The 72,089-nt window shown below is 43.3% G+C and overlaps 2 protein-coding genes across 2 annotated transcripts; one reads left to right on the top strand and one right to left on the bottom strand.

Annotated features, from left to right (window-relative positions):
* The first annotated feature begins 35,483 nt into the window (after nucleotides 1–35,483).
* LOC123132206 (uncharacterized) lies at nucleotides 35,484–39,437 on the top strand. The gene is made up of 4 exons (XM_044551979.1): nucleotides 35,484–36,001; nucleotides 36,268–36,465; nucleotides 37,884–37,967; nucleotides 38,747–39,437. Exons 1-4 carry the CDS (start codon nucleotides 35,870–35,872, stop codon nucleotides 39,413–39,415), a joined length of 1,083 nt encoding a protein of 360 aa, XP_044407914.1. The 5' UTR covers nucleotides 35,484–35,869; the 3' UTR covers nucleotides 39,416–39,437.
* A 1,195-nt stretch (nucleotides 39,438–40,632) lies between these two features.
* On the bottom strand, nucleotides 40,633–55,430 carry LOC123132205 (nuclear pore complex protein NUP160). The gene is made up of 27 exons (XM_044551978.1): nucleotides 55,106–55,430; nucleotides 54,230–54,362; nucleotides 53,890–54,154; nucleotides 53,701–53,761; nucleotides 53,245–53,402; nucleotides 52,354–52,436; nucleotides 51,441–51,545; nucleotides 50,695–50,792; nucleotides 50,469–50,589; nucleotides 49,529–49,711; nucleotides 49,247–49,439; nucleotides 48,594–49,159; nucleotides 47,927–48,089; nucleotides 46,593–46,855; nucleotides 46,304–46,491; nucleotides 45,684–45,754; nucleotides 45,266–45,606; nucleotides 44,949–45,017; nucleotides 44,556–44,865; nucleotides 44,339–44,470; nucleotides 44,143–44,248; nucleotides 43,950–44,015; nucleotides 43,690–43,828; nucleotides 41,616–41,723; nucleotides 41,374–41,523; nucleotides 41,110–41,283; nucleotides 40,633–41,028 (listed from the first exon to the last, which is right to left on the bottom strand). The coding sequence occupies exons 1-27, from the start codon at nucleotides 55,318–55,320 to the stop codon at nucleotides 40,957–40,959; spliced, it is 4,533 nt and encodes a 1,510-aa protein (XP_044407913.1). The 5' UTR covers nucleotides 55,321–55,430; the 3' UTR covers nucleotides 40,633–40,956.
* Between the last annotated feature and the right edge of the window lie 16,659 nt (nucleotides 55,431–72,089).

The raw sequence follows: 72,089 nt of genomic DNA, 5'->3' as shown, positions 1-72,089 counted from the left end.
TGTGTGAATACATAGACAAACAGAGTGTCACTAGTTTGCCTCTACTTGACTAGCTCGTTGAATCAATGATGGTTATGTTTCCTAACCATAGACATGACTTGTAATTTGATTAACGGTATCACATCATTAGAGAATGATGTGATTGACTTAACCCATTCCGTTAGCTTAGCACTTGATCGTTTAGTATATTGCTATTGCTTTCTTCATGACTTATACATGTTCCTATGACTATGAGATTATGCAACTCCCGTTTACCGGAGGAACACTTTGTGTGCTACCAAATGTCACAATGTAATTGGGTGATTATAAAGGTGCTCTACAGGTGTCTCCGAAGGTACTTGTTGGGTTGGCGTATTTCAAGATTAGGATTTGTCACTCCGATTGTCAGAGAGGTATCTCTGGGCCCACTCGGTAATGCACATCACTATAAGCATTGCAAGCATTGTAAATAATGAGTTAGTTGCGGGATGATGTATTACAGAATGAGTAAAGAGACTTGCCGGTAACGAGATTGAACTAGGTATTGAGATACCGACGATCGAATCTCGGGCAAGTAACATACCGATGACAAAGGGAACAACGTATGTTGTTATGCGGTTTGACCGGTAAAGATCTTCATAGAATATGTGGGAGCCAATATGAGCATCCAGGTTCCGCTATTGGTTATTGACCGGATACGTGTCTCGGTCATGTCTACATAGTTCTCGAACCCGTAGGGTCCGCACGCTTAAAGTTCGGTGACTATCGGTATTATGAGTTTTTGTGTTTTGATGTACCGAAGGTAGTTCGGAGTCCCGGATGAGATCGGGGACATGATGCGGAGTCTCGAAATGGTCGAGATGTAAAGATTGATATATTGGACGACTATATTCGGACATCGGAAAGGTTCTGAGTGATTCGGGTATTTTTCGGAGTACCGGAGAGTTACGGGAATTCGCCGAGGAGTAGATGGGCCTTATTGGGCTTTAGGGGAAAGAGAGAGGAGAGGCTGCGCCCCCCCCCCCCCAAGGCCTAGTCCGAATTGGACTAGGGGGAGGGGCGGTGCCCCCTCCTTCCTTCTCTTCTCTTTTCCATTTCCATCTCTCCTACTCCTACTACTTGGAAGGGCTCCTAGTTCTACTACGAAAGGGAGGTCCGGCCCTCTCCCTCCTCCACTCCTTTATATACAGGGAGAGGGGCACCCCTTGGAGACACAACAATTGATCATTGATCTCTTAGCCGTGTGCGGTGCCCCCCTCCACCATAATCCACCTCGATCATATCGTAGCGGTGCTTAGGTGAAGCCCTGCGTCGGTAGCATCATCATCAGCGTCACCACACCGTCGTGCTAACGAAACTCTCCTGTGAAGCTTTGCTGGATCGGAGCTTGCGTGACGTCATCGAGTTGAACGTGTGCAGAACTCGGAGGTGCCGTGCGTTCGGTACTTGGATCGGTCGTATCGTGAAGACGTACGACTACATCAACCGTGTTATGCTAACGCTTCCGCTTTCGATCTATGAGGGTACGTGGACACACTCTCCCCTCTCGTTGCTATGCATCACCATGATCCTGTCTGTGCATAGGAAAATTTTGAAATTACTACGTTCCCCAACAGTGGCATCAGAGCCAGGTTTTATGCGTAGATGTTATATGCACGAGTAGAACACAAGTGAGTTGTGGGCGATACAAGGCATACTGCTTACCAGCATGTCATACTTTGGTTCGGCGGTATTGTTGGATGAAGCGGCCCGGACTGACATTACACGTATGCTTACGCGAGACTGGTTCTACCGACGTGCTTCACACGCAGGTGGCTGGCACGTGTGAGTTTCTCCAACTTTAGTTGAACCGAGTGTGGCTACGCCCGGTCCTTGAGAAGGTTAAAACAGCACCAACTTGACAAACTATCATTGTGGTTTTGATGCGTTGGTAAGAACGGTTCTTGCTCAGCCCATAGCAGCCACGTAAAACGTGCAACAACAAAGTAGAGGACGTCTAACTTGTTTTTGTATGGCATGTTGTGATGTGATATGGTCAAGATGTGATGATATATAAATTGTTGTATGACATGATCATGTTTTGTTAAAGTTATCGGCAACTGGCTGAAGCCTTATGGTTGTCTCTTTATTGCATAAGATGCAAGCGTCAAACAATTGCTTTACTTTATCGCTATGCAATAGCAATAGTTGCAAAAGCAATAGTTGGCGAGACGACCATATGACGACATGTTGATAGAGATCAAGATGATGGAGATCATGGTGTCATGTCGGTGATGATAGAGATCATGACAGTACTTTGGAGATGGAGATCAAAGGCGCAAGATGATCATGGCCATATCATGTCACATATTTTGATTACATGTGATGTTTATCTTTTATGCTTCTTATTTTCCTTAGTACGGCGGTAGCAGTATAAGATGATCTCTCACTAAATTTCAAGGTATAAGTGTTCTCCCTGAGTATGCACCGTTGCGACAGTTCTTCGTGCTGAGACACCACGTGATGATCGGGTGTGATAAGCTCTACGTTCAAATACAACGGGTGCAAGACAGTTTTGCACACGCGGAATACTCAGGTTAAACTTGACGAGCCTAGCATATGCAGATATGGCCTCGAAACACTGGAGACTGAAAGGTCGAGCGTGAATCATATAGTAGATATGATCAACATAGTGATGTTCACCATTGAAAACTACTCCATCTCACGTGATGATCGGACATGGTTTAGTTGATTTGGATCACGTGATCATTTAGATAACTAGAGGGATGTCTATCTAAGTGGGAGTTCTTAAGTAATATGATTAATTGAACTTTAATTTATCATGAACTTAGTCCTGATAGTATTTGCATATCTATGTTGTAGATCAATTGCTCGCGTATAGCTTCCCCATTTTATTTATGATATGTTCCTAGAGAAAACTATATTGAAAGATGATAGTAGCAATGATGCGGATTGGATCCGTGATCTGAGGATTATCTTCGTTACTGCACAGAAGAATTATATCCTGGATGCACCACTAGGTCACGGACCTATTGCAGGAGCAGATGAAGACGTTATGAACGTTTGCCAAAGCTCGGTATGATGACTACTTGATAGTTTAGTGGACCATGCTTTATGGCCTAGAACTGGGACTTCAAAAACGTTTTGAACGCCACGGAACATATAAGATGTTCTAAGAGTTGCAACTGGTATTTCATACTCATGCCCGTGTTGAGAGGTATGAGACCTCTGACAAGCACTTTGCCTACAAGATGGAGGAGAATAGCTCAGCTAGTGAGCATGTGCTCAAAATATCTGAGTACTACAATCACTTGAACCAAGTGGGAGTTAATATTCTAGATAAGATAGTGATTGACAGAGTTCTCTAGTCACTATCACCAAGTTACTAGAACTTCATGATGAACTATAATATGCAAGGGATAATGGAAACGATTCCCAAGCTCTTCGTCATGCTAAAATCGATGAAGGTAGAAATCAAGAAAAGCATCAAGTGTTGATGGTTGACAAGACCACTAGTTTCAAGAAAAGGGCAAAGGGAAGAAGGGGAACTTCAAGAAGAACGGCAAGCAAGTTGCTGCTCAAGTGAAGAAGCCCAAGTCTAGACCTAAGCCTGAGACTAAGTGCTTCTACTGCAAAGGGACTGGTCACTGGAAGCAGAACTTCCCCAAGTATTTAGCGGATAAGAATGATGGCAAAGTGAACAAAGCTATATTTGATATACATGTTATTGATGTGTACTTTACTAGTGTTTATAGCAACACCTTAGTATTTGATACTAGTTCACTTGCTAAAGATTAGTAACTCGAAACAGGAGTTGCAAAATAAACAGAGACTAGTAAAGGGCGAGGTGATGATGTGAGTTGGAAGTAATTCCAAGGTTGATAAGATCACCATCGCACACTCCCTTTACCTTCGGGATTAGTATTGAACCTAAAATAAATGTTATTTGGTGTTTGTATTGAGCATAATATGATTGGATCATGTTTATTGCAATACGGTTATTCATTTAAGTCAAAGAAATAATTGTTATTATGTTTACATGAATAAAACCTTATGAGGTCATACACCCAAGGTGAATGGTTTATTAAATCTCGATCGTAGTGATACACATATTCATAATATTGAAGCCAAAAGATGCAAAGTTAATAATGATAGTGCAACTTATTTGAGGCACTGCCGTTTAGGTCATATTGGTGTAAAGTGCATGAAGAAAATCCATGCTGATGGGGTTTTGGAATCACTTGATTATGAATCAGTTGATGCTTGTAAACCATGCCTCATGGGCAAGATGACTAAGACTCCGTTCTCAGGAACAATGGAGCAAGCAACTGACTTATTGGAAATAATACATACTGATGTATGCGATCCGATAAGTGTTGAGGCTCGCGGCGGGTATCGTTATTTTCTGACCTTCACAGATGATTTGAGCAGGTATGAATATATCTTCTTAATGAAACATAAGTCTGAAACATTTGAAAAGTTCAAAGAATTTCAAAGTGAAGTGGAAAATCATCATAACAAGAAAAATAAAGTTTCTACGATCTGATCGCGGAGACGAATATTTGAGTTACGAGTTTGGTCCTCATTTGAAACAATGCGGAATAGTTTTGCAACTCAGGCCACCTGGAACACCACAGCGTAATGGTGTGTCCGAACATCGTAATCGTAGTTTATTAGATATGGTGCAATCTATGTTGTCTCTTACCGATTAATCACTATCGTTTTGGGGTTATGCATTAGAGACAGTTGCATTCACGTTAAATAGGGCACCATCTAAATCCGTTGAAATGACACTGTATGAACTATGGTTTGGCAAGAAACCAAAGCTGTTGTTTCTTAAATTTTGGGGTTGCAATGCTTATGTGAAAAAGTTTCATCCTGATAAGCTCAAACCCAAATCGGAGAAATGTGTCTTCATAGGATACCCAAAGGAGACAGTTGGGTACACCTTCTATCACAGATCCGAAGGCAAGACATTCATTGCTAAGAATGGATCCTTTCTAGAGAAGGAGTTTCTCTCGAAAGAAGTGAGTGGGAGGAAAGTTGAACTTGATGAGGTGACTGTACCTGCTCCCTTATTGGAAAGTAGTTCATCACAGAAATCTGTTCATGTGACTCCTACACCAATTAGTGAGGAAGCTAATGATGATGATCATGAAACTTCAGATCAAGTTACTACCGAACCTCGTAGGTCAACCAGAGTGAGATCCGCACCAGAGTGGTACGGTAATCCTGTTCTGGATGTCATGTTACTTGACCATGACGAACCTATGAACTATGAGGAAGCGATGATGAGCCCAGATTCCACGAAATGGCTTAAGGCCATGAAATCTGAGATGGGATTCATGTATGAGAACAAAGTATGGACTTTGATTGACTTGCCCGATGATCGATGGGTCATTAAGAATAAATGGATCTTCAAGAGGAAGACGGACGCTGATAGTAGTGTTACTATCTACAAAGCTCGAATTCTCGCAAAACGTTTTCGACAAGTTCAAGGTGTTGACTACGATGAGATTTTCTCACTCGTATCGATGCTTAAAAGTATGTCTGAATCATGTTAGCAGTTGCCGCATTTTATGAAATCTGGCAAATAGATGTCAAAACTATATTCCTTCATGGAATTCTTAAAAAAAGAGTTTTATATGATGCAATTAGAAGGTTTTGTCAATCCTAAAGGTGCTAACAAAGTGAGCAAGATCCAGCGATCCATCTATGGACTGGTGCAAGCATCTCAGAGTTGGAATATATGCTTTGATAAAGTGATCAAAGCATATGGTTTTATACAGACTTGCGGTGAAGCCTGTATTTACAAGAAAGTGAGTGGGAGCACTACAGCATTTCTGATAAGTATATGTGAATGACATATTGTTGATCAGAAATAATGTAGAATTTTCTGGAAAGCATAAAGGAGTGTTTGAAAAGAGTTTTTCAAAGAAAGACCTCGATGAAGCTGCTTACACATTGAGCATCAAGATCTATAGAGATAGATCAAGATGCTTGATAAGTTTTTTCAATGAGTACATACCTTGACAAAATTTTGAAGTAGTTCAAAATGGAACAGTCAAAGAAGGAGTTCTTGCCTATGTTGCAAGGTGTGAAGTTGAGTAAAGACTCAAAACCCAACCACAGAAGAAAATAGAAAGAGAATGAAAAGTCATTCCCTATGCCATAGTCATAGGTTCTATAAAGTATGTTATGATGTTTACCAGTCCTATTGTATACCTTAGCATGATTCTGGCAATACAGTACAATAGTGATCTAGAAGTAGATCACTGGACAGCGGTCAAAATTATCCTTAGAGGACTAAGGAAATATTTCTTGGTTATGGAGGTGATAAAAGAGTTCATCGTAAAGAGTTATGTCGATGCAAGCTTTTTACATCGATCTAGATGACTCTAAGTCTCAATCTGGATACATATTGAAAGTGGGAGCAATTAGCTACAGTAGCTCTGTGCAGAGCATTGTAGACATAGAAATTTGTGAAATACATATGGATCTGAATATTGCAGACCCGTAGACTAAACTGCTCTCACAAGCAAAACATGATCACTCTTTGGGTGTTAATCACATAGTGATATGAACTAGATTATTGACTCTAGTAAACCCTTTGGGTATTAGTCACATGGAGATGTGAACTAATCACATAAAGATGTGAACTAGATTATTGACTCTAGTGCAAGTGGGAGACTGAAGGAAATATGCCCTAGAGGCAATAATAAAGTTATTATTTATTTCCTTATATCATGATAAATGTTTATTATTCATGCTAGAATTGTATTAACTGGAAACTTAATACATGTGTGAATACATAGACAAACAGAGTGTCACTAGTTTGCCTCTACTTGACTAGCTTGTTGAATTAATGATGGTTATGTTTCCTAACCATAGACATGAGTTGTAATTTGATTAACGGGATCACATCATTAGAGAATGATGTGATTGACTTGACCCATTCCGTTAGCTTAGCACTTGATCGTTTAGTCTATTGCTATTGCTTTCTTCATGACTTATACATGTTCCTATGACTATGAGATTATGCAACTCCTGTTTACCGGAGGAACACTTTGTGTGCTACCAAACATCACAACGTAACTGGGTGATTATAAAGGTGCTCTACAGGTGTCTCTGAAGGTACTTGTTGGGTTGGCATATTTCAAGATTAGGATTTGTCACTCTGATTGTCAGAGAGGTATCTCTGGGCCCACTCGGTAATGCACATCACTATAAGCCTTGCAAGCATTGTAACTAATGAGTTAGTTGCGGGATGATGTATTATGGAACGAGTAAAGAGACTTGTCGGTAACGAGATTGAACTAGGTATTGAGATACCGATGATCGAATCTCGGGCAAGTAACATACCGATGACAAAGGGAACAACGTATGTTGTTATGCGGTTTGACTAATAAAGATCTTCATAGAATATGTGGGAGCCAATATGAGCATACGGGTTCCGCTATTGGTTATTGACCGGAGACGTGTCTCGGTCATGTCTACATAGTTCTCGAACCCATAGGGTCCGCACGCTTAAAGTTCGGTGACGATTGGTATTATGAGTTTTTGTGTTTTGATGTACCGAAGGTAGTTCAGAGTCCCGGATGAGATCGGGGACATGATGAGGAGTCTCGAAATGGTCGAGATGTAAAGATCGATATATTGGATGACTATATTCGGACATCGGAAAGGTTCTGAGTGATTTGGGTATTTTTCGGAGTACCGGAGAGTTACGGGAATTCGCCGGGGAGTAGATGGGCCTTATTGGGCTTTAGGGGAAAGAGAGAGGAGAGGCTGCCCCCCCCCCCAAGGCCTAGTCCGAATTGGACTAGGGGGAGGGGCGGTGCCCCCTCCTTCCTTCTCTTCTCTTTTCCCTTTCCGTCTCTCCTACTCCTACTACTTGGAAGGGCTCCTAGTTCTACTAGGAAAGGGGGAATCCTACTCCCGGTGGGAGTAGGACTCCCCTAGGGCGCGCCATAGAGAGGTTCGGCCCTCTCCCTCCTCCACTCCTTTATATAGGGGGAGAGGGGCACCCCTTGGAGACACAACAATTGATCATTGATCTCTTAGCCGTGTGCGGTGCCCCCCTCCACCATAATCCACCTCGATCATATCGTAGCGGTGCTTAGGCGAAGCCCTGCGTCGGTAGCATCATCATCACTGTCACCACACCGTCATGCTGACGAAACTCTCATGTGAAGCTTTGTTGGATCGGAGCTCGCGGGACGTCATCGAGTTGAACGTGTACAGAACTCGGAGGTGTCGTGCATTCGGTACTTGGATCGGTCGGATCATGAAGACGTATGACTACATCAACCGTGTTGTGCTAATGCTTCCGCTTTCGGTACGAGGGTACATGGAAACACTCTCCCCTCTCGTTGCTATGCATCACCATGATCCTGTGTGTGCATAGGAAAATTTTGAAATTACTACGTTCCCCAACATCGCAAGCATCAAGTGATTCATAATTAAGTGATTCCAAAAGCCCATTAGCATAAAGTTTCTTCATGCGCTTTACACCAATATGACCTAAATGGCAGTGCCACAAATGTGTTGCACTATCATTATCAACTTTGCATCTTTTGGCATCAGTATTATGAATATGTGTATCACTACGATCGAGATTCAATAAACCATTCACATTGGGTGTATGACCATAGAAGGTTTTATTCATATAAATAGAACAATAATTATTCTCTGACTTAAATGAATAACCGTATTGCAATAAACATGATGTAATCATATTAATGCTCAACGTAAACACCAAATAACATTTATTTACGTTCAATTCTAATCCCTAAGGTAGAGGGAGTGTGCGATGGTGATCGTATCAATCGTGGAATTACTTCCAGCACACATCGTCACCTCGTCCTTAACTAGTCTCTGATTATTTTGCAACTCCTATTTCAAGTTGCTACTCTTAGCAACTGAACCAATATCAAATACCGAGGGGTTGCTATAAACACTAGTAAAGTACACATCAATAATATGTATATCAAATATACCTTTGTTCACTTTGCCATCCTTCTTATCCACCAAGTATCTAGGGCAGTTCCACTTCTAGTGACCATTTCTTTTGCAGTAGAAGCACTCAGTTTCAGGCTTAGGTCTGGCTTTGGGCTTCTTCATGGGAGTGGCAACTTTCTTGCCATTCTTTCGAAATGTTCCCTTTCTTTCCCTTGCCGTTTTGTTCAAACTAGTGGTCTTGTTAACCATCAACACTTGATGCTTTTTCTTGATTTCTACCTTCGCTGGTTTCAGCATTGCGAAGAGCTTGGGAATCATTTTCGTCACCCCTCGCATATTGTAGTTCATCACGAAGTTCTAGTAACTTGGTGATGGAGACTAGAGAACTCTGTCAATCACTATCTTATCTAGAAGATTAACTCCCACTTGATTCAAGCGATTGTAGTACCCAGTCATTCTGAGCATATGCTCACTAGCTGAGCTATTCTCCTCCATCTTGTAGGCAAAGTACTTTGTCAGAGGTCTCATACCTCTTAACATGGGCATGAGTCTGAAATACCAATTTCAACTCTTGGAACATCTCATATGCTCCATGTCGTTCAAAACATTTTTGAATTCCTGGTTCTAAGCCGTAAAGCATGGTGCACTAAACTATTAAGTAGTCATCATACCGAGCTTGTCAAACGTTCATAACGTCTGCATCTGCTCCTGCAATAGTTCTGTCACCTAGCGATGCATCAAGGACATAATTCTTCTGTGCAGCAATGAGGATAATCCTCAGATCACGGACCCAGTCCGCATCATTGCTACTATCATCTTTCAACTTAGTTTTCTCTAGGAACATATCATAAATAAAACGGGGAAGCTATATGCGAGCTATTGATCTACAACATAGATATGCAAATATTATCAGGACTAATTTCATGATAAGTTAAAGTTCAATTAATCATATTACTTAAGAACTCCCACTTATATAGACATCCCTCTAGTCATCTAAATGATCACGTGATCCATATCAACTAAACCATGTACGATCATCACGTGAGATGGAGTAGTTTTCAATGGTGAACATCACTATGTTTGTAACACCCTCGATGCGACTATAGCTCCCACGTGTCGAGGCACGACTTAGAGACATAATCGCATTGAAGGCATATGTCGCAAGTTAGGCAATCTTCACCACATCCCATGTAATGTAAATAATAAAGGGGGGATAACATAGTTGGCTTACACTCGCCACGTCAATCAAGTACATAAATAACATTACATCATTCAAACACTCATGGCCCGACTACGGCGCCAAAATAAACATGCGACACGGTCCCATTCACCCCCAACTGGGCACCACTACTGATCATCGGGAAAGGAAACATAGTATCGTTGAGAGTCTTCGTCGAACTCCCACTTGAGCTCGTACACGTCTCCGAGAGTGGAATCATCAGGCCCTGCATCTGGTGTAATAGTAATCTGTGAGCCACAGGGACTCAGCAATCTCGCACCCTCGCGATCAAGACTATTTAAGCTTATAGGTATGGCAAGGTAAATATAGTGGAGCTGCAGCAAGCGACTAGCAAGTATGGTGGCTAACTTATTCGCAAAGGAGAGCGAGAAGAGGAGGCAAAGCACGAGCGAGAAACTAGAGAGCAACCTGCGCAAACATTACTCCAACACCGTGTCCACTTCCCGGACTCCGCCGAGAAGAGGCCATCACGGTAACACACTCAGTTGATTCATTTTAATTAATTAAGGTTCAAGTTATCTACAACCGGACATTAACAAATTCCCATCTGCCCATAACCGCGGGCACGGCTTTCGAAAGTTCAATCCCTGCAGGGGAGTCCCAACTTAGCCCATGACAAGCTCTCACGGTCAACGAAGGAATAGACCTCCTCCCAAGACGTTCCGATCAGACTCGGTATCTCGGTAACTCAAGACACTTCGACAGGTTAAAACAAGACCAGCAACACCGCCCGAATGTGCCGACAAATCCCGATAGGAGCTGCACATATCTCGTTCTCAGGGCACACTCAGATGAGACTAGCTACGAGTAAAACCAACCCTCAAGTTTCCCCGAGGTGGCCCCGCAGGCAGCTCAGTTCGGACCAACACTCAGAGGGAGCACTGGCCCGGGGGGGGGGGGTTAAAATAAGATGACCCTTGGGCTCCGGTAACCCAAGGGAAAAAGAGGCTAGGTGGCGAATGGTAAAACCAAGGTTGGGCATTGCTGGAAAAGCTTTAATCAAGGCGAACTATCAAGGGGTTCCCATTATAACCCAACCGCGTAAGGAACGCAAAATCCGGGAACATAACACCGATATGACGGAAACTAGGGCGGCAAGAGTGGAACAAAACACTAGGCGAGAGGCCGAGCCTTCCACCCTTTACCAAGTATATAGATGCATTAAGATAACAAGGCAATATAATGATATCCCAACAAGTAAATAAAAGATGTTCCAACAAGGAACGGCCTCCAATCTTCACCTGCAACTAGCAACGCTATAAGAGGGGCTGAGCAAAGCGGTAACATAGCCAATCAACGGTTTGCTAGGACAATGGTGGGTTAGAGGTTTGACATGGCAATTTGGGAGGCTTGCAAGCAAGTGGTAGGCATCGTAGCAATGGCATAGCAAAAGAGCGAGCAAACTAGCATAGCAAAGATAGTAGTGATTTCGAGGGTATGATCATCTTGCCTGCACAGTTGTCAGAGTTGACTGGATCCTCAAAAGCAAACTCAACGGGCTCCTCGTTAGCGAACTCGTCTCCCGGCTCTACCCAAACAAGACAAACAAGCAACAAGGATACAATCAACCACGTGCAAGACTCAAGCAACATGATGAAATGATGATATGCTATGCGGGATGCGATGCGGGATGCAAAATGCAAGATATGACAGGAAATGCATGAACCTGGCCTCAACTTGGAATTCCAAGGGTGCCACTGGAAAGATGAGATGAAATCGCTTGAAAACGATATAAAGAACGCCGGAATCGGAGTTACGGTTTGGAAATGGCAAGCGATTCAAAAATGACACCGGTCTGCGATTTACAGCAAGTAGGCATCTAAATGCAATGAGATGAACATGCTACAGCACCCAAACATGACAACAAAATACATGGCAGGGATGCACACAAGATGCTTAACAAAAGTCTAGCACTGAGCTACGGCCAATTCATCCATTAACAGGTTCAAACAAGCATGGCAAAAACGCAAATGGTAAAACAGATCTCAGACTTAGTGAAATTAACACTTGTCTGGAATTTCAGATCATATAGCCCTCTTCGGAGCAACAAAACAACATGCTACAGGACCTGAACATGACAAAGAAAGACATGGCATGGAGCTACTCAACAAGCTTAACAAAAGTCCCTTAGTGACCTTGAGCCAAAAGGGATCACAAAATATACTAACAAGCACACGAACATAGCAAAAACATAATCAGTTTTCAGACTTAGTGAAAACTGGGACATGCTGAAACATAACTCACGAAGGCATGTTTACGAGCTCGATGCACTCACTACGGTGCAAGTCATGGCAAGACAAGCATACATCCCATAAGAAGGCACAAAATACAAGCTAGACATGGCAAGAACAATGGCATAGCATGCACGGATCAACTACAATAACATCGGCAAAATCGCAAACAAGTTGACGATCTGCCCAGATTCACAACGAAGCAAAAGTAGAGCTTGATTGACTCAAGCTAGGGTGCTCCATAATTGCAAACAAAGACATGGATGGATAGAGCACTACAATGATTAACAAAACTCCCTTACTGATCATCCTCAAAAGAGGCACGGATCACTAGGAAACAACAAGAACATATGGCATCATGAGATAAACAATCCCAGGACTTAGTGAAATTACTAAGTCCCTGAAAACAGAATTAGCAAGTGCACCACTTTGCAAGCTTGCACAAGTCACCACACACATCCTAAAAATACATGGGTTGCACCTTTGGATAGATTACAAAATCCTTAACAAAACATATGAAGAACTCACGGGCATATCATGCACACATTAATCATGGCAAAAATGACAAAAAGTGCTAAACGGAGTAACCGATCTGACAATTAACTCAAGTAGCCCTCTTCTAACAGCATTTCGGGCATCAAGATGAGCTAAAATGAAAATGATGCAATGGAATGAAATGATGTACTCTCTGAGATGAACATTTTGATATGCTATATGCCCAAATCGGGGCTACAGATGCAAAGTTACGGAGCCTCGAACAGAAGCACTTGGACTAAAAATTCTGAGGACTTAGTGAAAAAACTACCCAGATCTGGATCTAGGGTTTCGGATCACTGTAGCAACCGGGTCGGGGCGCGCCTCCCGAGGCGACTCCGGCGAAGACGAGGATGGCGGCCGGCGGGGGCGACGTCAGGTGGCCGGGGCGGCGGCGCCGGGGGCCGCGGTGGCCGGAGCCGGGGCCGGCTGCGGGCCGGGCGACGCCAGCGAGCTCCGCGGCGGCTCGGGCGGCGACGGCGGCTGCGGCGGCCCGGGACGAGGTGGCGACGGCGGCCGGCGCGGGGCGGGGCGCGGGCCGAGTGGAGGGCGACGGCGGCGGCGAAGGCGCGGCGGCGGCGGCCTCGGGCTGGCGGGCCGGCTGGCGGCCGGGCCGGGCGGGACGGCGGCGGCTTGCCACGTGGCGAGCGGGGGTGGCTGGCGGCTCGGAGCGGACGCGTCCGGCCGGGCGGACGTGTCCGCCGGCGCGGATCTGGGATTTTTTAGGGTTAGGGGGAGAGGATCCGCGAATTTGGAATGGGGGGTGTATATATAGGCATAGAGGGAGCTAGGAGAGTCCAAATGAGGTGCGGTTTTCGGCCACGCGATCGTGATCGAACGCTCTAGGACATGGAGCAGAGTTTGGTGGGTTTTGGGCCAAATTGGAGGGGTGTTGGGCTGCAACACACACGAGGCCTTTTCGGTCCCTCGGTTAACCGTTGGAGTATCAAACGAAGTCCAAATGGTACGAAACTTGACAGGCGGTCTACCGGTAGTAAACCAAGGCCGCTTGGCAAGTCTCGGTCCAATCCGGAAATGTTTAATCCCCACACACGAAAGAAAGCTAGAAATGACCACCGGAGGAGAACGAAGCGCCGGAATGCAAAACGGACAACGGGGAAAATGCTCGAATGCATGAGATGAACACGTATGCAAATGCAATGCACATGATGACATGATATGAGATGCATGACAACGACAACAACACACGGAGACAAAAACCCGAACCCGAGAAAATAAATATAACTTAACGCCGGAAACGGCAAGAGTTGGAGTACAAATAGGGAAAGTTACATCCGGGGTGTTACAACACTCCACCACTACGAAAGGATCTCGTCCCGAGATCTAGGACTGAAAGAACGCCGGGTACTCAGAACGGAGGTGATCCTCGCGTTCCCAGGTAGCTTCACGGTCGGAATGGTGTGACCACTTGACTTTGAGAAATTTGATTGACTTGTTGCGAGTCTTGCGTTCAGTCTCTTCAAGAATAGCAACTGGGTGCTCACGATAAGAGAGATCTTCTTGGAGCTCAATGTCCTCGAAGTTGACGGTGCGGTCAGGAGTCTTGAAGCACTTTCGAAGCTGAGAGACATGGAACACGTCATGAACATTTGCAAAGTTTGAAGGAAGCTCGAGTTGATAGGCGAGGTCGCCTCTCTTGCTGACAATCTTGAAAGGTCCCACGTATCTAGGGGCAAGCTTCCCTTTGATACCGAAGCGACGAGTACCTTTCATAGGAGAGACACGGAGGTAAACATGATCTCCGATCTCGAAAGCCAAATCACGGTGCTTACTATCATAGTAGCTCTTCTGGCGGGATTGGGCTGCTTTGAGGTTATCACGAATGACTTTGCACATTTCTTCTGCTTCTGTGATTAAGTCATTACCCAAAAGCTGACGTTCACCGGTTTCAGACCAGTTGAGAGGGGTACGGCACTTCCTGCCATACAGAATTTCAAAAGGGGCCTTGCCCGAACTTGCTTGAAAACTGTTGTTGTAGGAGAATTCAGCATAAGGAAGACAATCCTCCCACTTCATGCCGAAGGAGATCACACAAGCCCTGAGCATATCTTCAAGAATCTGGTTGACACGCTCGACTTGACCGCTTGTTTGAGGATGGAAAGCTGTGCTGAAGCGGATGTTGGTGCCCATGGCCTTCTGAAAAGAATCCCAAAACTTCGAGGTAAAGATGCTGCCACGGTCTGAAGAGATCACTTGAGGAATACCGTGCAGAGAGACAATACGAGAGGTATAGAGTTCCGCCAATTGAGCTGCAGTGATCGACTCTTTGATAGGCAGAAAGTGAGCCACTTTGGTGAGTTTGTCGATGACAACGAATATAGCATCATTGCCACGCTTGGACTTTGGAAACCCAGTCACGAAGTCCATTTCAATGTGGTCAAACTTCCATTCTGGAATGGCAAGAGGTTGGAGGAGACCTGCTGGCCTTTGGTGTTCTGCCTTCACTCTTCTGCAGACATCACATTCATTCACGAATTGAGCGATCTCGCGCTTCATTCGAGTCCACCAATAAGCTTGCTTAAGGTCCTGATACATCTTCGTGCTCCCAGGGTGGATGGAGAGGAGAGAATTGTGAGCCTCGTTCATGATCACTTTACGAAGGTCACCTTTGGGTACAACAATACGATCCTCGAAGAAGAGAGTGTCCTTGTCATCAAGGCGGTAGCACTTGTACTTGGACTGACTCTTGGCAATCCCAATCTTCACCTTTTTCACCATAGCATCAAGAAGCTGGGCTTGGCGAATCTGGTCTTCCAAGGTAGGAGAGACTTGAAGGTTGGCGAGGAAACCTTGAGGAACAACTTGCAGATTAAGTTTGCGGAAAGCTTCACAAAGCTCGGGTTGATAAGGCTTAAGAATCAGACTGTTGCAGTAAGCCTTTCTGCTCAAAGCGTCAGCAATCACATTGGCCTTGCCTGGAGTATACTCGATACTCGGATTATACTCTTGAATCATTTCGACCCATCGAGTTTGCCTGAGGTTGAGATTAGGCTGAGTGAAGATGTACTTGAGACTCTTGTGATCAGTGAAAATGTCCACTTTTCTTCCCAATAGAAGATGTCTCCAAGTCAAAAGAGCATGCACAACTGCCGCCAACTCGAGATCATGAGTGGGGTAGTTCTTCTCATTAGGCTTCAACTGGCGAGATGTATAAGCAACAACTTTCTTCTCTTGCATCAATACTGCGCCAAGACCTTGGAGAGAGGCATCACAAAAGACCTCGTACGGCTTGGATTCATCAGGCGGAGTCAGAACTGGAGCAGTGATCAATTTCTCTTTCAAAGTGTTGAAAGCAATATCACACTCCGGAGACCAAACGTACTTGACGTGCTTCTGGAGAAGATTAGAGAGAGGCTTCGCGATCTTAGAAAAGTTTTCAACGAATCTTCGGCAATAGCTTGCGAGACCGAGAAAACTGCGGAGTTGCTTCACGTTCTGAGGAGGTTCCCAATTCACAATTGCAGACACCTTCTCAGGATTCACGGCAATGCCCTTGGCAGAGATGATATGACCAAGATAAAGAACCTCATCGAGCCAAAATTCACACTTGGAGAACTTGGCGTAGAACTGATGTTCTCTGAGCTTATCGAGAACCAAACGCAAGTGCTTGGCATGATCTTCCTTGTTCTTGGAGAAAACTAGAATGTCTTCGAGATAGACCAAAACGAAGTCATTGGTGTAGGCGTCGAAGATGAAGTTCATCATGCGAGAGAACGTCGGAGGAGCGTTGGCGAGGCCAAAAGACATGACAGTGTATTCATATGAACCAAAGCTTGTTCTGAATGCTGTCTTGGGAATATCTTCTTCACGAATGCGAATCTGGTGATAACCCATACGGAGATCAAGCTTGGAGAATACTTGGGCACCTTTGAGTTGTTCGAACAGCTCATTGATGTTGGGAAGTGGGTATTTGTTCTTGATGGTCTTCTTGTTCACTGGACGGTAATCAACACAAAGTCGGTCCGTTCCATCCTTCTTCTTCACAAAAAGAACACCACAACCCCACGGAGAAGAACTAGGCCGGATGAGACCCATTTTCTCTTGCATATCGAGTTGCTTCTTCAGCTCCTTCAACTCTTCAGGTCCGAGCTTGTAAGGACGTTTGCACACAGGTTCCGTGCCAGGCTCAAGATCAATAACGAATTCAACTGGCCGGTGCGGAGGCATTCCTGGGAGCTCTTCTGGAAAGACGTCTTGATATTCGCAAACGACTGGAATTTGAGAGATGGCATCCAATTCACCCTTCTCATTGAGAGAAAACAGACGGATGGAATTATCCCGAGCGGCAAAGACAATTACATCCTCAGACGAATGAGTCAATTGAATCTGCCTGGCTGCACAATCAAGCTGAGCCTTGTGCTTAGAAAGCCAATCCATTCCGAGAATAAGATCAATATCCGAGTTACCAAGAACCATTGGAGAAGCCAGAAACTTGAAATCACCCATCAAGATAGAAATATCCGGAACCATCAAACTAGAACTCAGACGCTTAGCCGGAGAGACGACTTGCATAGCTCTAGGTAAAGCCTTAGTACTAAAATTGTTCTCCGATGCAAATGGGAATGACATGAAGGAATGCGATGCACCAGAGTCAAAAAGTACTTTTGCGGGAATATCATTAACAGGAAGGTTACCCATGATCACATCTGACGAGTCCTCTGCCTGAGCTGCATTCATCAAATTGACCTTGGCGTGCTTGGGGTTATGCTTGACCACAGCTGTACTTGCCGATCTCACAGGAGGAGGAGGAGGAAGACGCCTCTGGTTGAGACACTTGTTGGCATAGTGACCCTTCTGTTGGCACTTGTTGCACGTGACCTCTGAAAGCGGACGGTGATACGGAGCACTCGATCTTGGAGCTTGAGACGAAGTCTTGTTCTGAAAGCCAGGGTTGGGTGGGTGGGAAGAACCACTGCCACCTTTGCTCTTCTGCTGATACGGCTGACGGAACGGAGGAGGAGGAAGCCAAAACTTCTGCTGCTTGGCCACTTGAGTAGAGGAAGAAGGAGTAACATCTCTGACTCGCTTCTTGGAAGCATCACACCTCAACTGAGCAGCCTCTTGCTTCAGTGCCATGTTGTAGAACTCATCGTATCTCAAGGGCTCAAAGAGAACAAGAGCGAGCTGAATTTCTTCTCTGAGACCACCCCTGAACTGATATATCATGCTCTTCTCATCAGGGACGTCCTGCTTGGCAAAGCGGGCGAGCTTCTGGAACAACTTGTTGTAGTCATAGACAGACAAAGAGCCTTGCTTCAGATTGCGGAATTCCTCACGCTTGCTTTCAACCACGCTCTGCGGAATATGATGAGCTCGGAAATCTCGACGGAAATCATCCCAAGTGATAACACGTCCACCTCTGGAGTCCTTGTACTGCTGGAACCATTCTGCAGCTTGATCTTTGAGTTGGAAGGAAGCGAACTTGACAAAGTCCTCAGGCCTGACGTTACTGCACTCGAAATGCTTGCACAGATCCACAAGCCAATCGTCAGCATCGGTTGCCTCAACACAATTGCTGAAAGTCTTTGGCCCGTTAGCAAGGAACTGGTTGAGTGTAGCAAAGTGACTCTGATTGCTGCCTTGATTCCCTTGACTGCCTTGATTGCGCTCTTGAAGAATTTGCATGATCAGCTGTGTGTTTGCATTGGTTGCGGCCATCACAGCTTGCCATGCCTCGGAGGAGGTGGAGGTGGTGGCGGATCAGGATTCGGAGTCGTGCGCGTTGGAGGAGCCATCCTGAAGAGGTTGACCACCATTAGCACATTGACAGATAAATATTGAAGCTGAATCCAACGGAATGAAAATTGCAACATATAGTCTTCACATCCGAACAAAATGAACGAATGCATTCCTCTTGAAATGGTCACATATCCATAAATTGAGAAGCCACGTAGAATTAAGGTAGAGAAATAAATCAACAAGGTACGGATCAAGAACGAATAATCGGTAAGAAATCCCAATCTCAAACCAATATCCGTGGAAGAAGAACTAGAGCTACTAGAATTCCCACCTATGAAACTCCCGAACCTTTCCGGTTATGCAATCAGGTGTTGGGGATACAGGGGAAGCATAATATCTCACCCAAACTAGCAAATCCTACATCCAGCTGTATCCATCCTTCAACACATAACCAAGAAACCTTCGGAAACCATCTACCTCAACCTTCGAAAAGCATCCGTTATACAAGTTATGGCGATACTCCCGAACTCCCGCCCCAGTACTGGGTGGCGTCGAGGTTATCTCACCAACGAACTGCATAAAAGAGATTTTCGATGTCGGCGTACTAAACTCAGGTATTCCAGAACTGCAACGATAAAATTATGATGACAACACCTCAGAGCTCAACTCCCCGGGACACTTCCACTAAACCCCTGACAGGAGGCACCAAGACAATGTTCTCATCATAAAACCATCGGAACGATTCCAAGATACCCGCGTGATCCTAAAAAATTTGTGAATTTGAGAAGAGAAGAGTCAAAACTCTACGTCAGGATGCCTTACCAGAGCGATGAGGAGACTGGGAAGTAAAAAGAATTCCTAAACTCTCCGATATATAATTCCTAAATGACTCAAAACATTTTTCTAGACACAACTCGGCCGCTAAAAACGATCAAGCAATGGGGCTCCTAAGGTCGGGGAAGGCTCTGATTACCAACTTGTAACACCCTCGATGCGACTATAGCTCCCACGTGTCGAGGCACGACTTAGAGACATAATCGCATTGAAGGCATATGTCGCAAGTTAGGCAATCTTCACAACATCCCATGTAATGTAATAATAAAGGGGAGATAACATAGTTGGCTTACACTCGCCACGTCAATCAAGTACATAAATAACATTACATCATCCAAACACTCATGGCCCGACTACGGCGCCAAAATAAAAGAGAACCCAACATGCGACACGGTCCCATTCACCCCCAACTGGGCACCACTACTGATCATCGGGAAAGGAAACATAGTATCGTTGAGAGTCTTCGTCGAACTCCCACTTGAGCTCATACGCGTCTCCTGGAGCGGAATCATCAGGCCCTGCATCTGGTGTAATAGTAATCTGTGAGCCACAGGGACTCAGCAATCTCGCACCCTCGCGATCAAGACTATTTAAGCTTATAGGTATGGCAAGGTAAATATGAGTGGAGCTGCAGCAAGCGACTAGCAAGTATGGTGGCTAACTTATTCGCAAAGGAGAGCGAGAAGAGGAGGCAAAGCACGAGCGAGAAACTAGAGAGCAACCTGCGCAAACATTACTCCAACACCGTGTCCACTTCCCGGACTCCGCCGAGAAGAGGCCATCACGGTAACACACTCAGTTGATTCATTTTAATTAATTAAGGTTCAAGTTATCTACAACCGGACATTAACAAATTCCCATCTGCCCATAACCGCGGGCACGGCTTTCGAAAGTTCAATCCCTGTAGGGGAGTCCCAACTTAGCCCATGACAAGCTCTCACGGTCAACGAAGGAATAGACCTCCTCCCAAGACGTTCCGATCAGACTCGGTATCTCGGTAATTCAAGACACTTCGACAGGTTAAAACAAGACCAGCAACACCGCCCGAATGTGCCGACAAATCCCGATAGGAGCTGCACATATCTCGTTCTCAGGGCACACTCAGATGAGACTATCTACGAGTAAAACCAACCCTCAAGTTTCCTCGAGGTGGCCCTGCAGGCAGCTCAGTTCGGACCAACACTCAGAGGGAGCACTGGCCCGGGGGGGTTAAAATAAGATGACCCTCGGGCTCCGGTAACCCAAGGGAAAAAGAGGCTAGGTGGCGAATGGTAAAACCAAGGTTGGGCATTGCTGGAAAAGCTTTAATCAAGGCAAACTATCAAGGGGTTCCCATTATAACCCAACCGCGTAAGGAACGCAAAATCCGGGAACATAACACCGATATGACGGAAACTAGGGCGGCAAGAGTGGAACAAAACACTAGGCGAGAGGCCGAGCCTTCCACCCTTTACCAAGTATATAGATGCATTAAGATAACAAGGCAATATAATGATATCCCAACAAGTAAATAAAAGATGTTCCAACAAGGAACGGCCTCCAATCTTCACCTGCAACTAGCAACGCTATAAGAGGGGCTGAGCAAAGCGGTAACATAGCCAATCAACGGTTTGCTAGGACAATGGTGGGTTAGAGGTTTGACATGGCAATTTGGGAGGCTTGCAAGCAAGTGGTAGGCATCGTAGCAATGGCATAGCAAAAGAGCGAGCAAACTAGCATAGCAAAGATAGTAGTGATTTCGAGGGTATGATCATCTTGCCTGCACAGTTGTCAGAGTTGACTGGATCCTCAAAAGCAAACTCAACGGGCTCCTCGTTAGCGAACTCGTCTCCCGGCTCTACCCAAACAAGACAAACAAGCAACAAGGATACAATCAACCACGTGCAAGATCAAGCAACATGATGAAATGATGATATGCTATGCGGGATGCGATGCGGGATGCAAAATGCAAGATATGACAGGAAATGCATGAACCTGGCCTCAACTTGGAATTCCAAGGGTGCCACTGGAAAGATGAGATGAAATCGCTTGAAAACGATATAAAGATCGCCGGAATCGGAGTTACGGTTTGGAAATGGCAAGCGATTCAAATATGACACCGGTCTGCGATTTACAGCAAGTAGGCATCTAAATGCAATGAAATGAACATGCTACAGCAACCAAACATGACAACAAAATACATGGCAGGGATGCATACAAGATTCTTAACAAAAGTCTAGCACTGAGCTACAGCCAATTCATCCATTAGGAGGTTCAAACAAGCATGGCAAAAACGCAAATGGTAAAACAGATCTCAGACTTAGTGAAATTAACACTTGTCTGGAATTTCAGATCATATAGCCCTCTTCGGAGCAACAAAACAACATGCTACAGGACCTGAACATGACAAAGAAATACATGGCATGGAGCTACTCAACAAGCTTAACAAAAGTCCCTTAGTGACCTTGAGCCAAAAGGGATCACAAAATACAATTGCAAGCACACGAACATAGCAAAAACAAAATCAGTTTTCAGATTTAGTGAAAACTGGGACATGCTGAAATATAACTCACGAAGGCATGTTTACGAGCTCGATGCTCTCACTACGGTGCAAGTCATGGCAAGGCAAGCATACACCCATAAATAAGGCACAAAATACAAGCTAGACATGGCAAGAACAATGGCATAGCATGCACGGATCAACTACAATAACATCGGCAAAATCACAAACAAGTTGACGATCTGCCCAGATTCACAACGAAGCAAAAGTAGAGCTCGATTGACTCAAGCTAGGGTGCTCCATAATTGCAAACAAAGACATGGATGGATAGAGCACTACATGGTTAACAAAACTCCCTTACTGATCATCCTCAAAAGAGGCACGGATCACTAGGAAACAACAGGAACATATGGCATCATGAGATAAACAATCCCAGGACTTGGTGAAATTACTAAGTCCCTGAAAACAGAATTAGCAAGTGCACCACTTTGCAAGCTTGCACAACTCACCACACACATCCTAAAAATACATGGGTTGCACCTCTGGATAGATGACAAAACCCTTAACAAAACATATGAAGAACTCACGGGCATAGCATGCACACATTAATCATGGCAAAAATAACAAAAGTGCTAAACGGAGTAACCGGTCTGACAATTAACTCAAGTAGCCCTCTTCTAATAGCATTTCGGGCACCAAGATGAGCCTAAATGAAAATGATGCAATGGAATGAAATGATGTACTCTCTGAGGTGAACATTTCTATATGCTATATGCCCAAATCGGGGCTACGGATGCAAAGTTACGGAGCCCCGAACAGGAGCACTTGGACTAAAAATTCTGAGGACTTAGTGAAAAAAAACTACCCAGATCTGGATCTAGGGTTTCGGACCACTGTAGCAACCGGGTCGGGGCGCGCCTCCTGAGGTGACTCCGGCGAAGACGAGGACGGCGGCCGGCGGGGGCGACGTCCGGTGGCCGGGGCGGCGGCGCCGGGGGCCGCGGTTGCCGGAGTCGGGGCCGGCTGCGGGCCGGGCGACGCCGGCGAGCTCCGTGGCGGCTCGGGGCCGCGACGGCGGCTGCGGCGGCCCGGCGACGAGGTGGCGACGGCGGCCGACGGGGCGGGCCGCGGCGGCGCGGCGCCGGAGTGGACGGCGACGGCGGCGGGCGAATGGCGCGGGCGGCGGCGGCCTCGGGCTGGCGGGGGCCGGCTGCGGGCCGGCCGGGCCGCGGGCGGGGACGGCGGCGGCTTGCCACGTGGCGAGCGCGGGGTGGCTGGCGGCTCGGAGCGGACGCGTCCGGCCGGGGCGGACGTGTCCGGCCAGCGCGGATCTGAGATTTTTTTAGGGTTAGGGGGGAGAGGATCCGCGAATTTGGAATGGGGGTGTATATATAGGCATAGAGGGAGCTAGGAGAGTCCAAATGAGGTGGGGTTTTCGGCCACGCGATCGTGATCGAACGCTCTAGGACATGGAGCAGAGTTTGGTGGGTTTTGGGCCAAATTGGAGGGGTGTTGGGCTGCAACACACACGAGGCCTTTTCGGTCCCTTGGTTAACCGTTGGAGTACCAAACGAAGTCCAAATGATACGAAACTTGACAGGCGGTCTACCGGTAGTAAACCAAGGCCGCTTGGCAAGTCTCGGTCCAATCCGGAAATGTTTAATCCCCACACATGAAAGAAAGCTAGAAATGACCACCGGAGGAGAACGGAGCGCCGGAATGCAAAACGGACAACGGGGAAAATGCTCGAATGCATGAGATGAACACGTATGCAAATGCAATGCACATGATGACATGATATGAGATGCATGACAACGATAATAACACCGGAGACAAAAACCCAAACCCGAGAAAATAAATATAACTTAACGCCAGAAACGGCAAGAGTTGGAGTACAAATAGGGAAAGTTACATCTGGGGTGTTACAATGTTGATCAAATCTACTATATGATTCACGTTCGACCTTTCGGTCTCAGTGTTCCGAGGCCATATCTGCATATGCTAGGCTCATCAAGTTTAACCCGAGTATTCTGCACATGCAAAACCGGCTTCACCCGTTGTATGTGAACGTAGAGCTTATCACACCCGATCATCACGTGGTGTCTCGGCACGATGGACTGTAGCAACGGTGCATACTCAGGGAGAACACTTATACCTTGAAATTTAGTGAGGGATCATCTTATAATGCTACCGCCGTACTAAGCAAAATAAGATGCATAAAGGATAAACATCACATGCAATCAAAATATGTGACATGATATGGCCATCATCATCTTGTGCCTTTGATCTCCATCTCCAAAGCACCGTCACGATCTCCATCGTCACTGGCTTGACACCTTGATCTCCATCGTAGCGTCGTTGTCGTCTCGCCAACTATTGCTTCTACGACTATCGCTATCGCTTAGTGATAAAGTAAAGCAATTACATGGCGATTGCATTTCATACAATAAAGCGACAACCATAAGGCTCCTGCCAGTTGCCGATAACTTCTACAAAACATGATCATCTCATGCAACAATGTATATCTTATCACGTCTTGACCATATCACATCACAACATGCCCTGCAAAAACAAGTTAGACATCCTCTACTTTGTTGTTGCAAGTTTTACATGGCTGCTACGGGCTTCTAGCAAGAACCGTTCTTACCTACGCATCAAAACCACAACGATTTTTCGTCAAGTGTGATGTTTTAACCTTGAACAAGGACCAGTCGTAGTCAAACTCGATTCAACTAAAGTTTAAGAAACAGACACCCGCCAGCCACATGTGTGTGAAGCACGTCGGTAGAACCAGTCTCATGAACGCGGTCATGTAATGTCGGTCCGGGCCGCTTCATCCAATAATACCGCCGAATCAAAGTAAGACGTTGGTGGTAAGCAGTATGACTATTATCGCCCACAACTCTTTGTGTTCTACTCGTGCATATCATCTATGCGTAGACCTGGCTCGGATGCCACTGTTGGGGAACGTAGCATGCAATTTCAAAAAAATTCCTATGATCACGCAAGATCTATCTAGGAGATGCATAGCAACGAGACGAGGAGAGTGTCCACGTACCCTCGTAGACCGAAAGCGGAAGCATCAGGTTAACGCGGTTGATGTGGTCGAACGTCTTCACGATCCAACTGATTCAAGTACCGAACATACGGCACCTCCGTGTTCAGCACACGTTCAGCTCGATGACGTCCCTCGAGCTCTTGATCTAGTAGAGGGTCGAGGGAGAGTTCCGATAGCATGACGGCGTGGTGATGATGATGGTGATGTGATCCATGCAGGACTTCGCCTAAGCACTACGACGCTATATGACCGGAGGATTAAACTGTGGAGGGGGGCACCGCACACGGCTAAGAGATTTCTTGGTGTGCCTTTAGGGTGCCCTCCACCCCCGTATATAAAGGGGGGAGGAGGAGGTCGGTGGCCAGGAGGGGCGCGCCATGGGGGGGTCCTACTTGGACTCCTAGTCCAAGTAGGATTCCCCCCCCCCTTTCCTTTCTCCACTGGAGGGAATAGGAAGGAGAGGGAGAGGGAAAGGGAAGGGGGCGCCACCCCCTCCTCCTTGTCCTATTCGGACTCCCTAGGAGGGGGGCGCGGCCACCCCCCATGAGCTTCCCTCTCTCTCCCTTTAGGCCCATGATGGCCCAACACTTCCCTGGGGGGTTCCGGTAACCCCTGGGTACTCCGGAAAAATACCTGAATCACTCGAAACCATTTCGATGTCCGAATATAACCTTACAATATATTAATCTTTACCTCTCAACCATTTCGAGACTCCTCGTCATGTCTGTGATCTCATCCGGGACTCCGAACAAACTTCGGTCACCAAAAACACATAACTCATAATACAAATCGTCATCGAACGTTAAGCGTGTGGACCCTACGGGTTCGAGAACTATGTAGACATGACCGAGACACATCTCTAGTCAATAACCAATAGTGGAACCTGGATGCTCATATTGGTTCCTACATATTCTATGAAGATCGTTATCGGTCAAACCGCATAACAACATACGTCATTCCCTTTGTCATCGGTATGTTACTTGCCCGAGATTCGATCGTCGGTATCCTTATACCTAGTTCAATCTCGTTACCGGCAAGTCTCTTTACTCGTTTCGTAATGCATCATCCCTCAACTAACTCATTAGTCACATTGCTTGCAAGGCTTGTAGTGATGTGCATTACCAAGAGGGCCCAGAGATACCTCTCCGATACACAGAGTGACAAATCCTAATCTTGATCTATGCCAACTCAAAAAACACCTTCAGAAACACCCGTAGAGCATCTTTATAATCACCCAGTAATGTTGTGATGTTTGATAGCACACAAGGTGTTCCTCCAGTATTCGGGAGTTGCATAATCTCATAGTCGGAGGAATATGTATAAGTCATGAAGAAAGCAATAGCAATAAAACTAAACGATCATTGGTCTTGTCCATCACATCATTCTCCTAATGATGTGATCCCATTCATCAAATGACAACACATGTCTATGGTCAGGAAACTTAACCATCTTTGATTAATGAGCTAGTCAAGTAGAAGCATACTAGGGACACTTTGTTTTGTCTATGTATTCACACGTGTATCAAGTTTCTAGTTAATACAATTCTAGCATGAATAATAAACATTTATCATGATATAAGGAAATATAAATAACATCTTAATTATTGCCTCTAGGGCATATTTCCTTCAGCAGCGGGGGCGGCTCGGGCACGGGGACATCGCGCTGAGGGGAGAGAGACAGAGGGGAGAGAGAGGGTGGGCGCGGGGGGAATGGCCGTTAGGTGGACCACTTTCTTTGTCATCTGCTAGCAGAGGCAAAGAAAGTGGCTGTTAGGTCATTCTTGTTACTGGGCCACCCACCCTCTTTGTCGTATGCTAGCAGACGGCTAAGCTTCTATGTCGTCGGCTAGCAGACGGCAAACATGATCTTTGTCGTCAGCTCATTCTTTGCCATTAGTTTTCTGTAAGCTAATGGCAAAGACGTTCTTTACAAGAGCTGGCTGACGATAAAGATCCTGATTTCAGTAGTGCTCGTATGTGCTCTATACATGGCTAGCTGTTGTTTGAGGTATACTAGAAGGATATTGTTTGTTTCTGTACAACATATGATGCACTACAATTTGTGATAAGTTAATAATCTACACATGCTTTAGTTGACCATGCACATGATTTGTCCTGTTTTTACTGGACATGCAACTTGATTTTTTGTTTCATATGGCCATGATTCCTGGTTTATTAATTTAGTGTAGCACATGGTCAACTATTAACATATAGCTATAGTTTTAGTATCTCATATATTTTGTAGTTCATGATTTGTGTATATAGTTTAGTTATTGGATTATACCAGGACTAGCTCTTCTTACTGTAGATTTTCCTTTATTTGGGACATAAATTCAGAATTCTTATTGATTCATAGGACAAAATCGAAGTCTATGAAAAGGACTAATAGTTAATATTTGCTCCCCCTCCCTCCGAATTATAAGATGTTCTAACCTTTTTTTTCTAATACACAGGTGAATGTGAAATGGAAAGTGCCCTTTTGAGCTCGAGCTCAAATGAGCCCGCATGTAGTAAAATCAAAAAAATGAAGAAAAAAATCTGAATTTTTTCATGGTGAACTTTGAAGCATTGTTTTTTTGCTAATTTTTTTAAATAATACATTTTTTATTAATTTGCATAGATATTATGCCCAAAAAATAATTTTCAAAAATAATACACCGTCGGCCCGCAGCAGGCCGAGTGGGCCTAGTCAGCCCGCAACAAGGCCGAGTGGGCGCAGTCAGCTAGTAGCCGGCCGATAGCTGGCCCGCCTAGCACGTGTCGGCCTCGGATTGGGATGGCCATGCCGCGAGGGGGAGGGAGGGAGCTGTCGGCGCGGGCGCGCCCCTGCCAGCCTACCGCGGGCCGATCGGCCTGCTGCTGGCCGACAGGGTGCGGCCCCACCTCACGCGCGGCTGGCCCGGCTCCCTGCGGCCTTATCCTCCCTTTCCTCCACGCTCCACGCGAAACCTTCTGTTCTTCTTCTGTTCTTGCTTTATCCTCTCTCTATATGAAAATGCCTCCAATTTCTACACCTAAATGAGCCATTTTTTTGCGGTTTTTGCATCATGAATGAATTCAACTTAGTTAGGGCAGACAAAGGAGGTCTCGATCTACTGATGGGGTAGCTCGTGGTGGTCGTGGTGAGCATTTTGGTGGAGGTGGTGGTGGTGAAGTTGGCGCAATGTGGTGGAGGTGAAACTCCGGCAGTTTGGTGGCTACCGTTCGTCGCTCGTCGTTCTTCGTTCGCACACACGCTTCAAGGGTATATTTCAACAAACATTTTATTTTTCATAGGTATTTGTTAATATGTTTCAATGTGGAATAAATTACGTGTGCGATTATTGTTATTTGATACGTGACAGACTTAATGTGTGCACGCAGAGACACGTGAGGTACAGGAAAGCTACAAGAGATGCAGCAGTGAGGGCACATGTTGAAGCAGTAGCTGCACAATTGGCAACAGGAACAGCGGCCGCGGAGGAGGAGCCTGTTGGGCTATGTGACCTGCCAGGCTTTGACCCACCTGGTACTAGGAGAAAGCTTGGGAGGTCGATTAAAACATTCGAGCAGTGGATAGAGCATGAGCCTCTGGAGAGGTGGTCTTTGCTACATGACACACATGGAGCAAGGTACGGTGTCATGACAACGAACCTCGTGGAAACATACAACTTTGTCCTCAGAGGAAACCGGGCATTGCCACTTACAGCCATCGTTGAGGGTATTTTCTATGGCACCGTCAAGTATTTCAGAGATGGACGTCAAAAAGCAGAGCAGCATATCTTCAACAACCCGAATACACGGTACTGTGAAAGAGTCACGAAGTACATGGAAAACAAGATGCAAAAAGCTATGTCACACATTGTAGTCACCATCGGTAATCAAGAAAGAAGGTTTGAGGTCCCCTTAGCCAACAACAAATCTGGATGTGCAAATGAGTTGAGGACGCATAAGGTGAAAATTGGTAATGAAGCCTGGCCAACGTGTGAGTGCACATGCAACAAACCGAAATTGCTTCACCTACCTTGCTCACATGTACTTGCTGCTTGCGGGCAGCTTGGAATGGACGCAATATCATTTGTGTCTCCATTTTTTCTGAAAGAGTCTGTCTTCAATACCTGGACAGGTGAGCTGATGGGTTTTCAATCAATGGGTAATTTCAACAGCGTCAACCTCGCTAAAAGGCGTTACATTCCAAACCTAGAGCATATGCGTACAAGTAGAGGCAAACGGCAGTGTCAGCGCATCCAGAATGATATGGATGAATCTGAAGCAGGAGGTCTGATACGTCTCCAACGTATCTATAATTTTTGATTGCTCCATGCTATATTATCTACTGTTTTGGACTATATTGGGCTTTATTTTCCACTTTCATATTATTTTTGGGACTAACCTATTAACCGGAGGCTCAGCCCAGAATTGTTGTTTTTTTGCCTATTTCAGTGTTTCGGATAAACAGAATATCAAACGGAGTCCAAACGGAATAAAATCTTCGGGAACGTGATTTTCTCACCGAACATGATCCAGGAGACTTGGACCCTACTGTAAGGGATCAAAGAGAAGGTCACGAGGGTGGGGGCGCCCCCCCTCCCGGGCGCACCCCCCTGCCTCGTGGGCCCCTCGGTGCTCCACCGACGTACTCCTTCCTCCTATATATACACACGTACCCCAAAATGATCAGAACAGGAGCCAAAAACCTAATTCCACCACCGCAACTTTCTGTATCCACGAGATCCCATCTTGGGGCCTGTTCCGGAGCTCCGCCGGAAGAGGGCCGTCATCACGGAGGGCTTCTACATCATCATAGCCTCTCCGATGAAGTGTGAGTAGTTTACCTCAGACCTTCGGGTCCATAGTTAGTAGCTAGTTGGCTTCTTCTCTCTCTTTGAATCTCAATACAAAGTTATCCCCCTCTCTTGTGGAGATCTATTCGATGTAATCTTCTTTTTGCGGTGTGTTTGTTGAGACCGATGAATTGTGGGTTTATGATCAAGTCTATCTATGAATAATATTTGAATCTTCTTTGAATTATTTTATGTATGATTGGTTATCTTTGCAAGTCTCTTCAAATTATCCGTTTTGGTTTGGCCAACTAGATTGGTAGTTCTTGCCATGGGAGAAGTGCTTATCTTTGGGTTCGATCTTGCGGTGTCCTTACCTAGTGATAGAAGGGGCAGCAAGGCACGTATTGTCTCGTTGCCATCGAGGATAACAAGATGGGTTTTATTTCATATTGCATGAATTTATCTCTCTACATCATGTCATCTTGCTTAAGGTGTTACTCTGTTTTTAACTTAATACTCTATATGCATGCTGGATAGCGGTCGATGAGTGGAGTAATAGTAGTAGATGCAGAATCGTTTCGATCTACTTGTCACGGACGTGATGCCTATATACATGATCATGCCTAGATATTCTCATAACTATGCTCAATTCTATCAATTGCTCAACAGTAATTTGTTCACCCACCATAGAATAATTATGCTCTTGAGAGAAGCCACTAGTGAAACCTATGGCCCCCGGGTCTATTCTCATCATATCAATCTCCATCACTTTAATATTGTTTTGCTTTTTACTTTGCCTTTACTTTTTACTTTGCATCTTTATATCAAAAATACCAAAAAAAAATATTATATCTATCAGATCTCACTCTCGTAAGTGACCGTGAAGGGCTTGACAACCCCTAATCGCGTTGGTTGCGAGTAGCTATCGCTTTGTGCAGGTACGAGGGACTTGAGCATGGGCTCCTACTGGATTGATACCTTGGTTCTCAAAAACTAAGGGAAATACTTACGCTACTCTGCTGCATCATCCCTTCCTCTTCGGGGAAAACCAACGCAAGCTCAAGACGTAGCAAGGTCCGACTAGGAAATGCATTCTATGCAATGAATTTGGCCATAGGGACACTAATTGTCCCACTTTCGTCACTGGGCGTGGACGAGGCAACCGGGGAAGAAGATGAGGTAGAGGCAGTAGAGGAGTAAGGGCGAGAGGAAGAAGCTAAGCTAGCAGTAGTATGTTCTGAATTTGTATTAAGTGTGGCACTATGTTCTGAATTTTTATTAAGTGTGGCACTATGTTCTGAATTTGTATTAAGTGTGACACTATGTTCTGAATTTGTATTAAGTGTGACACTATGTTATGAATTTGTATTAAGTGTCGCACTATGTTCTGAATTTTTATTAAGTGTGACACTATGTTATGAATTTGTATTTAGTGTGGCGCTATGTTCTGAATTTTTTATGTGCAGGAATGTCAGGAATGTGGTTGCTGAATGGGAACATTGATAGGGGTCATCGTGGTGCGATATGGTATGAGCGCAAGCTTGAGCCTCTGGTCACTCGCACTCCTAAGGAAAACTGGATGATACACCCAGGATGGCTTCAGCGGTACGTGCTTTATTAATTTGCACACTGACATGCATATTAATGGGAGACACTAACTGAAATGTTCTCTGATGAAGGTTGAAATGGGTCGGCCTTTTACCTTTCGCGTGTCTTTTTGAGTCTATCCCGGGTGAGAAATGCCTCGCCATCGACGGGTCCTTGCTGAGCTGCTTAGTGGACCGTTGGAGGCCAGAGACCCACACGTTTCACTTCCGATGGGGAGAGATGGCTCCTACTCTGGAGGATGTGTCACTTTTGCTCAGACTATCGTTGGCAGGTCATGCCATAGGACCGTTTGATGCACCGGCTGGTTGGGAGCAAGCTCTTACACAACGTTTTCATGGTGTTTTCCGAATGCTCCGGATCCGGTATGGGAGCATCACGGACCTAAGTATGAGTGGTTGCTCAATTTCCGGGTAATTTACCCTACCTCTTATCTTCAAGTTATCGTGCATACGGTTTTACAGAAAATAGTTGCGGCTTACTAAAACTTTCTCTTTGTTTAATGCAGATTCAGAACTTCCGGGCGTCGTTGACTGCCGAACAGATCACTCAGGAGCCTGAAGGCCTACTTAATGTGGCTTTTCGGCAAGGTGATGTTCACAGAGAACCATGTCACCACTATTAGCGCGCTCTACATCCCTATGGCACTCGAGATAGCGAGCGCTCAGACGGCGGATCAGATCAGACAGAGGAGTTGGGGCGAGGTATGTGCAACGGTTGCTAGCTTACATCGAGAAAGCCAACCCTTCTTGGATGCCCTCTATTCCTACAGTTGTGGTCGTGGGAGAGGTTCTCTATAGGGCGACCAGATGTACGTGTTCGTGAGCCTATAGACGCCATGTTTGATGTTGACGGCATCGACATGCCTACTTTCGGCCTGTGTTGGACACGTCGCGAGGTATGCACCGTGTTATAGTTTAATGCAACTTTTTTCTGCACAAGAGATAGTTCGATGCTAGCGGCTACTAACTTTTGTTTTCTGCAAAGACGCTTTGCTAGTGATCAGACCAGGAAGGCATACACAGCATTGAACGAGCAGTTCGATGCGTACACCGGGGTCATCTGGCAGCCCTACACGGAAGCAGCCATACAAGCGAGATACCCTGGTGGTATATCTATGCTATGCACAAGGGACCGAGATTACTGGATGACAAAATCAAAGATCATCTTCGATGTCTTCGTCGAGGAGATGGCACAATAGAGGGTTATGAGGCAATTTGGTCTTCTGCAGTTGGAGCTGCCTCCCCCTATAGAGAACCCGGTGCCAGCACACATCCACAGGTATTAACCAGTTTTTCAATGTTGCATTATCTTTCATAGTACTCCATTCGAAGCTTTAGGTAATTGTTGAACACACACCACAATTTTAGGACGACGAGGAAGGGCATGACCAGGACAACTATTGACTGGCTAGTTAGACTAGAGTCGTATGTTATAGAATGGGAGACAGCAAACACACATCTATGGCACGAGAATCACAATTTTGATCTAAATGAATTCAATCTCTATTTGCGGTGCTACATGACCGGAACACGGTTACGGATCGTTGAGCACTCCCACCCAAAGGAGATACCGGATCCTACTCCGTCGGATATGTACCCGAGCTATGACACTTCGGGCTCTATGCAGTACGCGGTAAGATATATTTTCTTTAAGTAATGTTGTCACATACTTTGACGTGCAAGAGACAGACATTATTAATCGTTATGGAAATTTGCAGGCTACCTTGACACATGAACTCTACGAGGACGTGACCACCTTTGGACGATCACTGTCATCTAGACCTCTTCTTCAGCACCGTCCAGTGCTACAGCCCTTCTTGGAACGAACTCAGAACAAGATACGGACTGTGTACGAGGCTATCACGTGCACCCGAAGAACCGACGTTGTTCAGCACCAGCGGCAGCAGCCGCGTCACTCCATGCACCGACATCAACCACGTCCACGTCTAGCACATCAGCCGACAACCAGGCCACCCCGTCCTGACCAACGTGGCAGCAACCACAGCACTATGGTCCCACGTCGAGCTTCGTGTTTTCTCCACAGCCACAGCAGCACGGTCCCTCGTCGAGCTTCGTGTTTTCTCCACAGCCACAGCAGCACGGTCCCTCGTCGAGCTTCGTGTTTGAGCCAGAGCAGCCGTCACAACCAGCAGGTAAGTGTCTTCATATTTATTGTTTTCAATATTAATTGAGGTGACCTCATTCTTCATGACTAAACGTTCCATCGTGCAGCAGCCTACGGATATCATGCGTCTATGTCGGCACCACATGATACGTGGGGGAGTGATCAACATCCTGAGGAGAACATACATGCTCAGATGTCGCAGCACACCTAGTGGATGAACATGTATTCAACTCCTCCACCAGGCCCCACACAGGATACACAGCATGACCGGGGAGAGTCTGAAATTCCTGCTCGTAACATTAGGCCACCTAACAGGTTGGGATGGACGCCGCTTCCAGATCCGCCTCCCCGCCAGGCCAGACGTCATCACTGACGCTTCCATCTATCAGTAGAGACATGACCATCTACTTTTGCATGAGACTTATGTCTATTCTATGTATGAGACAAATGATTGTGTACTTATGTATGAGACATATGCCTACTCTATTTTAGTACTCTGTTATCCGAACTACAACATCATATTTAGATAGAACATAATGCTCGTACAACAAGATAGTACAAACAACTAGATAGAACTGCATCTAAATAAACGGTACGTACGATTAAACTTACAACATACATCATAAAAACTACATGAAGTCATCATCGTCATCCTCCATCGATGCAGAACTCTTGCCCTTCGATGATGAAGAACGCTTGCCCTTCGACGATGAAGAACTCTTGCCCTTCGACGATGCAGAAACCTTGCACTTCGACGATGAAGAACTCTTGCCCTTCGACGATGCAGAAACCTTGCCCTTCAACGATGAAGAACTCTTGCCCTTCGAGTATGCAGAACCCGGAAGCGGCGGCATGAAGATATCATCTTCGTCCTCGCTCTCCTCGGTCCATAAAAATGGATTCTTTTCTACAGTCCTTCTGAACGTTTCACTCTTCGGCTCCACTACCTTCTTCCACCTTTCATGCAACCTAAGAAGTTCTTTACGTACCTCCTCATAGGTCCTTTCAGGCCACCCAGACCTACGTAATTCGTGAGCCAACTCATTCATTATGGTGTCACTACCGGTGAGTTCGTCCCATGGAACTATCCTATTGTCCATCCTGAAATCGGTAGCTAGCCTCAGAAGAGTCCTGCTCGTCCCAGGATGAAAACTACGATCGAAAGGATAATGGGACATCTCAATTACACTACACTGGAATGCTTATCCACCTCCGTCTGAAGGGGGTTTTATAGGTAGAGAGGAGAAAATGGCGGGAAACAGTTGGCGGGAACATATGGCGGGAAACGGGTGGCGGGAAAGAGTAAGCAGGAACATATGGCGGAAAACGGGTGACGGGAAAGAGCTGGCGGGAACATATGGCGGGAACGGGTGGCGGGAACATATGGCGGGAAACGGGTGGCGGGAAAATATTGACGGGAAAGGGTTGCGCGAAAATACGTCACAGTTCCGAAAAAAAAAATATGTAATATCGTATGGGGCAAAAAAATCTGTAATATGGTATGCATGCACCGGTCGGCCCACAGCAGGCCAATTAGTTCTTGTCGGCTCCCAGCAGGCCGACTGGACCTTGTCGGCCCCCAGTTGGCCAACTAGACTTGACTAGTGGCCGACAGGCCAATCGGCCAACAGCAAGCAGATAGGCCCCAGTCGGCTTGCTGTGGGACGACTAGGACCAGTCTGCCTGCTGTGGGCCGACGGTGTATTATTTTTGAAAATCATTTTTTGGGCGTAATATTTGTGCAAATTAATAAAAAATGTATTATTTAAAAAAAAGTTTTTTTGTCACGCCTTGAAGCATTTTTTTGTCACGCCTTCATTGAATGTGATCTCATGATGAAAATTTGCAAGCACTTAGAATATTTGTCAGAGTTCATCACAAAAGAAATTCAGATTTCTTTTTTTTTGATTTTAGTGTTCATGGGGCTCATTTGAGATCGAGCTCAAGTACTCCACGTCCATGTGAAATGTGTTCCATGAACCAATCTGAAAAAACCGTAATCCCTCCGCACATCCTCCCGGTCCCAGCAGCCCGCGCCTCCCGGCGGCGCTTGCTCCCCGTCGGCGCACTCGCTTCTCCCCGATTCCTCGGCGCTGCTCGCTCCACCCCGTCGTCTCTCGCGCGCAGCCTCGCTTGCCTCCCCCCTCATCGCCCTAGCCGGCCGCGGGTGCGCCCGCGCCCCCACCGTTGCTGTGGCCTGCTGGCCGCATGCGCACGCGCCCGCGTCCTGGTCCCCGCCTCGCCGTCACCGGAGTCGCGCTGCGCCGTTCGCCTCCTTGCCTGAGCCCTCGTGCCGCCCTCGGCCCTCCTCTCTCCTGCCTTAAATCGGTTCTGCGGGTTGCGGTCTTGCGGATTACGCATGTCGTCCACCTCCTGCCTAGCCCCTCTCGCTCCGCGGCTCCCCTGCGGTAGGGTTAGGCTCCCACCTCCCTCCGCCGCCGCCGAGAGGCCATCACTCAGATTTAAGCCTCGCGGGGCTGCCCCCACCAAGGTAAGGCCAAAACGACCCCCTGCTCTCGGGTTCAACCGTTTGACTTTGTTTCTGCGTAGCCGGTCGTGCTTGTCTGCGGCAATTTTAGCAGCCAAGCCTTGTGTGGGTATCACAGTGCATGGTTTTGTCGCTGCAACATTGCTGTCCACATGGCCAATCTGAATGTCATACCCATCAGTTTGCTCTGTTAGTGTCAAAATGGCATGCTGTTTGCGGTAATTTGATTTTTATTTTGTTTTTTGTTTCTTGTGCTCGTGTGCATTTAGGGATGGAGGCCGGTTCACATCTCGTGCTTCAGGCAGGATCAGGACGTGTCAACAACATCTGGTGATGGCACCGGCTTCAAGTGCAATGAGCAGGCAGAGATCTCAGGGGACCCTGATCTGAAGGAGGAAGACGGTGGAAGCCCCAACACGGATGATCAGAATTATGTAAATGGAGGCTGGTTTGTTAGAGCGCAGAAGGTTTGTCTGGTTTGTTTTTCGCTTTCCAACTTCATTGTGTTTTGACAAATAGGAATTTCAGATGTAAATTATATTAGGTTGATACTGCGAAATGAAGCACAGTATGCACGAAGCAATAGAAGTAAAAACTACCAATTTCTATGTTCAGTTGCTCACTTGAAATACTATTTGAGAGCTTAAGAGATAAGATGGCAAAACATTTTTCATAATCGATAAAGGAGACTTCATGAATTACTCCATCAAATTGAGTTAACGAATCACATTGCTTCTAGTAGCATTAACTGGAGGCGTCCTGATAACAAAATTAGCTGTTGCACTTGAATTGATTTTCTTACCGATATAGACATTTGCTTTTCTCTGTTTGTGTGGTGCCAGTCAATGTGTGGACTGAAGGAAAATAGCTATCGTTGTGCATATTTTTTTCCCCTGTGCTACTGTATTGGGTTGCATGTCTATCTGAGTTTATAAGGAATCTTTTGGATGACCAATTGATCATATCGATGTTTAATAATGTTGAAGTTTATATGTGGATTGCCTAGCCCTTTCCATCAGTTCGGACTTTTGATTGCGTTGGCAAGTGCATGAAGCTTAACATGGTATCAGGGCCTAAGGTCTTGAGTTCAAGTCCTGGCTTTCACAATTTATTCAAAAATTGCTGCTGCCCCCCTCTGTCCACGTATAGGCCTCTTGAGCCATACCTCGGAGGCTCGGAGTCTATTCACGTGTTAACTTCCTGCGTCACATGTGAGAGGGGGTATTGATGTGTATATGTGGATTGCCTAGCCCTTTCCATCAGTTTGGACTTTTCGTTACGTTGGCCAGTGCATGAAGCTTAACAAATAATTTATAGGAAAAAGTGCTTGTCGTTTATAAGTTTATGAATACCTGCCATTTTTGGGCCTTGCACTACACTTTCTCACAAGCCCAGTTATTGTATGATATGATATCTTGCACGGTCTCTCGCAAGTATAACTAAATCCTAATATTCTCACTGCTCAAAAACTAAATAAATCATAATGTTCTCCTTTTGTGTTACTCTCGTTGCAAACATTGTGGGATATGTACTTATTTGGCAGAATATTCTCATCTTAGTTAATATACTTCGAAATTAATTGCCAACTATCATTAGATATTTGATTGATTCAGGCGTTCATATTTGTTCAGTGCTAGTGTCTAATTTGCTATCACCTCTGTTCCGTATTATAAGACGTTTAGGATATTTCAATATGGACTACATACGGACTGAAATGAGTGAACAAACACACTAAAACACGTCTATATACATCCTATTCAGAACAAAAGTTAGAACATCTTATAATTCGGAACGGAGGGAGCAGATATTAACTGTTAGTCCTTTTCATTGTTAAGACTTCGACTTTGTCCTATGAATCAATGAGAATTCTGAATTTATGTCGCAGATAAAGGAAAATCTACAGGAAACAATATTCAGATTTTGGAATGGGCGCTGGGCGGTACCTTGGACTGGACAAACAATTGCCCAGGTTAGTTCTCTACTTATTCTATTATGTTTGGTGTTATCAGACATCCATTTTGCTAATTAGCAGATATCTTCTGGATATCCTACGGGATGTAGGGCTAGCTGTTGTTTTTATCGTAACGTAATTTGTCCCTGTTCCGTTAGATTTTCTGTATATGGACACAGACATATTAAATGTGAATCTGATCTATAAGATGCTGAACCCACGTGGATACTTTATTTTGGATATGATATGAGACACCAAACAGATATTAATATTGCCCTTACGTGTCCACCTATGATTTTCTTACTGTGGAGGAGATCTTATAAGTTATAACAAGGTACTCTGCATTACCATTATGTTCTGTTTAATATTTTTTGTCGTCCCCAACTCAGCTCCTGCGTGGGACATGCTATTTATGCACCCCGCTTAGAGTTTTGCCGCTTCCTCTTATTAAAGGGCTAACAGGGATGGGGGACGACACAACAAGGATTACATAATCGTGTCACTCACCTTTAGGCCTCTAATTCTAATGTGGGACTAAAGTCACAACCACAACACAGGGGCCACTCCAAACAGGCTGGGTATAAAATTATGTTCCCCTCTAAAGAAAAATAAGTTATGATGCATGTGCTAGCGTATTATGTACATATATAATAGAAAGGAATGGCTGAATGTTCCTGGTGGTTATTGGTTGTCTTTCTAAAGACATCAGTTAAACAGGAAATGTTTGATTGAATATAATGATCTCTTAGCAGTTTAGATGAATTTGGTATTAAGCCAGTTATACTTTTTGAATGCAGGTCATGTTTTTGTGGATTGCGACATTTTGGCTTGTGGGTTCCTGGATAGTGCCATTCTTGGCTCATGCTGCTGGCTTTAGCAAGGAAACATTGACGCACAGAGGACAAGCATTATATAGCCTTGTGACGGACATAACTGAAGGCCTTGCTGGGATTGCTATCCTTCACCAGTGCCTTGGTAGATTCCGTCCCCTTCCCCCAGGCTGGTTTGAGTTCAAATTGAAGGGCAGATGGCATTGGGATGTAGCGTTGGGGTGCCTGTTATTCCCACTGGTGAATTTGCTTTCTCACATCAACATCAGCCTAGTTCATATGTCATCAGGGCCAGTCGCTGGGGTATCCAGTGTAGAGCAATCCATTGTGGCCCGTGACCCGGTGGCAATGGCCTTGTATGCAGTGGTAGTCACTGTATGTGCACCCATATGGGAAGAGATTGTATTCCGTGGTTTCCTTCTCCCATCTCTAACGCGATACATGCCTCTCCCATGGTCGATCCTGCTAAGTGCCGCAGCGTTTGCGCTAGCGCACTTCAACGTGCAAAGGGTGTTGCCGTTGATATTTCTCGGGGTTGTGATGGGAGGCGTCTTTGCCAGATCACGCAACCTATTGGCATCGATGGTGCTTCATAGCCTTTGGAACGGTTTTGTATTCCTGGATTTGATGAATTGAGCTATGAAGCTATTGTTGTCCAGCTTTCTATGTCTCCTGTGGAGTTTCCTCCTTCCTTTGTGTTTTCATTTTGCATGGAGAGTATATAAAAAGGCTAACGAAGGGTGGCGTCAGGTTGTTTTATGTGGAGAATAGATAAACAGAAGACAGCATTTTGAAGATTTTTGTGTAGGGGTCAGATAGCCATAGGAATTGTGCCCAGAAGCATGTTTCTTACTCATCTAAATTAATTGTGCCCAGAAGCATGTTTCTTACTCATCTAAATTGTATACGCGTGGGAATAATTGCCTCGTGTACATAATTCCCCATTCATATGTAATTGTGCATTTTATTCTTGATTATGTGCCCAGAAATACAAATTCCTTGGTATATCTTGTCCAGTGACTTGCCTAGCTCTCATGATGTCTCTTTGTCGTGAAAATTGTACCACGTTTTGAGCTAAACAACCGTGACAAATTCTAAATTCCAGATAAACTATACTGTATTTGGTCTATCACAATACCGGGAGAAATGCCATACTCCCTCTAGTTTAAGTAAGCTATACATACGCGATAATTCAAAATGGTGTCCAGGCTCATCTGCTCCCGGTGAACAATAAATTTGAAAAAAAATAGCAAACAAAATTTAAAAATCTGAAATTTTTACACATAAAAAATGAGAGAATTTTCTAGGTGCGTGCAAAATTTCAAGGTGTTTGGACATTTGACGAGCTCGTGGTGAAAGAAAATAAAATTCAGTAAATTCAGTGTACATGGTGCACTTTTTAAAAGTTTCTTTGACAAGCCAAATTTGTTATTTTTGCCACAAGCTTCTCAAATGTCCAAACACCTTGAAATTTGGCGCACAGCTAGAAGATTCTCTAAACTTTCATGTGTAAAAAATTCAGATTTTTTGAACATTCTTGCTATTTTTTTACTGTTCATCAGCAGGTGCAGCTGACCCTGGGTGCAGAATTGTTGCATTCATACACACGATTTTAAAATTTCCAATCAAATTATCTAGAACGATATCGACATTCAAGTTTCTACTCCAGAGTAAATGCTTTGACTGAACCCCCCAAAATAAAGTCTTCACTGAAAATAAGCTGTGCCCCCTCCCCAGCTTATATTCTATACAAGTCCAACCTAAAATTTGGGGGCAGCTTATTTCCACAGCCAGCCATAACCTCCGAAAGAACTTGCCCTTAGCACTAAAGCATACAGACATCCTGGAACCAATTGCCAGAAACTATAGGATCTTATTTCAAATTCTGCAGATGCAAATAGTTAAAATATGTCAGTTTTTTGGCGACATTGAGTGTCTTTTAATTTTTGCTTCTGCCGATGAAAGCACTGAGTGGGGACATATAATTGACTAACCATCCATCTGTCATCAACAAAACGACATGGAACTTAAACATGCCATGCATATTCACATTACAAACGGAACATCACAGACACTATCAGCCATACAGAGCCGCCTAGTTCTGAAAAGAAAACATACAAAACCTACATACAAGATACAACAATGCTTGGACTGTGTAATCCACGACCAACATGATCTCAGCTGCTTTGGCTCTCCACTCCTTGACCTCCTCCAACTGATGACAGTACGTCTTCTGAATCGACGACAACCTAATAAATGCCATGCAAACAAAATAAAGTCAGCACCGAATATGGCTAGAACTGGAGGCACCTTACTCTAGATGCACTAACTTGCTGCAGGTGGTTCATCAGGGCTCCATGCAGCAACTTCTTGAGCCTATCACACTGATCAGCACTGTGGCCAGCACTTTGCATCTCTTCAAGCTGACACCAAAACCTCTCGACAGTGGTGTACGGGAACCAGGCGGCCGACATCTTTTTGCGGTGCAGCACGTCCATCGGTCTCTGGAAAAAGAGAGATTCCAAAGGGCTTAAATTTCTACATGTACTCATTAAGGTCTTGTATTTAGATATTTCGGGCCATCAATCCATTACCGATGAAGCAAAAGAATCGAGGTGCTCCACCAACAAGTTGGCTGCTTCTGTGTGCCGGCCATAATTTGTATATAGTCGAAATAATGCAGCTGGATCTGCCTCTTTGCCAGACATTCCCCATGAAATCATCCTATTTCCACCCTTGGTGGTCTAAAAAGACACAATGAGCAAAACAAACCGAAGGTCAGCAGTGTCAAACAATAAAGTCAACCAAACTAATGGGCTGTACAACAGGAAGTCACCTTGAACATCTGAACCAGCCAAAGAGGTAGCTCAATCTCAGGATCAGTGTAAAGAAGTGTTTCAGCAACAATGACAGGCAGCCTTGGATGCAAATCTTTATATTTATCCTGCACAATGAGGCCGCATGTAAAATACTGTAATATGTGCAGTTCATGGACAAGCTGCATTCATACATTTTTTTTTACTAGCACGAAAGGCTTGGTGTAGTTTCAGGGAGAACATATAGGCAAGTTTCAGCAGTACAGCGATAGGTTAAGCAGGTGTCAGTTTATTTTCTCCAAAATCAAAGTTAAATTTCAGTATGTCACTTTTTCCAGTTATGATTGCTGACAGAACAATTACCAACCAACAATGGTGGTTACTAGGTGGAAACAAGGTCAGGTGGTGGTCTGCTGTGTCAATGCAGCAGCACAGAAGTAGGTAGTACTTTTCATTTTGCTGTTGTGATCATTGTTACCAGGATACCAGGTTAACCTGGCCAATGAACGGGGTCACAGAAAGCAGCAATCTCTGAGACACTAATTTTAAATGAGGAATTTGACGCCAATGAATCCAAGTGGATGACCCAGTTACTCAACTATAGGGGTACCAAGTGTATCTAAAAAATAAAGGATAAACGAAACGGAAGGAGAATGTTCTCGCCTTCTCGGAAAAGTAATGGAAGTAAAATTAAATAAGATTAAGAAAAGGAGAATAATCTTGCAGCTGGGCTTGCTTGGCCCAATTTCTCTTCCCTCCACAACACAACAGACCCTGCCTGCTCCCTGCTCCCTGCTCCCAACAAAACCGCTGCACGGCACTGGGCAGCAACCACCCAAGTCTGACGTTGCTGTTGTGCCAGTTGAGGCCTGGACGGTCGAGGCCGTGTGACCATTCCAGATATGCAGCTACAGAAACGACTTGAGCAACGGTGACAACTAACATACTTATATCTCTTACTCCCAAGAGAGAAGTGCATTTTTCAACCCCGAACTCTTGCCCTAGTCTAATTTACAACCCCGAACTTCAATACCATCTAAATTACAACCCTCAACTCTCAAAACCGGTCAGGATTCAACCCTTCCCTCCTTGTTGACTGGTTTTGACCAGGGGCGAACAGTTTTGACCAGTCAACGGGTCCAATCAGCATGCCACATCAGAAAAAAATTCAAAATTTCAAGAAAATATAATTAAAAATCTGTAAGATCGAGAAAAAATCTGAAATAAAATTTCCCGGGAAAAAAGTTTGCGAAAAAATTTTGAGAACTTTTTCCTGTAATTTTCGGAAAAAAAATAAAAATAATAACTTTTTTGGAAATTACTTTTTCTAGAAATTTTAACTTTTTTATTTTACATTTTTAAATATTTTTCTTGGGAATTTGAAATTTTTCCCTGGAGTTTTTTTATTTTAAGTATTTTTTGGTTTTTCATGGAAATATTGATAATTTTGTTTTTCGGAAATTCGTTTTTTATTTTTCCCTGATTTTTTCCTGGAAATTTGATTTTTTTCTAATTTCTTTTCCTGGATTTTTTTCGATTTTACAGATTTAAATTTTTTTGCTGACATGGCATGCTGACTGGACCTGTTGACTGGTCAAAACCGGTCAACAGAGAGGAGAGGGTTGAATCCTAGCCGGTTTTGAGAGTTGGGTGTTGTAATTTAGACGGCATTGGAGTTTGGGGTTGTAAATTAGACCAGGGCAGGAGTTCGGGGTTGAAATATGCACTTCTCTCTACTCCCAATCATCCTGTCCACTCTGACAGGGATACATCGCGGCAGAAATCTAGAGTGCCATTGACCCATGCCATGACATTTTATTTTCCTTGCCTTGTAAGTGGAACAAGAAAGACTATATAGTTATTTTGATTCTATAAACAATCACAGGAAGCACGGATCAGGGTCGTGGGTCGCAGCATCGAATAAAGATGCCGGTGACTTTGGTTATGACTGCTCTCAGTGGTCAACAACAAAATAAACTTCCATGTAATACTTAGGAGGTTTACTTAACCTAGTATGGGATGAAGCTCGTTTCTTTTGAAAAGATCACTTTAGTTGTACAAAATAAAACACAGGCAGAACAAAAATACACATACCAAATATAGTTCAAGAGTTTCCCACTGGCAACTTCCCTGCACTTGATGGGCCACAGCAATAGTCTTGCTATTGCCATCCCATCCATCATCCTCGGAAGAAGGCAGAAGTAGCAGCTGTTGAGTGTCAGTCAAATTTCTCCTGTAATAAGGTGAAAAGTATTTTTTTCCTTAGTATACAGCAGTTACTATAATCTATAGTCATACATTGCCGATTAGATGAAAAGTTGAAAACCAGAAGAAAAAAATACAGTTAAACGCACCCTGAGCTGCCTACTCTGTTTGGGCAGCATTGCTGTGCAATAGCTGCAAAGACACGCTCCAATTCTCTATCATAGAAAAGTACAAACAACATCAACAGTCAGATTAGTTCATAGACGTAAAAGTGATGAACAAGAATTTATACAAGTAAAAGGCCAAGGGAAAAGAAGGTTATGTATCAGAATACCAATCCACCTTTTCATTCCTGACTCCTTCCAAAATTTCAGTACGATGGTGAATGCCAGGTCATACAAATTCTCATTTACAAGAATGTCAGTCAAGGCTTCAATAGAATAGCTTTCTGCAGTACCACAAAAATGAATTGGCCACAGCTTGTTTAAATATTGATCTTCAAAATTGATAAATGTGTGTGTGATAGTTGGGCACGTACCAGAAATTTTGGATTTAGAATTTACAGTACTAAGCATATAAAGTGCTTCTGTTAGTGTGTATTCCTTTTCAAGAATTTCAATGTCAACACAAAACTGCAATGTAGAGAGTTCTGAATCTGTGCCAAAAGCAGCTGTATACAGGAAACAAAGTTTAATCAAGCACATTGTTGTTGACAGGTATAAACTAACAGGAATTGAGAGCTTAAGTCAACATACAGTTCTCCATCAAAAGATTACGAGGCTTTTTGCTTGGCGAAATTTGATCATCAGCTTCACAAACCGAATCGAGCCAGGCACATGAGGGTTCAACAAGCTGCAACGAGTTGATAGCAGTAGACAAAGCATGCAACTTCTCTTGTAATACATGAGTGAGTTGGCGGCCTCCACCTGCTTCCCCCTCTCTACTCAATCTAACAAAATACCTGTACATGCATCCAGCTGCCTTCCTCCAATTGTTCCTATAAGCTTCAAATGAATAAAGGACTTTGTATAGATTTGGTTTAGAAGATAGATCTGAGCGCTCAGCCTGGCAAACAAAAAAACAAACAAATGACCGTCTGTGCTAGACAAACATATGTTGTGGTTAAAATGGTAATTATGTGCACCAACCTTCCAGAAGAGCTCTTGCTCCACCTTTTCCACCAAACCAGTGAATGGTATCTCACCATTGCAAATGACCTTGATTAGACAAATCCAAAATAAGATATGATTGCACCAAATGTCAGAACAGGACGTGGCACAGTTCGGTGTACTCAAATGTGCAATAATCAATCTACAAGTCTTATAGCACATATACATGGATGGCTGGTTAACAGCTGTAATGCACATTAATGGGTGTATATGGACATCAGGCAGAAAAGTGGTTAATTTTAGTCACCAGGTGCAAGGAAGAATAAAGGTAAACAAACAATGAAACAATGTCAAACCTTAGTCTCGCCAAGCTCACAAAGAACTATGATGAAACGCCTCAAGCAGACATACTTGCTATCATCATCTGGATTTGAGATTATAGCACAATACGCATCTCGAAAGTTTTTCAAATCCAAGCTGTACTTGAATACATTGGCCCATAGTCGTCCTTTAATCATCGCTGTAGTCTCTGGGAGATCCTCGGCTTCATTTCCATTGTCCAAATCAATGCTATCAACTTGTTCAAGAGCAGCGAGAGCAAACTGGCATGCTCCCTCCCTCATTGAGTTTTGCTCAAAAATTTGCATTGCCCACTCGTAGTAATGAAGCCTCCATAAAGAAATAGATCTACACTCCCCTGGAAAATCCGATAAAAAGTTAGGATATGGTTGAAATGGATTTACACTGCACGCAAGGTCAAGAAAATGAAGTCACCAGAAATTTGAAACCCTGTTTCAGAAGAGAACTTCTTCAGCGCCTTCGGAGCTTCTTGCCCAGATGCAGCTCTGTTATTCTCCCCAGGCACCACATTAACACCATAGAATTAATTAGTCAACGGCCCAATACTATTAGAAATGTGAAAGAGATAAAACCAGATACGTATATTATATTTAAGCATTTTGCACATGATGATTTTTTGCCTTTTCTCCACGGACCACGGTTTCCTTCTTGAATTTTGGATTCCCATCCCTCCCCTCAAAAGCCCCCAAAAAAATTGCTGCAATTTTTATCACAAGGTGATCCTAGCCATGATATTTGATCTGATGGGAGAAACTAACAGTTGGTGCTGCCTCAGTTCTACATTCATTTACCAGCTCCATAAGATATTGCATAGTACTCCCTCTGTAAACTAATACCTAAAGTAGTGATCTAAAAGGTCTTATAGAAGTTTACAGAGGGAGTAACTCACAACCAAGAACATCACAACTTCACAAGTAATAAAGATTTCCTCATAGTATTGAAGATATATCATCATGAAACATGTGCCCTTCAGAAATCTATTCACGGGTCCACAGAGTAAATGCCCTAAGAAGTAGCATAGCAGAAGGTAGTACCTAAAGAAGCATCTGATAGCTTCCTGAACCTTGGATTCTCTCAAAACAATGTTTGCTTCATCATGTGCGAGCATCAAAAGGCAAAATCCACTGAGATGTAGGCGAGCCAAACATGCAATATCAGTATCCTGATCAGTTTGGGATGCTCTCGCATAGCCCAAGTATGTTTCAAGAATGCCCAGCAGATTCTTTTGGAGAGAGAAAATGGTAGAAAGATAAATTAGCATTAACATCACGACAGATGAAATATATCTATGACTTTCAGGACCACAAGCAGAAAAAATAATACCTGAGCAGCTTCATATTGACCATGTCGGATGAAAACTGCTGCCAGATTTATTGTGGAACCCAAGAAGCTGTCTACACAGTCAACACTATTTCTGCACATAATCGAACTGCTAAACCTCCTGACCAAGTTGATTACCTCGGTTGGACTAGGAAAACAAGGTGACAGATCATCCCCTTCCGCAGATTTAGGAAAATCAAGCAAACAAGCCAATGTAAAATCAGAGGATCCAAGCTTTCTGTGCAAAGACCGCTCATCGGCTATACCTGTCAAGATAAGCAAAAACAATAGTTTCTTAACTCGAAGTTACATAAAAAATGTGCCCAACTACACATATTTACAACACATGTATAGACTGCAATACAAATTGAACAAGAAAACTGCAAACCTATTTGCAGAATGTACAGTGCCTCTACTGGCAGAAAATAATCAAGAGCTAGCCCCTTTGCAAGCAAAAAGATAGAACAAAATATCTACTTAAATGATTAGACAAAATCACCTAATACATACTCCCTCTGTTCCTAAACATAAGTCTTTTTAGTGATTCCAATACTGACTACATACGAGGCAAAATGAGTGAATCTAAACTCTAAAATACGTCTATATACATCCATATGTAGTCCTTATATTTAGAAACGGAGGAAGTAGTTTCTTAGCCATCTATCTGCAAGGTTTATGTGCCAAGTCATCTCATCATATTCCAGTTATTAATATGGAATTATAAATGTTAGGTTGAACCGTTGAAGGCGTATTACAACACAGTAAGGCTCTGATCGTTAGTTTAGGATTTGCAGGGAGTTACATGCTTAATAGTGTAGTACTGGCATTAAAAAGGTAGAATGTGTTAGCAGTAACTATGTCTTTTCTACATATATAGATTTGTACCAAAAGCAGAACATTGCTCTCCATCCGAATTAAAACATGGCACCCTCGTCCTCAATTTCGATCTACAGTCACACAAACATGGATAATAATTCAATCTTTAGATGAATAAAAGAAACAATTTTCTGATCACTTGCAAAGGCAAGACATAGTAGGCTAATTCGCTTCGCACTCTTCTAATGCAGAGTCCTCAATAGCAATAAAGGCTAGGGTGTGCATTGTCCCATAAAACACAGCCACTATACCCTGAACCTTACACATATGCCATTTTTTACTTTGGAATATAAAATCCAAATGGCATACCCATAGTCCTTTTACATGTACTTCTTATGAAATTATTGTCATAAAAGAGCAAAATGGAATACTCATGATTGTGGAAAGGCCACTGATAAAAAAAATCAACACGTTAAACATTAAGTGTAAGAACACAACTGTTTCTTTTAGGCAACTCTTACCTAGCTGGAGGGAAGAAAGTTGATAGCTGAAATCCTCGATGGTTGGTGGTGTGGTTGGTGAAATTCCCACAAAATGGAGAACGATCCACTGTCCCAGTATGTCTTGAATCATTGGAAACAACTGCAGTTTGATTCTAGCAACATCGCTTTGCAGCAAGGAGACCTGATTTAAAATTTACCTTATCAAAGGTTGCTCACATTCTTAATAGCTTGTACTCTGCTTGATTTGTACTTCAACAACACAGAGACCAACAGATCCAAGAAAATAAGTGCTCATAGTCTCAGTAACAAAATCTATTCAAGAACAGATGACTTTTGGGATATGGCAAGAGTGTCCAAGAAGCCATTTTAACCGGTACTCTTTTTGTATGAACATGTAAGCAAAACAATTTAAATTATTGTGAAAATGTGTTTAATGACAATCAAAGTAACTTTTTTTCTATATTGCTAGTCAAAGTTGGACAAGTTTGATTGCATGCTTTGTAAGACATCGTCTATTCCTGAATTCAAGTAGTATATATATCTCCATACTATATGGCAGTAAATTGTGAGTACTTAGCTGAGGTTGTTTTTTTGTGATAGGAAGACTAGTTAGCAGAGGTGGCAGAGTTGAAAGCCGCATATGTACATCAAACAGAAATGTTGAGACCCTAAAAAGATAGCATACCTGCCCACCGACACCAACCAAATAACTGAGGAACAGAAATAGATCAAAAGCAGCCTCAAACATGGTTCTTGCAACCTGTGAAGTAGCCTGAACCACTAAGGCAGAATTTACATTATAAAGTCTTCTCAATTCAAACTCTTGTATAGTGACCTTTGTATCCAAACACTTCATGAACTTATCAATCACATCAAATACTGCCGACCAGGATGTGGATCTTGATTGCAACTTATGGAAAGATAGTAGCATCTCAACAGAAAACTTCCTTTGGCTTTTGTGAGCCATCTGCCTTCTTTCTACATAAGCATCTGTTCCAAGCAATGTAATGAGGGGCGACGAAGATTGAGGACTGAACCCACTCTCTAGAATCTTTAATATCTGAGAAGTAACTTCATCTGGTGATGTAACAGAACTGATGAGGGACTCGTAATATATTGCAGCAGAAGATCTCCCAAGCAAATGGTTTATATGGCCCATGCACCTGAGAACTTCAATAAGGGTTTCACCGTCAGTATCATTCGATAAGTTCATCCCGAGGCCAATGAGATTTCCCAAGTCATCAGAGGAACCTGATATGTTAAGCTAGTTAGTATCCCCTCATAAATGACGAGTTAAAATTTCAGTAAGAGATGTCAAATGCTAGAGCAGAAACATACCATAAATAAGTTGCTCCACACCCTCCAAACAACGGAAGAGAGAAAATGAACCCTTTCTAATTAAACCAAACACTTCACTGTTCGTATCAAGAAGCAACCCATATGGCCTATTATTCCAGCACCAGTTGTGGAGATACCGTGCAGAAAACTTTTTCCAGTGATAAACAGTAGAACTTGCGACCTGAGAACTTCCCTACATAAAAAAGGTGATTGTGGAAATTCAGCTATACACTACAATCAGAAATTAGGAGACCTAAATCACAAAGTAGCAAAATAGAGTACCTCTTGTTCTATAATGGATAATATTTCTTTCCGCAGCCCACTAGTTGTAAGCGACTGAAACTCAGAATCGGATAGAAACCTTTTGTACTCCAATAAGGTTTCACGGAGAGCAGAACAGTGGTTCACTCCTGGTTGCAGCAGCCTCCGCAGAAACATGGATGAGATAAAACTGAAACTATGCTCCTACAGGTACCAAAGAAAACTACATGGCTAAAGAACATTGGAGAGCTCCACATAGGCATATATCACAAAAGAGGGAAGGTAAATACAAGAAAGAACACTACATAGCCAAAGAATACTGAAGTCTTATGGTATAGATCAAAATACTCTAGCCATGCGAATATGCCATATCAACGTATGACATAATCCGAGAAGACAAATTCAAAACTAGCTAAAAAAAATGACGAATTGCCACATGAGCTAAACTTGTCGTGATTGATAATGGATAGATTTTTTAGCCATTGTCAAAATACAGAAATTGTAACAGTTTGAGTGCATAACTAAAAGGTAAGGAAATACATAAATTGCCTGTAAATCTGTGACTCTAGAAAAAGGTTTAATAGTTGAGACTATTTGTGATGTTTGGGAATCTCTAGTGTTGATATGACCTAAATAAAGCTTTTGTACTTGGGAGCAACTAGAACTCTCAGGAATCTCTGGAGTTGCTACAAATTAACATGCACTGGGAATTAAAGCGATTTAATAGAGTACAGCACAAGAAAACCTAACAAAATAATGCTAAAGAAGGCTCAGAGTTGAAACTGAATAAGCCATTACCATAATTGCTAAGTTTAACAAAGAACTGTATCAGCACATGCCAGATTATATAAGAAAAAAAGGGCAACCTGGTGCATGTAGCTCCCGCTTGCGCAGGGTCCAGGGAAGGGTCCGACCACTTTGGTATAAGAACTATGAATAAACTTAAGGGAATTACATTTACCTTCATAGATGAGAATACTGAATCAGCAGTCCAAACCAAATCGTCCAATGCACTCTCAGAACTTTGGAACATTTGCTCACTGATAGCGTCTTCTTGTAGCACATATGAACATATTTCCTCGCTGATCAATGTCATTTGAAGAAGCAATTCTTTAGTTCATGAGGCGATAATGCAGAATAACCACCAGTTGAAGGATTAAAAGGGGTTAGTGTGACAGCAGATTTACCTATCAGAGTTATACTGCACTATTTCATAGAGCATTGGTCCAACTTCTTTAAGTATCCAAAGCTTTTCCGTGCTTATTTTCAAATCAACGATCTTTCCCTGAGTAAAAGGCAGTATCCATCAACAGGTGAGAAATATTAGCTCCTCCGAGCTTCTAACATAATCGCTGAACTACGATAAGTTGCTACAAGCCATTCTACACTAGTTGGTTGCTAAACTCGGGAAGCATATTTCAATAATATAAGGAACCATAATGCAATAAAATTGTCTTTCAGGAAACATATACATTTTAAACTCCACAGTACCAGGATTGACAAGTCCTGAGCTGAATCTCCTGCTGATTTTAAATAGAACTCAAATTTACTGATGCCAATGCCAATAATAAACATAAAACAGGAACTATGGACGCACGAAGGTGATTCCTCGAGACAGGTACAAGCTACTAAATGCTGGTTTATCTCCTACTTCTCTTTTATTTTTCTGTTGGAGGGTGTATCTGTGTGCATATTAAGCAGATTTGATTGAGTGTAGAGGCTATTCAATAGTGAGCGAAGAAATTCCTCCGTAGACCATATGGGTGGTAAACAACCACACATGGTTAGTGCACACTGCACAGCATGAAATAGAAGTTTCCATTTTTAGTGCTGTCAAAGTCCTAATGCAATTTCCTCGTATATTTTAGAAGGCGGGAACCGAGAAGACCAAATAATCTTAAGGAATATCACGATGAGTGATGCTTTTGAGTACCTCTATCAAAGGTACGGCAGAAACCGAAGGTTCAGGAGACAACAAGAATCTTTCGCCAGCACCAAAACTGAAGGCATATATAGCAATATGATCACAAGCTGGAACCTTTACAATTTCAAAATGCAAACAGTCAGCTACTTCCAGCAACACTGATGAGAGAAATCAATAGTTTCCATCGCATTATGTCATGTGGTCACAACCCACAATCGGCAAAAAGAGAATCATAGTGACTAACATAAGCATGCAAAAATAGCAAAAAATAAACGTTCAAACTGAAGGCCATGGCCCCAGATTCCTTTAAGGTGTCGCATCTAGCCATAGAATGCTGGCATACGAGGTGTATCTACTATCAGATATCTACTGCCAGAAGTGCGACAGTTTACCAAACGGAAAAAAACAATTTCATGAAACAAAGAAAAATGTTAGCATGCTACTATGCTGGACATCCAGGTGTAATAATCCATAACCAGTAAACTGCGAGCAAACCATGTTTAACTACAGAAATCGTATTCTCCCACCACTTACTGCCTTTCGGCATTTAAAACTCCACCTCACGCAGCAAAACTTAAGCAAAAATCACCATCATCATATCCTTCTGATTCCTCCATGACCTCGATAAATCTTAAACCCCTATTTGCTGATTTACTCCAACTACAAGTATCGGTGAGCGACTCATGAAGCAGGATGCCTTAGTTCGGAGGTATATGGGCGCACAGTGAGCATACCAGATAGACCAACTTCAACTCACATTGTGCCTAGAACACTGCATTGCCATTTTAAAAAGCTTTGATTCTATAACCTATTGTTTTGTTTTGCTTTCATTTTTATATATCAAATGGGAAGTACAGCAATAGAACTTGTGCATTGTACACAAGCAAGTAAATGCAGCCCAGACATCAATATGTGTGCATACCGCAGTCCCTTGGTGCAGAACAGCCAAGGATATCAGTTCTTGATCATCATCAGCCTCACCAACCCATAGCCTAGAGGGTTGCCCTGAAGATAAAGAAAAATGATTCAATTAAAAGGCACTACTCAACAACAAAAGATTCAGATATCCATGCAAGCAGAGTTTAAAACATGTCCTGTTTGTTTGAACGCAATTATGCCAAAATAATAAAACAGACTATGTTTTTAAGGCGACGCTTCGCTTTAAGGCGCTGGGGGGGCGCCTAAAGCGGGCATATTTGCAAAGCGCTGGGGGGGCGCCTCGACGCCTAGGCGTCGCCTTACGGACGCCTTAAAAACATAGAAAACAGATAATTGCAGAAGCAGCTGTTATAATGTGAGGCAGTAAGAAAGCACACCGACATTGATTCAGAGGACTATTGGAGACAAACAAGCTCCACGTGATAGCTACTGTCTTCCCCCTTTTTCCCTCATGGTACTTTTTTTCCTCCGTCATGTAGATATGGCATGCAGTTCACTAAAATAAAAATGAAGACTATGCTAGGATCAACAGTAATTACCACACTTGGCCAACTACTAGGATATACTTTAGTACAAAAACTGGAAATAACCAACCATTTGTTCCCAAATCCCAAGGAATAGACATGTGCATGCCATAGCAGCAGCTTGTGGATCAGATGCAACTTAAGAAGAGTGACTTCAATACTATAGCATCAACTGACTTCAGAGTCTAGGTTATGGCTTACATATGCATTACGGTAGCATTACATGAAACGTATATAATGTAAATGAACACTAAGAACGAAATCTTTCAAGAAACATAATACCATAAATGACACCTCAGCAGAAGAAATTTGATCTTTCATGCAATAAATAAAGTGGGCACAGATATTACCTTCAAAATCATCCAAGTGAACATTATAATTAACAAGTTTCGTCTGACTAGAAATATCCCAGACACGCAAACTTCCATCCAGATGAAGAACAAATAACAGCTCCCTTTCATTTACAGTAGCTGTGTCAATATCTTGTACAGGCCCCAGAGCCTTTGTTCTGTTGAAGAAAATAGGCATATATTACACAAATTGATAAGCAAAAAAAGAAAGTGTGACATGATCTGTTGATCTACTAGACAAGTTCTGACAGTGCACAGCGTGAAGTATCAAGACTCAAGAGTACACCAATCTTCTGCTAGGGCTACTACGGTATGATAGCTTCTAAAAAACTATTTAGCACTGGGTGAAGCCGATGGAACAACAAATGAAGATGACACATTTTAGAGCCGCAATTTGGGTGGAGCTCGGTTGCAGACTTTTTGTTCTCGCTGTTTGGTGAACAAATAAGCAAGTACCTCGACATGAGAGTCCACAAACGCCCGATTCCAGCATCATCACGGAGCTCATTAGAGAAACCTGGAGCAAAAGACAACATACCAGTTAGAAAACCTTGGTGAGAGCAATATAAGGTATAATTGTCATATATATCTCATTAAATATGAATAAGCATACATCTTTTTCTGAATTAAAATCAGAAAACTTGCCTGGTGAACTAGGAGCTAATTTGCCAAGACTGTAACAGCAGATTGACCCATCTTGCCGCCCAATTACTAGACATCCTGGCTTCGCTTTAACAGCTGTAACCTTAGCACTCTGTGTGTGGGTTTGAAGATTAAATCCAACTACGTCATTTTGAGACAGTATTGAACCAGATACATAGGAAAATGGGCTGCGCAAGTTGCACAGAATGGCAACTCCAGAAATAGTGAGCACATATAGCAGATATACAGACTCGCCTCGCCTGGCACCCTGCATTACCATGGAAGAGATTGAGTCTATTGTGTATTAGTGTTCTAGATTGATATAAGATATCATAAAACTAACCTCACTTTCACACATAAAAGCAAATGGACATAGCGCCTCCTGGAATACCAAACGCAGTCCAGAGCTTGGGAACTCCTTCAAAGCACAGAGTTCAATGACCTCTAGCACATTTTGGTGTTCTTCGTGAATCCTCCTGTAAATACAGAAACCATCTTCTTCCTTTAGAAAAATGAAATCCACCAGTGAAGCTTTCATATTAGCATAGCATTTTTCTGGTCTTTTTAGCCAGTTTATCTATATTAAAAAACACTTCACCAGGAAGCCAAAATAACATCATTGCTGGTGGCTCTAAAAAATTCTTCAAGGGGTACAGTCCAACACAATCTATCAGTAGCAAGATTTATCTTCGATTGGTTTGTCAGATGGTACATATAAATCACTTTGGTTATGGTATCAAACTATCAGGACATGACCATTTCTTAGATTAAACATTTCTGCACTAATTTTTTATTGTTATGGTCTACCAGAGCGACAGTGTCACCATGTCATCGCCATGCTGATTTGATATACATTACCAATACAGTGTGTCAGGCTAGGCCTCCACTAGACCACTACGATATTGATGGTACAAAGCTCTATAAGTAAATTGACACAAACAAATGCAATGGCAATTTCATAAACAAGGCTGCCTCTTCGGTGGAGCTACCACAAACCTAGGGTTTCTCTACGCTTGGCAACAACCACACAAACATGGACGTGCAATGCAGTTCTCAGTCCTAACAAAATCTACGAACTGAGCACAATCCCTCTTAGCTAAAAGCTTCACGACGCCCAGGTAGCACAACCGAACCACCCAGTCAAACAGAACAAAACAAAAAATGGGGGAGAAAAGCCCGATACAGCACGAGGCGGCGGGGCGAAAGTGGTAGCACGCACCAGGCGAGGTAGCGTTGGGAGTCGCGGCCGGAGAACACGACGTGGCACCCCGAGGCGGCGCGCGGGGGCACGGAGACGAATGGGTCGGCGGGGCTCGCCGGCGCTGGGGAGGGGGGTGAGGGGACGGTGAGGTCGATCCACCGCAGCTTGTCCGAGCCCGTGATGGGGACCTCGGTGCCCGCTATCCTGCAGGAGGTAGAGGTCGCGGTGGCCATGGCGACCTCGCCGTCGGCGTCGGCGGCGGCCAGAAGGAGGCCGGGAGGGTTTTGGTCGGGGAGTGTGGGTTTTGGGCGGCGACGATGTGGGGAAAAGCTCGGAGAAATTTGAGAGCCTGGGAGTTGGGGGCCTTAAGGTGGGTGGTGACGGCAAGTTGGGCTTTCGGCTTTAGAGTCCCTTTAGTCTTTCAGCGATTCTGGCCCGTTTGTGTATATTTATTTGGTTATATCATTTTCAACCTCTAAAAAAAGTTACATCATTTAGGAGCAACTAGTTAATGAGCGCTCTTTCGGGAGCCTCGCAATGATCAGCGCCACTTGGCGCGCTCTCAGCCATTCGCCACGTGTCGCGCTCTGGACGCTCCATTCGGATTTTGTTTTTTTATTTTTTTGCACGCGTTTTCGGCTTTTTAAACGGTTTTTTTCGGGGTTTTTCGACGTTTTGGTTTTTCCCCGGTCTTCCTTAGCTTTTCGATCGGAAAAAATTTGAAAAAAAAATTGCATGAAAAAACGCGTTTTTTTTTTCTTTCGCGAAAGTCACGCTTTTTTCCGCGAGAGGTACGGTTGTGCTTTAGCGAGAGTCACGGTCGTGCCTTTTGGAAACGGAAAAAAAACACGTTTTCTGTTTTTTTTCCTTTCGCGAGAGTCACGGTTTTGCTTCCGCGAGAGGCACGGTTGTGCTTTCCCGAGAGTCACGGTCGTGCCTCTCGGAAAGGGAAAAACAAAACACGTTTTCTATTATTTTTTCTTTCGCGACAGTCACGGTTTTGCTTCCGCGAGAGTCACGGTCGTACCTCTCAGAAAGGGAAAAAATACACGTTTTTTGTTTTTTTTTCTTTCACGAGTCACGGTTTTGCTTCCGCAAGAGGCACTGTTGTGCTTTCGCGAGAGTCATGGTCGTGCCTTTCGAAAACGGAAAAAAACGCGTTTTCTATTTTTTTTTCCTTCCACGAGAGTCACAGTTTTGCTTCCATGAGAGGCACGGATGTGATTTCGCGAGAGGCACGGGCGTGCCTCTTTCGGAAAGGGAAAAAATCGTGCTCCCGGTTCGGTTTTTCACCCGATTTTTTTCGTCCGATTTTTTCCGTGAAAAAAAAATTCGTCAAAACCTATCAACATGGGACCTAGTTTTGAAGATCTCGACGCGAGGAATCTAATGGCGAAAACGGTTTGAGATTTGGACGCACGGTTTAAAAGATAAAACATTTTGAATAAACGAATCTACGAAAAAGGGAAAACTCCTAGGTTGTGACAAATGGCGCGCTGCATGTGCGCCACTTGTCGCGACCTGAAAAGTGGAGTGTTCTTTGCAACGAGTACTCCTTAATTAATGATTTCGACATCATTTTCAAAGGGAATTTGTAGGATTTAATTTATTTATTTATAGAGTCTACTAGCAAAAGGCCCATGTGTTGGAAAGGAAAAAAACACCACACTCCCTAACTCAATAACCATGACTGTAGACCCAAATAGGTCAACATCATTTATTACAACACATGGTGTCCCATCCTCCACACTCTCGCCGACGGTGGGCTCGGTACTCACAAAATCACAACGCATTTGAATCTTCTCAATCCTAAAACGTCTCTCTCTTGACATAAGATGAGAAATTTGATTTCTTTTTTCTTGTGAGGTTTTGTTGAGACGTGCATGTGTGGTTGTAGATGGGTTTTTTTCATCTTCAATCATGTTTTTGCCAAGTGCGGTGCCCCCCTCCACTATAATCCACCTCGGTCATACTATAGCGGTGTTTAGGCGAAGCCCTGCTGCGGTAGCTTCATCAACATAGTCACCACGCTGTCGTGCTGACGAAACTCTTCCCCGAGCTCTACTGGATCGTGAGTTCGCGGGACGTCACCAAGCTGAACGTGTGCTGAACGCGGAGGTGTCGTACGTTCGGTACTGAGGATCAGTCGATCGTGAAGACGTACGACTACATCAACCGCATTGTCATAACGCTTCCGCTTAATGGTCTACGAGGGTACGTGGACGACACTCTCCCCTCTCGTTGCTATGCATCACCATGATCATGTGTGTGCGTAAGAAATTTTTTGAAATTACTACGTTCCCCAATAGTCGCATCCGAGCCTGGTTTTATGTGTAGATGTTATATGCATGAGTAGAACACAAGTGAGTTATGGGCGATACAAGTCATACTGCTTATCAGCATGTCATACTTTGGTTCGGTGGTATTTTGGATGAAGCGCCCCGGACCGACATTACGCGTACGCTTACGCGAGACTGGTTTTACCGACGTGCTTTGCACACAGGTGGCTGGCGGGTGTCAGTTTCTCCAACTTTAGTTGAACCGAGTGTGGCTACGCCCGGTCCTTGAGAAGGTTAAAACAGCACCAACTTGACGAACTATCATTGTGGTTTTGATGCGTAGGTAAGAATGGTTCTTGCTCAGCCCGTAGCAGCCACGTAAAACTTGCAACAACAAAGTAGAGGACGTCTAACTTGTTTTTGCAAGGCATTTTGTGATGTGATATGGTCAAGACATGATGCTATATTTATTGTATGAGATCATCATGTTTTGTAACGGAGTTATCGGCAACTGGCAGGAGCCCTATGGTTGTCGCTTTATTACATGCAATGCAATTGCCCTGTAATTGCTTTACTTTATCACTAAGCGGTAGCGATAGTCGTAGAAGCAATAGTTGGCGAGACGACAACGATGCTACGATGGAGATCAAGGTGTCGCCCCGATGACGATGGTGATCATGACGGTGCTTCGGAGATGAAGATCACAAGCACAAGATGATGATGGTCATATCATATCACTTATATTGATTGCATGTGATGTTTATCCTTTATGCATCTTATTCTGCTTTGTTTGACGGTAGCATTATAAGATGATCTCTCACTAAATTTCAAGATAAAAGTGTTCTCCCTGAGTATGCACCATTGCCAAAGTTCGTCGTGCCGAGACACCACGTGATGATCGGGTGTGATAAGCTCTACGTCCATCTACAACGGGTGCAAGCCAATTTTGCACACGCAGAATACTCGGGTTAAACTTGACGAGCCTAGCATATGCAGATATGGCCTCGGAACACTGAGACCTAAAGGTCGAGCGTGAATCATATAGTAGATATGATCAACATAGTGATGTTCACCATTGAAAACTACTCCATTTCACGTGATGATCGGTTATGGTTTAGTTGATATGGATCACGTGATCACTTAGATGATTAGAGGGATGTCTATCTAAGTGGGAGTTCTTAAGTAATATGATTAATTGAACTTAAATTTATCATGAACTTAGTACCTGATAGTATTTTGCTTATCTATGTTGTTGTAGATAGATGGCCTGTGCTGTTGTTCCGTTGAATTTTAATGCGTTCCTTGAGAAAGCAAAGTTGAAAGATGATGATAGCAATTACACGGACTGGATCCGTAACTTGAGGATTATCCTCATTGCTGCATAGAAGAATTACGTCCTGGAAGCACCGCTGGGTGCCAGGCCTGCTGCAGATGTTGTTGACAACGTTAAGAACGTTTGGCAGAGTAAAGCTGATGACTACTCGATAGTTCAGTGTGCCATGCTTTACGGCATAGAGCCAGGACTTCAACGATGTTTTGAACGTCATGGAGCATATGAGATGTTCGAGGAGTTGAAGTTAATATTTCAAGCAAATGCCCGGATTGAGAGATATGAAGTCTCCAATAAGTTCTATAGCTGCAAGATGGAGGAGAATAGTTCTGTCAGTGAGCATATACTCAAAATGTTTGGGTATCATAATCACTTGACTCAACTGGAAGTTAATCTTCCTGTTGATAGTGTCATTGACAGAGTTCTTCAATCACTGCCACCAAGCTACAAAAGCTTCGTGATGAACTATAATATGCAAGGTATGAATAAGACTATTCCCGATCTCTTCGCGATGCTAAAGGCTGCGGAGGTAGAAATCAAGAAGGAGCATCAAGTGTTGATGGTCAATAAAACCACTAGTTTCAAGAAAAAGGGCAAAGGGAAGAAGAAGGGGAACTTCAAGAAGAACGGCAAACAAGTTGCTGCTTAGGAGAAGAAACCCAAGTCTGGACCTAAGCCTGAGACTGAGTGCTTCTACCGCAAACAGACTTGTCACTAGAAGCGGAATTGCCCCAAGTATTTGGCGGATAAGAAGGATGGCAAGGTGAACAAAGGTATATGTGATATACATGTTATTGATGTGTACCTTACCAGAGCTCGCAGTAGCACCTGGGTATTTGATACTGGTTCTGTCGCTAATATTTGCAACTCAAAATAGGGACTACGGATTAAGCGAAGACTGGCTAAGGACGAGGTGACGATGTGCGTGGGAAATGGTTCCAAAGTCGATGTGATCGTCGTCGGCACGCTACCTCTACATCTACCTTCGGGATTAGTTTTAGACCTAAATAATTGTTATTTGGTGCCAGCGTTAAGCATAAACATTATATATGGATCTTGTTTGATGCGAGATGATTATTCGTTTAAATCTGAGAATAATGGTTGTTCTACTTATATGAGTAATATCTTTTATGGTCATGCACCCTTAAAAAGTGGTCTATTCTTGTTGAATCTCGATAGTAATGATACACATATTCATAATGTTGAAGCCAAAAGATGCAGAGTTGATAATGATAGTGCAACTTATTTGTGGCACTGCCGTTTGGGTCATATTGGTATAAAGCGCATGAAGGAACTCCATACTGATGGACTTTTGGAATCACTTGATTATGAATCACTTGGTACTTGTGAACCATGCCTTATGGGTAAGATGACTAAAACGCCGTTCTCCGGAACTATGGAGCGAGCAACAAATTTGTTGGAAATCATACATACTGATGTATGTGGTCTGATGAATATTGAGGCTCGCGGCGGGTATCATTATTTTCTCACCTTCGCAGATGATTTGAGCAGATATGGGTATTTCTACTTAATGAAACATAAGTCTGAAACATTTGAAAAGTTCAAAGAATTTCAGAGTGAAGTGGAAAATCATCGTAAGAAGAAAATAAAGTTTCTACGATCTGATCGTGGAGGAGAATATTTGAGTTACGAGTTTGGCCTACATTTGAAACAATGCGGAATAGTTTCGCAACTCACGCCACCCGGAACACCACAGCGTAATGGTGTGTCCGAACGTCGTAATCATACTTTACTAGATATGGTGCGATCTATTATGTCTCGCTATCGTTTTGGGGTTATGCTTTAGAGACGGTTGCATTCACGTTAAATAGGGCACCATCAAAATCCGTTGAGACGACGCCTTATGAACTATGGTTTGGCAAGAAACCAAAGTTGTCGTTTCTTAAAGTTTGGGGCTGCGATGCTTATGTGAAAAAGCTTCAACCTGATAAGCTCGAACCCAAATCGGAGAAATGTGTCTTCATAGGATACCCAAAGGAAACTATTGGGTACACCTTCTATCACAGATCTGAAGGCAAGATATTCGTTGCTAAGAATGGATCCTTTCTAGAGAAGGATTTTCTCTTGAAAGAAGTGAGTGGGAGGAAAGTAGAACTTGATGAGGTAACTGTACCTGCTCCCTTATTGGAAAGTAGTTCATCACAGAAACCGGTTCCTGTGACATCTACACCAATTAGTGAGGAAGCTAATGATGATGATCATGAAACTTCAGATCAAGTTACTACCAAACCTCGTAGGTCAACCAGAGCAAGATCCGCACCAGAGTGGTACGGTAATCCAGTTCTGGAGGTCATGTTACTTGACCATGATAAACCTACGAACTATGAGGAAGCGATGATGAGCCCAGATTCCGCAAAATGGCTTGAGGCCATGAAGTCTGAGATGGGATTCATGTATGAGAACAAAGTGTGGACTTTGGTTGACTTGCCCGATGATCAACAAGCCATCCAGAACAAATGGATCTTCAAGAAGAAGAAGACGCTGACGGTAATGTTACTATCTACAAAGCTCGACTTGTTGCAAAAGGTTTTTGACAAGTTCAAGGAGTTGACTACGATGAGACCTTCTCACCCGTAGCGATGCTTAAGTCCGTCCGAATCATGTTAGCAATTGCGCATTTTATGATTATGAAATTTGGCAAATGGATGTAAAGACTGCATTCCTGAATGGATTTCTGGAAGAAGAGTTGTATATGATGCAACCTGAAGGTTTTATCGATCCAAATGGAGCTAACAAAGTGTGCAAGCTCCAGCGATCCATTTATGGACTGGTGCAAGCCTCTCGGAGTTGGAATAAATGTTTTGATAGTGTGATCAAAGCATATGGTTTTATACAGACTTTTGGAGACGCCTGTATTTATAAGAAAGTGAGTGGGAGCTCTGTAGCATTTCTAATATTATATGTGGATGACATATTATTGATTGGAAATGATATAGAATTTCTGGACAGCATAAAAGGATACTTGAATAAAAGTTTTTCAATGAAAGACCTCAGTGAAGCTGCTTATATATTGGGCATCAAGATCTATAGAGATAGATCAAGATGCTTAATTGGACTTTCACAAAGCACATACCTTGATAAAGTTTTGAAGAAGTTCAAAATGGATCAAGCTAAGAAAGGGTTCTTGCCTGTGTTATAAGGTGTGAAGTTGAGTAAGACTCAATGCCCGACCACTGCAGAAGATAGAGAGAAAATGAAAAGTGTTCCCTATGCTTCAGCCATAGGCTCTATCATGTATGCAATGTTGTGTACCAGACCTGATGTGTGCCTTGCTATTAGCCTAGCAGGGAGGTACCAAAGTAATCCAGGAGCGGATCACTTGACAACGGTCAAGAACATCCTAAAGTACCTGAAAAGGACCAAGGATATGTTTCTCTTTTATGGAGGTGACAAAGAGCTCATCGTAAATGGTTACGTTGATGCAAGCATTGACACTGATCCGGACGATTCTAAATTGCAAACCGGTTACGTGTTTATATTAAACGGTGGAACTGTTAGTTGGAGCAGTTCTAAACAGAGCGTCGTGGCGGGATCTACATGTGAAGCGGAGTACATTGCTGCTTCGGGAAGCAGCGAATGAAGGAGTCTGGTTGAAGGAGTTCATATCCGATCTAGGTGTCATACCTAGTGCATCGGGTCCAATGAAAATCTTTTGTGACAATACTGGTGCAATTGCTTTGGCAAAAGAATCCAGATTTCACAAAAGAACCAAGCACATCAAGAGACGCTTCAACTCCATCCGGGATCAAGTCCAGGTGGGAGACATAGAGATTTGCAAGATACATACAGATCTAAATGTTGCAGACCCATTGACTAAGCCTCTTCCACGAGCAAAACATGATAAGCACCAAGGCGCCATGGGTGTTAAAATCATCACTGTGTAATCTAGATTATTGACTCTAGTGCAAGTGGGAGACTGAAGGAAATATGCCCTAGAGGCAATAATAAAGTTACTATTTATTTCCTTATTTCAAGATAAATGTTTATTATTCATGCTAGAATTGTATTAAACGGAAACATAATACATGTGTGAATACATAGACAAACATAGTGTCACTAGTATGCCTCTACTTGACTAGCTCATTAACCAAAGATGGTTAAGTTTCCTAACCATAGACATGAGTTGTTATTTGATCAATGGGATCACATCATTAGGAGAATGATGTGATTGAGTTGACCCATTCCGTTAGCTTAGCACTTGATCGTTTGTTTACTGCTATTGCTTTCTTCATGACTTATACATGTTCTTATAACTATGAGATTATGCAACTCCCGAATACCGGAGGAACACTTTGTGTGCTACCAAACGTCACAACATAACTGGGTGATTATAAAGGTGCTCTACAGGTATCTCCGATGGTACTTGTAGAGTTGGCATAGATCAAGATTAGGATTTGTCACTCCGATTGTCGGAGAGGTATCTCTGGGCCCTCTCGGTAATACACATCACTATAAGCCTTGCAAGCATGATAACTAATGAGTTAGTTACAGTATGACGTATTACGGAACGAGTAAAGATACTTGCCAGTAACGAGATTGAACTAGGTATTGGATACCGATGATCGAATCTCGGGCAAGTAACATACCGATGACAAAGAGAACAACGTATAGTGTTGTGCGGTTTGACCGATAAAGATCTTCATAGAATATGTAGGAACCAATATGAGCATCCGGGTTCCGCTATTGGTTATTGACCGAAGACGTGTCTCGGTCATGTCTACATAGTTCTCGAACCCGTAGGGTCCGCGCGCTTAAAGTTCTGTGATGATCGGTTTTATGAGTTTATATGTTTTGATGTACCGAAGGTAGTTCGGAGTCCCGGATGTGATCACGGACATGACGAGGAGTCTCGAAATGGTCGAGACATAAAGATTGATATATTGGAAGCCTACATTTGGACATCAGAATAGTTCCGGGTGAAATCGGGATTTTACCAGAGTGCCGGAGGGGCTACCGAAACCTCCCGGGAGCTAATGGGCCTTGTTGGGCCATAAGGGAAAGAGAGAGGGGCCGGCCTAGGGTAGGCAACGCGCCCCTTCCCCCTGTCCAAATTGGACTAGGAGAAGGGGGGCGGCGCCCCCCTTTCCTTCTCTTTCTCTCCCTACCTTTCCCCCTCCTATTAGGAGTAGGAAAGGGAGGAATCCTACTCCTACTAGGAGGAGGATTCCTCCTCCTAAGCGCGCCAGCAAGGGCCGGCCGGCCTCCCCCTTGCTCCTTTATATACATGGGCAGGGGGGCACCTCTAGACACACAAGTTGATCACAAAGATCTCTCCCAGCCATGTGCGGTCCCCCCTCCACCATAATCCACCTCGGTCATACTGTAGCGGTGTTTAGGCGAATCCGTATTGCGGTAGCTTCATCAACATCGTCACCACGCCATCGTGCTGACGAAACTCTTACCCAAGCTCTACTAGATCGTGAGTTCGCGGGACGTCACCGAGCTGAATGTGTGCTGAACACGGAGGTGTCGTACATTCGGTACTGAGGATCGGTCGATCGTGAAGACGTACGACTACATCAACCGCGTTGTCATAACGCTTCCGCTTAACGGTCTATGAGGGTACGTGGACAACACTCTCCCCTCTTGTTGCTATGCATCACCATGATCCTGTGTGTGCGTAGGAATTTTTTTGAAATTACTACGTTCCCCAACAGGATGACCTAAGGTTTATCAATCCGTGGGAGGCGTAGGATGAAGATGGTCTCTCTCAAACAACCCTGCAACCAAATAGCAAAGAGTCTCTTGTGTCCCCAACACACCCAATACAATGGTAAATTGTATAGGTGCACTAGTTCGGCGAAGAGATGGTGATATGAGTATAATATGGATGGTAGATATAGGTTTTTGTAATCTGAAAATATAAAAACAACAAGGTAGCAAGTGGTAAAAGTGAGCGAAAATGGTATTGCAATGCGTTGAAACAAGGCCTAGGGTTCATACTTTCACTAGTGCAAGTTCTCTCAACAATAATAAGATAATTGGATCATATAACTATCCCTCAACATGCAACAAAGAGTCACTCCAAAGTCACTAATAGCGGAGAACAAACGAAGAGATCATTGTAGGGTACGAAACCACCTCAAAGTTATCCTTTCTGATCGATCTATTCAAGAGTCCGTAGTAAAATAACATGAAGCTATTCTTTCCGTTCGATCTATCATATAGTTTGTACTAGAATAACATCTTAAGACACAAATCAACCAAAACCCTAATGTCAATTAGATACTCCAATGTCACCTCAAGTATCCGTGGGTATGATTATACAATATGCATCACACAATCTCAGATTCATCTATTCAACCAACACAAAGAACTTCAAAGAGTGCCCCAAAGTTTCTACCGGAGAGTCAAGACAAAAATGTGTGCCAACCCCTATGCATAAGTTCACAAGGTCACGGAACTCGCAAGTTGATCACCAAAACATACATCAAGTGGATCACGTGAATATCCCATTGTCACCACAGATAAGCACATGCAAGACATACATCAAGTGTTCTCAAATCCTTAAAGACTCAATCCAATAAGATAACTTCAAAGGGAAAACTCAATCCATTACAAGAGAGTAGAGGGGGAGAAACATCATAAGATCCAACTATAATAGCAAAGCTCGTGATACATCAAGATCGTGCCGAATCAAGAACACGAGAGAGAGCGAGAGAGAGAGAGAGAGAGAGAGAGAGAGAGAGAGAGAGAGAGATCAAACACATAGCTACTGGTACATACCCTCAGCCCCGAGGGTGAACTACTCCCTCCTCGTCATGGAGAGCGCCGGGATGATGAAGATGGCCACTGGTGAGGGATTCCCCCCTCCGGCAGGGTGCCGGGACGGGTCTAGATTGGTTTTTGGTGGCTACATAGGCTTGCGGCGGCGGAAATCCCGATCTAGGTTATTTTGTGGAGGTTTGGGTATTTATAGGAATTTTTGGCGTAGGTCTCATGTCAGCGGGGTCTCCGAGTCATCCACGAGATAGGGGGACGCGCCCAAGGGGGTTGGGCGCGCCCCCACCCTCGTGGACGGCTCGGGACTCTTATGGCCCAACTCTTTTACTTCGGGGGCTTCTTTTGGTCCATAAAAAATCATCAAAAATTGGCACGTCAATTGGACTCTATTTGGTATTCCTTTTGTGTAAAACTCAAAAACAAAGAAAAATAGAAACTGGCACTGGGCTCTAGGGTAATAGGTTAGTCCCAAAAATAATATAAAATAGCATATAAATGCATATAAAACATCCTAGATGGATAATATAATAGCATGGAACAATCAAAAATTATAGATACGTTGGAGACGTATCAAGCATCCCCAAGCTTAATTCCTGCTCGTCCTCGAGTAGGTAAATGATAAAAACAAAATTTTTGATGTGGAATGCTACCTAACATAATTTTCAATGTAATTTCTTTATTGTGGCATGAATGTTTAGATCCAAAAGATTCAAGACAAAAGTTTAATATTGACATAAAATAATAATACTTCAAGCATACTAACCAAGCAATTATGTCTTCTCAAAATAACATAGCCAAAGAAAGCTCATCCCTACAAAATCATATAGTTTGGCTATGCTTCATTTCTGCCACACAAAATGCTCCCATCATGCAAAACCCCGATGACAAGCTAAGCAATTGTTTCATACTTAGCATTCTCAAACTTTTTCAACTTTCATGCAATATATGAGCGCGAGCCATGGACATAGCACTATGGGTGGAATAGAATGGTGGTTGTGGATAAGACAAAAAGGAGGAAGATAGTCTCACAACAACTAGGCGTATCAACGGGCTATGGAGATGCCCATCGATAGATATCGATGTGAGTGAGTAGGGATTGCCATGCAACGGATGCACTAGAGTTATAAGTGTATGAAAGCTCAACAAAAGTAACTAAGTGGGTGTGCATCCAACTTGCTTGCTCTAGAAGACCTAGGGCAATTTGAGGAAGCCCATCATTGGAATATACAAGCCAAGTTCTATAATGAAAAATTCTCACTAGTATATGACAGTGACAACATAAGAGACTCTCTATCATGAAGATCATGGTGCTACTTTGAAGCACAAGTGTGGAAAAAGGATAGTAACATTGCCCCTTCTCTCTTTTTCTCTCATTGTTGGGACTTTTTTATGCCCTCTTTTTTCGTCCGGAGTCTCATCCCGACTTGTGGGGGAATCATAGTCTCCATCATCCTTTCCTCACATGGGACAATGCTCTAATAATGAAGATCATCACACTTTTATTTACTTACAACTCAATAATTACAACTCAATACTTAGAACAAAATATGACTCTATGTGAATGCCTCCGGCGGTGTACCGGGATGTGCAATGAATCAAGAGTGACATGTATGAAAAAATTATGAATGGTGGCCATGCCACAAATATGATGTCAACTACATGATCATGCAAAGCAATATGACTATGATGAAGTGTGTCATACTAAATGGAATGGTGGAAAGTTGCATGGCAATATATCTCGGAATGGCTATGGAAATGCCATAATAGGTAGGTATGGTGGCTGTTTTGAGGAAGGTAAATGATGGGTTTATGGTACAGGCGAAAGTTGCGCGGCACAAGAGAGTCTAGCAATGGTGGAGGGGTGAGAGTGTGTATAATCCATGGACTCAACATTGGTCATAAAGAACTCACATACTTATTGCAAAAATCTACAAGTCATCAAAACCAAGCACTACACGCATGCTCCTAGGGGGATAGATTGGTAGGAAAAGACCATTGCTCGTCCCCGACCGCCACTCATACGGAAGACAATCAAAGAACACCTCATGCTTCAAATTTGTCACACAACAGTTACCATACGTTCATGCTACGGGACTTGCAAACCTCAACACAAGTATTTCTCAATTTCACAATTACTCAACTAGCACGACTCTAATATCACCACCTTTATATCTCAAAACAATTATCAATTATCAAACTATTCAATGCACTCTATATGAGAGTTTTTATTATACCCATCTTGAATGCCCATCATATTAGGACTAATTTTATAACCAAAGCAAATTACATGCTGTTCTAAAAGACTCTCAAAATAATATAAGTGAAGCATGACAGATTAATAATTTCTATAAAGTAAAACCACCACCGTGCTTAAGAATATATAAGTGAAGCACTAGAGCAAAATTATCTAGCTCAAAAGATATAAGTGAAGCACATAGAGTATTCTAATAAATTTCGATTCATGTGTGTCTCTCCCAAAAGGCGTGTATAGCAAGGATGATTGTGATAAACTAAAAAGCAAAGACTCAAATCATACAAGACGCTCCAAGCAAAACACATATCATGTGGTGAATAAAAATATAGCCTCAAGTAAAGTTACCGATAGACGAAGACGAAAGAGGGGATGCCTTCTGGGGCATCCCCAAGTTTAGGCTTTTGGTTGTCCTTGTATTTTACCTTGGGGTGCCTTGGGCATCCCAAGATTAGGCTCTTGCCACTTCTTGTTCCAAAATCCATCAAATCTTTACCAAAAAACTTGAAAACTTCAGAACACAAAACTCAACAGAAAATCTCATGTGCTCCGTTAGTATAAGAAAGCAAACCACCACTTTAATGTACTGTAATTAACTCATTCTTTATTTATATTGGTGTTAAACCTACTATATTCCAATTTCTCTATGGTTCATACCCCCCCGATACTACCAATAGATTCATCAAAATAAGCAAACAACACACGAAAAACAGAATCTGTCAAAAAGGAACCGTTTGTAGCAATCTGGAGGTTTCGTATACTTCTGTAACTCCAAAAATTCTAAAAAATTAGAACGACCTAAATAATTTGTATATTGATCCACTGCAATTGGAATTGGTATTTTATCGCTCTCTGGTAAAAAATATAATTATTTTCGTGAGCGCATACTTTCTCTTTTTATCAGCGTGATCAAGCAACTATCACCGTAAGTTATCCCAAAGGTCTTACTTGGCACTTTTTTGAAACAAAAGCTATAAAACATGATTACAACAGTAGCTTAATCATGTGAACACACAAAAAAAGTAGGTAAAAGTGTTGGGTTGTCTCCCAACAAGCGCTTTTCTTTAATGCCTTTTAGCTAGGCATGATGATTCAATGATGCTCACATAAAAGATAAGATTTGAAACATAAAGAGAGCATCATGGAGAATATAACTAGCACATTTAAGCCTAACCCGCTTCCTATGCATAGGGATTTTGTGAGCAAACAACTTGTGGGAACAAGAATCAACTTGGATAGGAAGGCAAAACAAGGATAACTTCAAGATTTTCAACACATAGAGAGGAAACTTGATATTATTACAATTCCTACAAGCACATATTCCTCCCTCATAATAATTTTCAGTAGCATCATGAATGAATTCAACAATATAACTATCACGTAAAGCATTCTTTTCATGATCTACAAGCATAGAGTTTTTATTACTCTCCACATAAGCAAATTTCTTCTCATGAGTAGTAGTGGGAGCAAACTCAACAAAATAACTATCATGTGAGGCATAATCCAATTGAAAATTAAAATCAAGATGACAAGTTTCATGGTTATCATTATTCTTTATAGCATACATGTCATCACAATAATCATCATAGCTAGCAACTTTGTTCTCATAATCAATTGGAACCTCTTCTGAAATAGTGGATTCATCACTAAATAAAGTCATGACCTCTCTGAAACTACTTTCATCAACATAATCATCATAAAAAGGAGGCATGCTATCATCATAATAAATTTGCTCATCAAAACTTGGGGGACTAAAAATATCATCTTCATCAAACATATCACTGATACGTCTCCGTCGTATCTACTTTTCCAAGCACGTTTTCCCTTGTTTTGGACTCTAACTTGCACGATTTGAATGGAACTAACCCGGACTAACGCTGTTTTCAGCAGAATTGCCATGGTGTTATTTTTGTGCAGAAATAAAAGTTCTCGGAATGACCTGAAAATTAACAGAGATTATTTTTGGAATATATAAAAAATACTGGCGGAAGAATCCACGCCAGGGGTCCCACATCTTGTCCACGAGGGTGGGGGCGCGCCCCCCTGCCTTGTGGGCCCCCTGATGCTCCACCGACGTCCATCCTGACTCCATATATTCACGTTCGGGGATAAAAAAATCAGAGAGAAGGATCCATCACATTTTATGATACGGAGCCGCCGCCAAGCCCTAAACTCTCTCGGGAGGGCTGATCTAGAGTCCGTTCGGGGCTCCGGAGAGGGGAATCCGTCGCCATCGTCATCATAAACCTTCCTCCATCACCAATTTCATGATGCTCACCACCGTGCGTGAGTAATTTCATCGTAGGCTTGCTGGATGGTGATGGGTTGGATGAGATTTATCATGTAATCGAGTTAGTTTTGTTAGGGTTTGATCCCTAGTATCCATTATGTTCTGAGATTGATGTTGCTATGACTTTGCTATGCTTAATGCTTGTCACTAGGGCCCGAGTGCCATGATTTCAGATCTGAACCTATTATGTTTTCATGAATATATGTGAGTTTTTGATCCAATCTTGCAAGTCTATAGTCACCTATTATGTGTTGTGATCCGTTAACCCCGAAGTGACAATAATCGGGATACTTACCGGTGATGACCGTAGTTTGAGGAGTTCATGTATTCACTATGTGTTAATGCTCTGGTCCGGTACTCTATTAAAAGGAGGCCTTAATATCCCTTAGTTTCCAATAGGACCCCGCTGCCACGGGAGGGTAGGACAAGAGATGGCATGCAAGTTCTTTTCCATAAGCACGTATGACTATATTCGGAATACATGCCTACATTGCATTGATGAACTGGAGCTAGTTCTGTGTCACCCTATGTTATAACCGTTGCATGAGGAATCGCATCCGACATAATTATCCATCACTGATCCATTGCCTATGAGCTTTTCATATATTGATCTTCGCTTATTTACTTTTCCGTTGCTACTATTACAATCACTATAAAACAGAAAAAAAATACTTTTTCTACCGTTACCACTACTATCATATTACTTTGCTACTAAATACCTTGCTGCAGATATTAAGTTTCCTGGTGTGGTTGAATTGACAACTCAGCTGCTAATACTTGAGAATATTCTTTGGCTCCCCTTGTGTCGAATCAATAAATTTGGGTTGAATACTCTACCCTCAAAAACTGTTGCGATCCCCTATACTTGTGGGTTATCAAGACTATTTTCTGGCGCCGTTGCCGGGGAGCATAGCTCTATTCTTTGAGTAACTTGGGATTTATATATGTTGATCACTATGAAGAATTTGAAAGATCAAAGAACCAGGTTTTTTCCCTTAACTACGAGGGGAGGTAAGGAACTGCCATCTAGCTCTGCACTTGATTCACCTTTTGTTTTGAGTAAACTTGCGACACCTACACCTGCTATTCATTCTGATATGTCGCATGTTATTGATGATGCCACTTATGCTTTGCATGATACTTATGATGAAACTACTTCTATGCTTGATAATACTGTGCCACTAGGTGAATTTCTTGATGAACAACTTGCTAGGGTTAGAGAGAATGAAATTATTGAAACTGATAATATTGATGAAAGTGATGATGAAGATTCTCCCCTAGATATGAATTGCCTGTTGTGCCTGAGGGTTATGTTATGGATGAAGAAACTGCTAGAGACTTCTTAGCTTGCAGTGATAGATCTGATCTTAAGAAATTATTAGCTAAGCTTAAAGAAAAGTCTTTGAATGCTAGAATGAAATATGACCCTGCTTTTGCTACTTCACCTATCTTTATTACTGATAAGGATTATGATTTCTCTGTCGATCCTGAGTTAATTACTTTGGTTGAATCCGATCCCTTTTATGGCTATGAATCTGAAACTATTGTGGCACCTCTTACTAAATTAAATGATATAGCCACCCAGTTTACTCATGATGAGAAAACTCGCTATTACTTTATCCTTAAGTTGTTTTCGTTCTCATTAAAGGGTGATGCTAAAACATGGTTTAATTCTCTTGATCCTGGTTGTGTGCGTAGTCCCCAGGATATGATTTATTACTTCTCTGCTAAATATTTCCCCGCTCATAAGAAACAAGCTGCTTTAAGGGAAATATATAATTTTGTGCAAATTGAAGAAGAGAGTCTCCCACAAGCTTGGGGGAGGCTTCTCCAATTACTTAATGCTTTGCCTGATCATCCTCTCAAGAAAAATGAAATACTTGATATCTTTTATAATGGACTAACCGATGCTTCCAGAGACTACCTGGATAGTTGTGCTGGTTGTGTTTTCAGGGAAAGAACTATTGATCAAGCTGAATTGCTATTGAATAATATGTTGAGTAATGAAAATGATTGGACACTTCCTGAACCAACTCCTAAGCCAACTCCGAAGAAAAGGGGTATTCTATTTCTCAGTCCTGAAGATATGCAAGAGGCAAAGAAATCTA

This window comes from Triticum aestivum, chromosome 6A (genome assembly GCF_018294505.1).
Source record: "Triticum aestivum cultivar Chinese Spring chromosome 6A, IWGSC CS RefSeq v2.1, whole genome shotgun sequence".
In the NCBI taxonomy this organism is placed as follows: domain Eukaryota; kingdom Viridiplantae; phylum Streptophyta; class Magnoliopsida; order Poales; family Poaceae; genus Triticum; species Triticum aestivum.
This window is presented reverse-complemented; position numbering and strand designations above follow the sequence as displayed.

Excerpts from the sequence above, each read along its gene's own strand:
- LOC123132206 (XM_044551979.1), top strand. The coding sequence starts at position 35,870 with ATGTCGTCCACCTCCTGCCTAGCCCCTCTCGCTCCGCGGCTCCCCTGC. Across the intron at positions 36,466-37,883 it reads GGTTTGTTAGAGCGCAGAAG|ATAAAGGAAAATCTACAGGA; the intron begins GTTTGTCTGGTT and ends TTTATGTCGCAG. Across the intron at positions 37,968-38,746 it reads CTGGACAAACAATTGCCCAG|GTCATGTTTTTGTGGATTGC; the intron begins GTTAGTTCTCTA and ends TTTTGAATGCAG.
- LOC123132205 (XM_044551978.1), bottom strand. The coding sequence starts at position 55,320 with ATGGCCACCGCGACCTCTACCTCCTGCAGGATAGCGGGCACCGAGGTC. Across the intron at positions 51,546-52,353 it reads TTCTGCACCAAGGGACTGCG|GTTCCAGCTTGTGATCATAT; the intron begins GTATGCACACAT and ends GAAATTGTAAAG. Across the intron at positions 50,590-50,694 it reads GTGCAGTATAACTCTGATAG|CGAGGAAATATGTTCATATG; the intron begins GTAAATCTGCTG and ends GACATTGATCAG.